The sequence below is a fragment of the Homo sapiens genome, chromosome 6, assembly GCF_000001405.40.
Source record: "Homo sapiens chromosome 6, GRCh38.p14 Primary Assembly".
In the NCBI taxonomy this organism is placed as follows: Eukaryota; Metazoa; Chordata; class Mammalia; order Primates; family Hominidae; genus Homo; species Homo sapiens.
The window spans coordinates 113,618,150-113,689,744 of NC_000006.12; the positions used below are offsets into that span (position 1 = coordinate 113,618,150).

Here is a 71,595-nt window from a genome sequence, read left to right on the forward strand (position 1 = left end):
TCCCGGGGGGTCATATCATTTCATCTGTAAATGCAAGAAGCTCTGAAATTGGATTCATTTGCTCGCACTGTGTCCTCTGCCTGAAATGTTTATCTCTTGCTCTTTATATGGCTGGTTCCTTCTCATCTTTCAGGTGCGACCTTTTCAGAAAGATCTTCCCTGGTCTCCCTATCTAAAATAGCTCACCTTCTACCTGAGTCCAGCTACATTTTGTCCTGGTAATCTGGACCCTGGGCTTTCATATCATTTTCCACAATTTGTAATTATTAGTTACTGGTTTTTCTCTGTCTTCTCAACTATACTCTAACTGCCACTGACATAGTACTATCACAGTGTCTGGAAGGTGATTAATAAATGATAGCTCCTCATTAATGAATCATCTGAACAATTAGCTTTTCAGAGGTCAACAATGAACATTTCTCCTCTATGTCGTGATGTTCGGGATAACCACCAAACATAAGTTGGTATTGCTTTTCCAGAATTTTCTAAAACCTTATCCCAAGGTATCAAGTAACCAATAGAAGTAGTACTTCTTTTGTATGTTTTTGTAAGAATTACAGAATGTTATAAGTGAAAGAGGCTTGAGAAATAACCTACATTCATAGGTCTGTTGGCTTTTAAAATGAAAAGAATCCTTAGAAAACATTTTGTTGAACTGATAACAGATAAGAAAACTTTATAACCCATACCTAATGTTGCAGAATTTGTGATTTACAAATGGCCATAATCTGAAAACTTCATCTAGAAAAATAGTCCATTTACTTGAGTGAGAATTGAACCTCATATAATATCAGAAAAGTAACTCAACTTTATGCTATCTATATATATAGTATACTCAGTTAAGCCATTTATTTGACAAATATTTATTTCCAACCCATTATGTTCCAAAAACCATTCTTGCAGCTGTATCAGTGAACATAACAATAAAGCTTACATTCTAGCCTATGTGTCAATATCGTAAAAGTACATCCTCTTGAATTTGCTACAGGATCATCGTAAGGTAATTTAGAAGAAAACACTTTTTATTATGTACTCAATAAAGGCAGAAAACAACATTTCCTTGTTGAGCTTATATTACCAAAATTCCAATGTCATTATTCAGCTTCTTCACTTTCTAAACTCTGATGAATGAGCCCCCACCACACCATAACGTTGCAGTAAGCTGGTGGCTGGGATTGGCGAGAACATTTTACCCCAGGAGCTTCCCTCCTGTGTACTCACTGATGTACAAACTGACTGCAGGAGCCCAAACCTTGTATAACAACCCTGGGATGGAATAAGATGCACTGTTGGGTCCAGAAGTGCCCCAAACACCTAATACATACACACTTGAGTTTCAGGTGACCCAAAATCAATCATTCTGCCAAGTCTGATTTTCTTTTCTTCTTCTTCTTTTTTTTTTTTTTTTTTTTTTTTTGAGACAGAGTCTTGCTCTGTCACCCAGGCTGGAATGCAGTGGCATGGTCTCAGCTCACTGCAATCTCTGCCTCCCAGGTTCAGGCAATTCTCCTGCCTCAGCCTCCCAGGTAGCTGGGACTATAGGTGCCCGCCACCATGCCCAGCTAATTTTTGTATTTTTAGTAGAGATGGGGTTTCACCATGTTGGCCAGGCTGGCCTCAATCTCCTGACCTCAGGTGATCCACCCACCTCGGCCTCCCAAAGTGCTGGGGTTACAGGTGTAAGCCACTGCACCTGGCCCTGCCAAGTCTGATTCATAAAGAAAGCTAGGCTCCATCACATTTTCTCCACAAACTTATGTAAACTATTCTATCCTCTTTCCTCACAATTCATTCACTCTTGTCAGAGCGCTATTCCCAAGGTGTAGTTTGGGAAATATGGGTGTCACGCTGACACTTCCTTCTACATTGGAGATAGAGTCAGAGGCAACCTCAGAAGTGAAGGGGCAGCAGCTAAGGAGGTGGGGACAAGCAGCAAGAGGGAAGGTAGGATTGGAGCAGGAGTGGAGCAGGTGCAAGAGTCCCTCCTTTCATCGCAGCCTGATGTCATTCCTCTGATCTCTGTCTCTCCAGGGTTCTCTTCTACCTCCACTATATGCAAGGGAGTTTTCCTAATTCCCTGATAAAAATTATTCTGATTCTCTGGATATTTGCTTGGCTCTCTAGTGACGTTTCTGGGAACTCTAGCTAGACTTGCTGCTTTACCTGCAGTCCAGGAGGTATCCACTCTGTGTGATCACAACTCAACAGAATAGGAAAGCAAGTCTAATAAGTGTGAGATTTTGAAACAATCAAGCTACAATAATTTTATGTTACCCCTCTAGAAAAGAAAATAATACTCACTGCATTTTTAGAATTAAAAAATAATGCAAATGTCTTAGTTTAACAGCTCAGATCTCAGTTGCCAAGTAACAAAACCCACAAGTTCTCTGTATTTTCCATGAGCTTTCAAAGTTTGTTTCTGGCATACCTCAGGGCAAGGAGGAACTTGTTGCTAAATATATTGCGTGTTCTCCCACAAGAAATTTGGGGACTTCTCAGAAAAACCTGGGAGGTAGAAGGGGTGATTGAAAAGTCACCACTAGCTTCTCCTTCTGAGCCGTTAAATCTTTTACTAATGAAAGACAAAGACTAATTGTTCCTCTCCAGGATGAAAGTTGCTTTGAGAAGCCAGAGGCATTTCTGAAAAGATGCAGCATTACCCTGGTGAGTTCAAGAAAGGGCATGCTGGAGAACAAGACCAAGATTCTATCTTCCTTGTAGTTTTCAAACACTCCTAAACCTGCAAAATTATATTCAGTGCACAGAACTAGATGACCAACCCTGTCTTGTCTCTCTGTCCCATACTCTTGGTGAAAATCAACATTGGCCTCCTCTAAATTCTTGTATACCTTATTCTCAATATAAGCTCTGGGTACTCATCACATGCTTCTCTGCCACTGGTGAACGCTGTGCACTTGTGATACCCCTAACTAGATCACAAGCTTCCAGAAGGCAGACACTTCTTATATTTCTGGTTTAATCCCCCACTGGCCTAGGAAAAATGCTCTATACATAACTTCTAAATAAAAAATTAATTAAGTAACTAAATATACCATATATGCCTAAGCTAAGGGAACATAAATATTATATGCCCCAAGTTCCCTGTTTCTTTCCCTAAATAACGAACACACACACACACACCTATAGATACTAACAGGAAAGCCTATTCTTTATTTCCATTAGCTTCCATTTCTAACTTTATTTGGCCTACACTGATTTGTTATAGTAAAATATATGAGGCCAGATGCAGTGGCTCACACCTGTAATCCCAGCACTTTGGGAGGTTGAGGTGGGCAGATCACCTGAGGTCAGGGGTTCGAGACCAGCCTGGCCAACATGGCAAAACCCCGTCTCTACTAAAAATACAAAATTAGCCTGGTGTGGTGGTGCACGCCTGTAATCCCAGCTACTTGGGAAGCTAAGACAGGAGAATTGCTTGAAGCTGGGAGGCAGAAGTTGCAGTGAGCCGAGATCATACCACGGCACTCCAGCCTGGGTCAGAGAGGGAGACTCTGTCTCAAAAATAAATAAATAAAATAAAATAAAAATAAATAAATAAATTTTATATATATATATATAAGTATATATAAGTATATATATATAAGTGTATATATATATAAGTATATATAAGTATATATATATAAGTGTATATATATATAAGTATATATAAGTATATATATATAAGTGTATATATATATAAGTATATATATGTGTGTGTATATATATATAAGTATATATATGTGTGTGTGTGTATATATATATATATATATATATATATACACACACATATGTTAGTAAATGGGCCTGTACTTAGTTTCACATTGTTTGTCTTCAATTCTGTGATTCCGTAGAATCACAGTGTTCCCAGGCTTTCTCCCTATTTCTTGTTTTCTGGGCTCCTTTGCAGGTTCCTGCTGTGTCCCATCCCTTAGCCATTTGCACTCCTCAGCATTGTGCCCATGTTCCTGCCTCAGCAATCACCCCAAATCATACCATCCATTACCATCTACACGATGGTGACTGCCAATTTTCTGTCATTAGACTCGCACTCTCCTCTGAGTGCTAGGCCCACAGAACCAATTGCCTACTGGACTTCTGCATATAGTGTCCCATAGACACCTCGAACCCTACATGATGCAAACCCGAATCATCTTCCTCTCCAAATGTACTCTCAGGCCTGTGTTCCTGATCTTTGAAAATGAGATTATCATCAAGCCAATTACCTAAAGCAGACACTGTCCCCTTGACCTGGCCGACCACCAGTTATCAATGGCTGTCGGCTCTACCTCTCCCATATATCCCTTTATCTCTATGATCACCAGCCTAGTTAGGCACCAGTGTCTCTCACCATATTACTGCAGTCCTATTCTAACGGGTCTCTCTACAGATGTATGGGCTTAACCCCTTCAGGTCATGTAATGCTGAGGTCAGAGTGATCATTCTAAAATATAAATTTGATCAATTCCTTAACTTGGCTTACAAACTTTTATGCAACCTCATTCAGCCCCAACACTAGCCTTCTTTCTATCCCAGCTAAATGTCTTTCCTACATCAAATGTGCCACACTGTCTCTTATTTTTGAGTCTTGGCTCATGTTGCTGCGTTGGCCTATCACACTCTTTCTGACCCCACCCCAGCTTTGTCTTAACTTATGCTTATTCTTCATTTTAGTCTCTGCCTCTTCCAAGAAGCCCTTTCCAGCCCCCCAGGTACAGGTTAGGTATTAGGTACCTACTTGGTGTTCCCAGAGCATGTGTATTTCTCTCTTTGATAGCATTCACCAAATCATTTGCTGGATTATCCTTGGCTATTTTTTTGTTCCGACTCTCCCATTAGCCACTCCCATGAGGACATAGATTCTATCTGTTTTGTTCAAAGTTTAATCCCCAGCAGCTGGCCCAATACCTAGAACATAGTATACATTCAGAAAATATTTGCTGATGAGAGTCTTGAATAATACATCACATGAAATCACTTTCCCAAAGTGAGTGGGATATTCTAAAGAGAAAAATATTTCTTACCTTGTATTTAAATCCAGATGTGGGTTTTCCCCTTTCTCAGCCTTATTGGTTGTTTTAGTTATCAAGCAAAGATGATTTCTTTACTAAGTGAGGTAGAGGCAGGGAAAGTACAGCAGAGACAGAGACAAACAGTTCCAGTGTCCAGTGAGAGCAGACTTCCCTTTCTCACCAGGTTCACACAGCATGGGGGCCTAGAAGCCTCTATGATGATTCCTCTGGAACTGCTATTTTCTTTGATTTATGAGTGGTTTGAGATGGAGCCAATAATAATGTACATTCCAAACTTCTGGTACACTCTGGAAGGTTGCAGATAGATTTTCTATGCACATTAAATACATAATAATGATGGTCATTCAGACTTCATACTTGGCAGATTGTACATTGAAGAGGACCTGTTTCTTATTTGGCTGTTCAAATCACCTGGAATGGCCATTAAATTCAAAGGGATTCTGTGTTTGACTCTCTCCAAGTAGATTCTGAGTAAGATAAGAAAAAGAGTGGTCTATTCAGTGGTTAGTAAACTCCTTAATCTGTGCATTTCAAAATTAAAGACCCATCTGTAATCCTACCACTTTGAGAGGCCAAGGCAGGGGGAAATATCTTGAGGCCAGGAGTTTGAGGCCAGCCTGGGCCACATAGCAAGATCCCATCTCTACAAAAATAAATAAATAAAAAATTAGACAGTGTGGTGGGCCTGTAGTCCCAGCTACTCAAAAGGCTGAGTCAAGAAGATCACCTGTGTTCCACGGCTGAACCCTGGAGTTTAAGTTTATAGTGAGCTATGATCGTGACATTATACTCCAGCCTGGGTGATAGAGCTTGTCTCAAAAAAAAAAAAAAGTTAAAGGCCAAAGTACAAAGAAACCCACCATCTTACTCAGAATAGATTAAGGAGAATGTTTTCAAGGAGGTGATTAAAACTAAAGGTCTCAGCTAGCAAAGCCCGTAGAAACTGTTAATTCCTTTCTGAGAAAAGAAACTGCCTAAATTAAATAATCACTCCACCAAAAGGCATTTAAAGGTCACTTTTAGCAGACTCCTCTTGTCAGGAACATCAGTGCCAATTATTTCTGGTGTGCTAGGGATACTAGTTACCTTGTAAGAACGAAAAACAAAACAAAACAAAAAATGAGCAAACAAAACAATTGTTTTGTCATATTTCTGGAGAGAGCGTATCTTAAATCCAGCAAACAGACCCTAGAAAAACAGGAAAAATCAGCCTTTTCAGCACTGAACTTATGAACCTAACCATGAAGCACGACTCAGACTGGGCCTTATTTAGAGTTATCTGGGTCTTGGGCGTTCTGATTCCTCCAACAGCTAGGTGCAGATGTGGTATGGTCAAACGCAAGATTCAAGTCAGGAGGCTCAAATTCAAATCTAAGCTTTTACACATAACTCAGGCATGTTACCAAATGTCTCAGAATTTAAGAACCTTCCTATTCGACAGGAAGATAGTGATATGTACAATGCCAGGCTATAGTGGCACTGAAACGAGGTAATGTATCTAATCTTTTAGATTAATCTTTTAGATTAGCTTATTAAAGGGTCTATACAGTGTGTGAACAGTAAATACTAGGTAAGAAATGAGCTGTGTGCACTTGGCCAACTCACTCCATTTCTCTGGATTTCAGTTTCCTCATCTGTAAAATGGGAAATAATTAATACCAATCCCTTACACTATATAGAGACACAGGGGCAGAAGTGGTGGCGGTGAAGACACCAGAAGCAAAGGAGGCCAGACCTTCAGCCTCCCCACTGCACACAAACTGTTCACAGGACAATCAAGGCAGGCCCTTCATCTGCATTTTTTTCTTTAGATGGATTCTCGCTCTGTCGCCCAGGCTGGAGTGCAGTGGTGCGATCTTGGCTCACTGCAACCTCCCCCTCCTAGGTTCAAGTGATTCTCCTGCCTCAGCCTCCCAAGTAGCTGGGATTACAGGTGCATGCCACCATGCCCGGCTAATTTTTGTATTTTTAATGGAGATGGGGTTTCACCATGTTGGCCAGGCTGGTCTCGAACTCCTGACCTCAGGTGATCCGCCTTCCTCAGCCTCCCAAAGTGCTAGGATTACAGACGTGAGCCACTGCACCTGGCCACATCTGCATTTTTGTGTGTGCTTTAAACGAAAGAATGTATGGAAAGAACTTAACATTAACACATTATATTATAAAATAAAAGCAATTCTTAATATACTGTTCCATAAATTTTAACTTTTGTAAAACAAATACATATTTCTTAGTTAACTACTGTTTAAGCCCTCGATTCATACCTTAATTAATTAATCAAGCCCTAATTAATCCTGAAGCTAGGCTCCCTCCAGGGGGTTAGTCCTGGTGTTTTCCTAGGCCTGCTGAGAAGAGAAATGGACAGTGACCCTGTGATCAGATGAAATTCCAAAGACAGTCTCCACTGGACTCACACTCAAGCTCCCTGCCTCCATCTCTAGAGAACTGCAAGTAAATTACTTCCCAGAGCTTTGGGAGCCTCAGCGAACAACATATGGATTAGAGAAATGGGTTAGTCTGTCTCCTGGCCTCTCTTCTAGGAGAGAAGACAATCTGCTATAGAAGTACCAAATATGAAGGTTTCACATCTACTTCGCATCTTTTTGAGTTGCTTTTAGCAGCAACCTGGAAAGCTCCTTCACTTATGCCCAATACTGCAAAATGTTGGGCTTGTGAATTTAGAAACACTGTCAACACTTTGCTGCAGGTTGATATTAATTGATATTAAATCACCACGGAATATCTGTAGAAATGCACTAGATGCCGAAGGCTTTCTGACTGAAGAAAGGTAAGCACAATGAAATAATTAGATATGATTTGCCATTTCTTTACAAATGTTGCTACATACTCAATTCAGCAGCATGTGGTTTCTCACTTTCATTATTAGCTTGCTTGTATTCATTGTGTCTAGCTCTCTGGAAGTGGTTTTTTAAGTCCTTGAAAATCAAATAATGCAGTATTAAAAATCAATTTACTAGGTTAATCATAATGCTTTTCTCATTATGGTGTGCACATGTAATACCAGCTATTCGGATGGCTGAGATAGGAGGAGCACTTGAGACCAGGAGTGCAAGATCAGCCGGGGCAACACAGCAAAACCCAGTCTCTAAAAAAAACTAAAATAAAAATAAAATAAATAACGCTTTTCTCAGCACTACCAATTCAACTGAAATGTGGCTCTGTAACAATACTGAGAGAATGCAGGACTTTCAAACATGTTTAGGGAAGAAAGTGGGTACCCTGGATTTAGACATGGAGTTACCACTAGATATTTGAGGAATATATGTAAATTCCAAAGTTATTTAAAATGCTTCTCTACCCAACAAAGTTGGGATCATGGGGAAGATATATGTGCTGCTTACCAATATTTCTAGCTTCCCTCTTTTAGGACAAGGGAATATTATACTGTCTACAACCTTCGAATTATTAACAGATGTAGCCATGTGACTTCTTTTGGCCACCAGAAGGAAGTGTTTCATTTCTAACATTCTCCTGACCTGCCTGGCTAGCAGGGATGCACACACAGCAGAGCCATCACATGAGTGAGGGATGCCCTTGAGAATCACTCAGCCATTTAGCAGACTTTGCATGAGCAAGAGAGAAACTCTGTCACTTTACAACAGATTTATTTGCTTCCATAGCATGGCCTAGCCTTTCTCATCAGTACAGAGTCCACCAAGCCCTACCATAGCAAGCTTCTTTGGGTCCCTAAGCATGTCCTCAGTATTGTCCATTCACTCTTCTCACTACTCATTCTGTTCTCCTGCCTCCCTTTCATAAGGACCCTGATGTATACATTGGGCCTACCAGGATAACATACCCCATCTCAAGGTCCTTAACTTAATTGCATCTGCAAACATCCTTCTGCCATATAAAATAACACTCTCAGCTGGTGTCTTTTAATCATCTTACCTCACCTTGCTCCTCTACCATTCCACACGCCTTCTCACCCTTGGCTAACACAGTGTCTTAAACATACATCCCTGCTGAATAAATGAATGCTTAGTTCAAAATGTATACCATATCAGAATCTCTGCTTTATCAAAAGCCCAAACAATATGGTTAATAAAGCTACACACACACAAACATACACACAAAGAAAAAGCTAATGCACCTCATAAAACAAAACTAGGTAAGAAAGTTGCTCAATCCAGGCTATCAAAATTAATGGGAAAAGGAAGTAAACGATCCTCTCATACTGACACTCAGTAGTAAGTCCTTAAGAAATATTAAAAAATGCATCAAGTCTACGATTCTTTGCAGAAACACATATATTGTATATACTTATACCAGTAGTGAATACATATGCATGGAATCAAATCACCAATAGCTCAGCAGAACCTAAGCCATATGTCTTCTTGCAGAGAGTTGCTTATTAGCTGTCTTTCATTCTTTCCATATTAGACAATTCGAGAAAGGTAGAGACAGTTATTTCATTCTTCTCAGTTCTATTTCTGCTTTCTTAGTGTCTTCATATTCATCAATTCACAAGGGCCCTGAGGTGAGAAAACAGAACAAAAATCTCTCTTTAAACATGTGATCTCTCAAATCTGCCAAACTTGGTGACTTCATGATAATTGTTTCAACCACTTTCTTCTGCTGACCCAATACTTAATACGCCATAAGATTGAAGACATTCTCTTTTATCTGCTGTTCAATTTGCTTGCTCTCCAGCCATTTACCTATAGTTTTCATCATTTTTTCAGAAGTACAACCTTGACAATTCTGGGATCTTCCAATGGTGAGTTTAAACTAACTTGAGCAACTGTCTATGGGGCTTCTAATTATCCCATGAATGAATCCAATAATTGAGTTGAAAATAAATTTCAACCACAACAATACAGTTTTAGCTCGAGGCAGGTTCTGAAGTAGAAACTAAAAATATGAGACTAAAGTATTATTTTAAGGGGCTATTACAGGGAGAAAATGGTAAAATTTTTTTGCCTCTGTCAAGAACTACATGGGGGTTAGCAGCCACATAGTGGCCTGAGGCCTCGGAGGGGATGGCCTCTTTGGCTGTGGCTGTGAACTAGGATCAGCTGAGCCACAACAGTGAATCCCACAACATTCTCTGACACCCCGGACTAACCCCCTGCTCCTACAGACTTTCTGCCCTTGAACTTCACAGCTGCTCTCATCTCCTTTCCAGGTTTGTCAATTCTAGGTTTTCAGCTCACTTTATTCCCTAGCTTAGTTTCTGTTTCTTTATTCATAAAATAATGTTACAAGAATGAATAAGGTAAATATGTAAAACATGAGCATAATACCAGTATACTAGATCACACAAAAAAAATGTTACTTGGTTCATTCATTCATGTAATCACTTAATGTACAAGTAAGTCTTTCCACTAGGTGTGGGAGATATTATGACCAAAAAGTCACAGTGCTTATCCACAATTATTCCACACTACAGAGCAGAGTTTTTGAGCTAGAATCTATGGAACTCTAGGGTATGGATATATATAACTTCAGAAGGTCTGTGAACTTCTGAAATTGTGAGCAGAATAATGTTATGTTTATATGTGCTTTATGTTTTATTTTATAATTATCATTATTTTTTTAGACAGGGTCTCACTCTGCTGGCCAGACAGGAGTGCAGTAGCATGATTACAGTTCACCACAGCCTTGAATTCCTGGGCTCAAGAGATGCGCCCATCTTAGTCTCCTGAGTAGCCAGGACTATAGGATTGTGCCACCACACCTGGCTAATATATTTTTTTAATCTTTTCAATAAAGGTCAGGTTTTGCTATGTTGCCCAGAATTGTCTCAAGCTCCTGGGCTCAAGTGATCCTCCTGCCTCAGCCTCCCAATGTGCTGGGATCATAGGCATGAGCCCCCACACCCAGCCAAGAGTACTTTTCTAAAGAGAGAAGGTCCATTTCTTTCAACAGATCCTCAAAGGGATCTGCATTGTGGTCATTCTTGGTTTTCACCTACCCAGCACGCCTCTCCTGATAACACAACACATTCCTTCCCCTTGAAGAAGTACCATTTGCCATTCTCAATTGATATGGTTTGGATAAGGGCCAATCCCACCACCTGCCTCCAAGATTAGCCCCCATCCAAACCATATGGATTGAGACTGGCCAAGCTGGGCCAAACAAAGCAAAAAGGACATATACTTCCCAACAAAGCTTCAAAACTTGTAGAATTTAAGCCATAAATGTTTATAGCCATCTTTGCCATCATGTGAGGAAGGCTGCCTAAAATAGAATAAGGAAGAAAGCTAAGTCAAAAGCTGAAAAAAGGCAAACTTACAGAACTTTTGTTGAAAGAGTTAATTTCAGCTAAAATTGAGGTCAATTCCAGCCTGGGACTTTTTGGTTACATAAGCAATAAAGTTCTGTCTTCCTGAAATCTGTTAGAATTTTCTTTCCCTCCTTTTCAGTGAGATTCAATCCTGCTAATTCAGTTTAAATCTCCCATACCCACCTCCCCCACTCACCAACAAATAAACAAAACTCCTAGTTTATTGTCCCAGATACTAAGCTATCCAACCCATGGGTTAGGTATTCAACTTAGCTTTATTAATCATAGGGCTCATTACTTTATGTATCCTGAAATACAAACTCCACCCCACCACCAGGCCACAGTTTACCATGCCCCTCATTTTACTTTATCTCCACATCCACTTCTTCCAACCTTGCAGAACCCAAAAACAGAGATCATGTTTTCCTCTAATTGACTCTGAGCCACTTACAGAATCACAAAAGCACCAAAATAGTTTCCTCCCTGTGTTTTCCCTCCATATTCAATATGTCAAAGTGATTATACATCCTGTGTCCCCAATTAACATAGTAGCATTCAATATTTAGTACACTCTGAATACATATTGGTGGAATAAATAAAATAAGCCATGCTGGAACTTTATCTGTTGTTCTTAAAAGAAAGAGAAGCTGCCAGAATTGGAGCTTGATCCAGGGGCTTCCCAGGGGACCATCCTCTAGGGAAGAAGATGTTGGTTTCATAGTTACTTGGTCCATTACAGTTCACAGAGGACAGTGCACACAAAATCAGAAAAGCAGGTGGGCTTATTGCAGTAAACGTGAAGCAATAGCTAGTTTCATTTTGATAGCACAAATTTTAGACCCTACCCTAATGAAACTATAATACATGAATAAAAAATGAAAGTTAATATATGAAAATGAAACCAATCATTACAATAAAAGGATGGGATTGAGGCTATATTTTCTAATTATGAAAAATCTCTTTTATGATATTTAATGTGATTTAAAGGATTTTCAAAACACTTAGTACAAATCTCTATGTAAATATTAATGTTTAAAAAATATTGCAGCCTAGGCAACATAGCAAGGCTCTGTCTCAAAAAAAATATTGCAGACTATTCACTTATGTTACAACATATACTCAAGTGGGAAATTCCCTGGTGACAAAATATCTAGAAAGTATGCCAATAAACACACACACACACACACACACACTTCAATTAAAGGAATGAGCCCATTTAATGAAATGGACTATCTCTTATCATGATATGTAAATAGCATTTCAGTTATAGAAAAAATACTACAAAAATCACTAGAGCAATTTTTTTCATTGCAAGACCTGAACATAAGGTGTATATTTTTGTAACTGTGTTTTTTAGAAAAGAAGAAGTAAAAGAAGAACCACCTGCACCTAGGTGGCAATTCCCCATCACAGGGGGAGGGAGCCAGTCTTGGCCACTGGGCACAGAAGAGACTGCTTAGGAAATCCCTGTGAGCTCTAAAGGAAGTAAGAAAACACAGAAATGCAAAGCTCCAATACTCCCCCACGTATCACAGACTCCTCTAAATTTCCCACTGGGTGTTTCAAGAGTTGGTCCTGGTGAGGTGGGAGGGGGAGACCAAAGGGAAGAGAAAAAAAAAAACAAAGGCCATTTGTGGGGAAGCTGAAAGGACATGGAGGTACAGAGGCAGAAATGGTGGCAGTGACGACATATGGGGCAAATATGCCCAGACCCTCAGCCTCCCCACTGCACCCACACTGTCCACAGGACAATCGGGGCAGGACCTTCATCTGTGTCCTCCGGTTGAGGGGTTGCCTACATAATCTGAAAGAGAAGCGTGAAACTCCAGAAGGGGAAAAAAATGCCTCTTTTGAAGGGGACTTCCCTTGCCAGTGAGGTTTCAGATCATGTTCTGTAACAGCCTACTGGCCTGTGACAGGGCCTCCAGGAAATGAGACAACTCAGATGCAGAGTACTAAGGGAAAAATTTCAGTAGTGGCTTGAGAAAACTAACTGTTGAGTCTGACAAAGCAAAGTTCTAAGATAGTGCGAAGTATAACTAGGGCTGCTTTGAAAAGGAAACCCAGAGAGCAAGGACAGGTGTCGCTTAGTTTTAAAAAATAATTAGAGCTTCTGTTTATTGAAAGCCTACCATGTGTCAGGAGCCTTGCATGCCTTATCTCTTACTCTTACATCAGATGATATGAAATTGACATTATTATCCCCATTCTCATCTGTAAAGTGAGAAAACATACTCAGATAAATTAAGTAAATTAGCCAACATCATCCAGTTCCAGGGCCACGATTCAAGCCAAGGTCCATCCGATACCAATTACTATGCTTCTGCCTTGGCCCTTCTGTCATTAATTCATGTGGTTCACTGTGAAAGTCATGGACTTCTTTAAACCTAGATTTCCCCTTATGACATGGTACAAGTAAGCCTAAAGTTAGATAAAATCATAGCCTATGATGAGCTAATTTAAGCTTCAATCTGTCTCTGTCACTAGCCAGTTCTGTGGAAATGGACAACTCAAGTAACTTCTCCAGGTCTCAGTGTTCCCATCTAAAAAGTGGGGTTGTAGTGGGCCTCTACAGCTCTTGACTTCTATGAGGCACACCGAGTCCTCACATGCCAACATAAAAAAGGAAATTTCAAAATTGTCTTTGTTTTTTAACAAAGTATATGAGGGGATTATTCCAGTTCTCTATGAATAATATATATATTTAAAGAGCCTATGTTTAAAAAATTAAAATGCTTTAAAACATTTTCTAGATGGCCTTACAAATGGAAAAAAAAAGTATTCCTAGCCAACCCTCTGTCAGCAGAAAGGCCACACAGAAAAAAGCAAATCACAATTCTTTACCCCTCTCAGCATAAATCATTACTCACCGTGGGAAAATGATTACTTGCCAGGAAGTAGAACCTATGAATCATTATACTGTTGTCCTCGACCTCTGATAGAGCAAGAATTAGGGGAAAGACTGAAAAGCTGGGGAGTGAACTCTGATTTGACAATAGTTCCACTCATGGCATCGTAAGGCAATGAAAACAGAAAGCTGATCGAGCCGTAGGGCTGTCAAGTCCCGGTGCTGCTGCAGTGCACGTCTGAACCCAGAGCAGAATGACATGGGCCCCTGACTTTCTGAGTCACTCCTTGGGTCTGAGTCTTCACAGCCCCAGAGTCATTTATCAGCAAATAGAAACAATGCCATCCCTGGGCTTGTCCCGACAGTCAACCTACTTGTTAATGCCTGTGTAAGAGATACCCAGCTTGGAAATAGGAGCAAAAGTCACAAGGAAGGGATTAAGTTGCCTAACATCAGCATTCATTTCCTAAAATAAAAACACATGAAAGATAGACACCACAAATATGTGTTCCCTTGTGGTATCAGCAAATATTGTGCTATAATTTCTCTACTGTTGCTAATAAGCTATGGCACACAACTGTAAATTCTTTTTTTTTTTTTTTTTTTTTGATACAGGATCTTGCTCTGCCATGCAGGCTAGAGTGCAGTGGCACAATAATGGCTCACTGAAGCCTCGACCTTTCAGGCTCAAGCAATCCTCCCACCTTGGCCTCCCAAATAGGTAGGATAGGGCAGGTGTGGTGGCTCATGCCTGTAATCCCAGCACTTTGGGAGTCTGAGGTGGGAGGATTGCTTGAAGCCAGGAGTTCAAGACCAAATAGCTAGCACTACAGGCATGAGCCGCCATGCCCAGCTAATTTTTGAGTCAGGGTCTCACTATGTTACTCAGGCTGGTCTCAAACTCCTGGGCTCAAGCGATCCTCCCACCTCTGCCTCCCAAAGTGTTGGGATTACAAGCATGGGAGCCACCTGTAGGTGGGTGAGGAGCAGTGATCCTCCCACCTCTGCCTCCCAAAGTGCTAGGATTACAGACATGGGAGCTACCACACCCAGCTTGCAAATACTTTTTATATTATGTTTTTCTACATGGCCTTTGATGTCTTTAGAAAATGTTTGTTTTAAGCAAGGATCTTTTTGTGACTAAAAGCACAGAAAAATACAACATAGTTAGTATGTTACACACCAAATATACAAAATCCTAGAAACTTATAGAAGGAGATAGGAAAATTGATCTTATAACTAATCTGAATATTGTTCTCTACTTTCCTTAATGTTTTTAAAGGTAGTGAAAGTAAAACTATATTGTTCTGATGATGTAGAAGGGAGAATGTTTAAAATTCCTCCCAGTTTCAGGAGGAGATATTAGAACCTGTCTTTATTATACTGCATTGATTAGAGGGAAGAGGGTATTACAGCCAAAGTGTTACCTAACCATTAGACTTTCACTGTATTTGATCCCACCTTCTTACTAGTTTAAATAAAATTTAAGCATGTACTACCATATATCTATGTTTTTATTTATGAATGACATAATCATTATTAATTTATTGTGAATAATATAAATCATTCATAAAAATTCATCTTTTTAAAGATTATATTTATTAATAATGATACATTTATATATTTTTATTATTCTCTTTTTCTGTACCTCAATAGATCATGTGCACCCCACTTTGGGACCACTGACCTTTTAGCTTGCTTGTCATGATAGAAGTCATCTACTAAAGGAACTCTGGAATGTTTGAGTCTCTAAATAATCTTGTTATAATCCAAAATAGCCTGTTAATTTCAAGATTGATCTTCAGGCGACTAAACTAAGCACTCATAAGAAATCACAAGGTAAAAGAGTTCAGGTCACTGTTTGGTTAGCTTACAAAGAGTTACTTCTATTTCCCTAAATGTTTTTGAATCACTGCCCTTTGGCTCTGAAGGGACAACTAAATATCATCTCATCAGTAATGCCATTTTCCCTCAAGTGTCTTTAACACAGAGCTGTTTCTCTAGAAGAGAACAAGGTTATATAAATGGGAGAGAACATGTCTCCCTCCAAGATAGTTATGCAACATGGGGAAGATTCCACAGAAGAGAGACAAGGCTGAACAGAGATGATGGTTCTTTTACTTGGACATGGTGATAACTTGAGTTTCTAGATAAACTTGAGTACTATTACTCAGTACTGGTACTGTTGGAAGAACACATAAAACGTCTGGCACAATCAGTGAAAGAAATATGGGCCTGGGTCCGGGTGTTAAATGGGTACAGGAAAGCACTAAACCTCTCACACTCACTCTACACCTACATGCCCCAAATCACAAAATTCCCCTACTTGAAGAGCGTACACTCCCCACTCAATTCACTTCCCATTTAAAAGTGTATTTGTTTGCTTTTCTAAAGATTCCTAGTGGGTTGGGGAAACTCACTAAACCACTATTAACACTTAGTGTGACCTTCAGGAAGAGGCCTCATGGACTAATAAATGTGCTAAGAGGATCTGAAATGTTGGTGATGGGGGTGTGGCAGAGAAGGAAGGATGAAAGGGAGAAACCCGTTTAGAAAGCCTATTGATTTCTAAGGGGGTAATGCTGGGGTGGGGGAAAGTAGTGAATAAATTATCTGACAGGCAAGCAACATCATTCACACTTTTGTTTAGAAATCATTCTAATGACAGCCACCCTAAATTTTGGTTCTATGTTGGGTTAGTTCCACAATCACTGAAATGAGGAAGTGAGCTCAACAATTTTGTAAACCTCAGAGTTGACAAGAAGTTATGAAAATTCCCAGTGGGGTTACATTAGACTCTAGCACTTACTTAAACAAGGAAAAGCAGGGAGATTCCATTGATGAATCATATCTAAGGGACAAGGGAGGCTGTAGGGTTTTCTCAGACAAAATGGGTCTTTACAAAATTGGAGAGAACCAAATGGAGTTAACAAGTTTGGAAGATACAGGTGTATTTCCCATAGAACATGAGAATGAACACTAAATGAGAAATTCTTGGAAACAAAGACTGATGCAAGAAGAATGCCTGGTTGGAAGTGAAAAAAGCAAGAGCAAAGATGCTGGTTCTGAGGCCAGAGGCAATGTTGGGGAAGGATCTTGGGACTGAGTCAGCTGGGACCAAGGAAGAGCCAACCATACCTGGATGGATTTAAGGAATGCTAAGACAGGTCCAAAGTTGGAGAGAAGAGGTAACCAGAGAGCCTGAGGACAGGGCCAGACACTGTAATACCAAATTCCTTACAGAATCAGCAGGGTAGCACAATGTCTCCAGGGCAGGAGAGATGACCTTGCCAGAGGTATTTTGATGGTAGAGGCTGAAGGAGACAGAGATTAAGTGTACCGAGAAGAAGTACATTTATGGGAGACTAACATAGATGAAAATTTCTTGTAAAGTTTTTTCCTGTTGAACACATCTGCTATAAAGGCTTTGGCATCAAATTTTGTATGATACAAAAATCATAACAGCACTGAAGTGACTAATAAATGTGTAATGTCAAACCTAATGTGAGCATAAAAAACTTTGAACACCTTAGATGGTAATTTGGAAGGTTCTAATTGCACCTTGACAACAAAACATAAACATTAGAGTCTACATGATGTCAAAACATCTGAATGGAAAAAGAAAAATAAGCATCTTTTTCTGCAAAGCCCAAACATTTGTATATTTTGGAAGACTAAATATATATTTGATAAAACCACAGTATATAAAGTCAAGGCATTTTATGATCTTCCTGGATGTAATTATTTTCCATGACTTTGTGTAATCATGGTAAAATAGTGATAGTTCAATAACTGATAACTAACTATAATAATAATTAACATGTAACAGTGACTGAGTTTCCAAATAACTGTATGATGTATGTATTTTTAGTGCCTGTATTTTGTACATGAGTCTTTTACAAATAAAGTGATTTGCTCAGTCACACAAAGGCAGAGGCAGGACTCAGAACTATACTTACCTGTTTCCAGAATCCTAGCTCATCCTACAACTGGCCATTTACATAGTTTTAATTGGTTTTAAAAAGTTTTTTTTTTACATTAGAAATCATTTCTGTAATAACATTTTATCTTATTGCATCCTGTTTTATTACAGTGAAAGGACCTGCTTACTTATTATCTCCCCAGCTACACTGGAATTCTTCCACAGCTTACATGAGGTCATCAGCCTCTGGCCATGTCTGGAAAACAGCAGGAGCTCAACTAATGTTTATTAAACTAAACTAGATCTAAAATGGATACAAAATTAACAGTTCTGGCTGAGCACAGTGGCACACACCTATAATCCCAGCACTTAGGGAGGCCAATGTGAGAAGATCACTTGAAGCCAGGAATTTGACACCAGCCTGGGCAACACGGAAAGATAACAAGACTCTGTCTCTACAAAAAAGTTTAAAAATTAGCCAGGTGTGATGGTGCATACCAGTCATCCCAGCTACATGGGAGGCTGAGGTGGAAGGATAGCTTGAATCCAGGAGTTAAAGGTTGCAGTGAGCTATGATCACCCAACTACACTGCAGCCTGGGCAACACAGAGAGACCCTGTCTCAAAAACTAAATAAATAAAAATAGAAGAGTTTTGCTAGAGTTCAGAAAGCATGTCAGATCATTTGCATCTTAATTAATGGTACATTCGCTTCTAGACTTAAGCAAACAAGTTTCATCTACAACTTTGATTTCATTGGTTCTTTCAATATTAACATAACTTCAATGCAGTTTTATTGCTCTACATGTGTGTAGTTCAGCTTGTTTATTATGACTTTCCTTTTTGTTTTCCCTCAAGTTGATTACCTGCCAGCTTTTCTACACTTCTTTCTCACTCCCCACCTTGTCACTGCCTCTAGACAAACCTATTTAGTCATTTGTTAGATTAAAGATAAAAAAGACACAGGAAGAAAAAACAAACATGAACCTTGGGCATAGACTTTTTTTCTTGTCTTTCTTTCTTTCTTTCTTTCTTTCTTTCTTTCTTTCTTTCTTTCTTTCTTTCTTTCTTCCTTCCTTTCTTTCTTTCTCTCTTTCTCACTTTTGCTTTTTTCTTTCTTTTTTTTGATGGGTTCTTTTTTTTTTTTTTTTTTTTTTTTTTGACACAGAGTCTCGCTCTTGCTGCCCAGGCTGGAGTGCAGTGGCACAATCTCGGCTCACTACAACCTCTGCCTCCCAGGTTCCAGCAATTCACCTACCTCAGCCTCCCAAGTAGCTAGGATTACAGGTGCCTGCCACCACACCCAGTCAATTTTTGTATTTTTAGTAGAGACGGGGTTTCACTGTATTGGCCAGGCTGGTCTCAAACTCCTGACCTCAACTGATCCGCCCACCTTGGCCTCCCAAAGTGCCAGGATTACAAGCGTGAGCCACCACACCCAGCCCGAGACGGGTTCTTATTATGTTGCCCGGGTCCAGGCTGGTCTTAAACTCCTAGGGCCAAGGGATCCTCCTGCCTCTGCCTCCAGAATAGCTGGGATTACAGATGTGCCATTGCGCCCATCTTTAGACTTTTAATTTTATTTCCCAAATTACTGTAAAAGCAGCTTAGAATTATTTTTTTCTCTTCTGTTTTAGCCCATGTTATAACCTGGACAGGCAACTACTGATTCTTAATGTCTGGCCACTGATTTTTAAGTGCTTAAATATTCAAAAGTTTGTTAAGCATATTATTTAATATTCACTTATTATTCAGAGTCTGTGCCTAGGCAGAGCTCCTAATAAAAACACAGAAGACAACTGTTGGCATTCATTTTCATGCCATAATCAAAATACATTTCCTGATGGTGGGGAGTGCTTGCATGACCACCTCCCTGCAGAGCCAGGCAGGGGTGGTCACTACAGGTTAATCCAGATACTAGAGCTATTTTCAAACACTCCCAATGCCCATAAGGAGAGCAGGCTAGGAGCAGGGCCCATGGCTATCCATCAATGTGAATCTCTAGATCCATCCCTTCTATTTGCTTTCCTGCAGGATAAATACATTTTTTGAACTTGTACTGATCAATTTCAGCTGCATAGAAATAGAGATAGGAATATAACAAGCTCTACCTCTTTTCTCTGCAAGCCATTAAACAGATGTCAATTCTGATATGTTCTCCTCTAAAGGGACACATTCCAGTCCTAATTTCCAGAACATACCAGGTCAAAATGTTATATGCCATTTTAAACTTCCTTCTACCTTCCCCAAAGAGTCAGCAACTAATTAATTCTTAAGAAAGAAAGGAGAGGACTATGAGATTGTGTACTGAAAAATTAACACTTCAAACCCAAAATACACATGAGTTCAAATGCTGCTTCTTAAATAGATTATCTGAGCTATATTTCCTCCAGAAGCCTTGTTTTCCTGATCTGTAACATGAAGACAGAATATACTCTCATCAGGTGGTCATGGGGATTAAATGATATTTACATACACCTACTATATACACATACACATATATATAGTTATATACATAGTTATACATGATCCGTATAATACATACACTCTTACATACACACACAGTGTATAGCATAGGACTCAGTAAATGGAAGCCACTGCTTATCAGTCAAACAGTACTTATTAAGTCCTAGGCAAAGTTTAGGATTCAAAAGAGGTCCAATTTTATTCCTTTCTTCAAAGAGCTTAGGATATTATTTAAAAGTTAGGATAAAATTTTTGAAACATAATACATAATTAAGACATAAATTGTGTAATTTTTACTACATATATTGTAATTCAAAAAAAAATGAAGTAATACATAAAGATGGGTTGAATTTTTTTTAATAACAAAAAAAGTTTAAGGCCAGGTGTGGTGGCTCACGCCTGTAATCCCACCTATTTGGGAGGCCGAGGCAGGCAGATCACCTGAGGTCAAGAGTTCAAGACCATCCTGGCTAACATGGAAAAACCCTTTCTCTACTAAAAATACAAAAATTAGCTGAGTGTGGTGGTGCATGCCTGTAATCCCAGCTACTTGGGAGGCTGTGGCATGAGAATCGCTTGAATCTGGGAGGCAGGAATTTCATTGAGCCAAGATCCCGCCACTGCACTCCAGTCTGGGTGACAGAGCAAGGCTCCATTTCCAAAAAAAAAAAAAAAAAAGTTTAAATGCATATGTAAAGTTATTCTTTGAACACTAAAATAGGAACCAAATTTAAATAATACAGAATAGTTGTCTATTTTGTTCCATAGCATGGTCTAAGTTAGGACACAATAAAATGCATATACAATTACTAAGCGTTTAGCGTGGAATTTTCTTCTCCTTATGTTTCACCAATATCTAAACAGCCTTAAAAGACTATTAAAAAATACTTTTCCAACTACTATTTTTAGGGACATAAGTATCAAAATATTACCTCTAATATAAATTTATTGTACAGAATTTACATTTCATAAATTTATCTTAAAAAGTCAGGACCTCGTAGGCAATGATCTCATTTCTTCTCACATTAATGAATTATATTTTAGAGAAATTCGAGGTCAAGAGAGCCTTGATAAAATGGCAAATCATAAAAAGCAAAAGCAAATTAACACTGGGAACACTCAATACATTTGCCTAGTGAGTAAACAATAAGCATCCAGTTGCTATTGATAGCCTAGGTTGACTGGGAGATCTCTTACATCCTAGGGTAATCAAAGTTGGTTACTCAAAAAGGTATTTTCTTTAGATTATTTACTCATCTAGTCAATTCCCTAATATGAGCCTGGTATCGTGTTGTAGGGAGCTGACATTATACAGGTAATCACTGCAATATAGTAAGTGTTTCGATGCACAAATATACAAATTGCTTGGGAAGCACATAATCACAGAAGAGGAAATGCCAAATTGTGGAATAGTTAGGAAGGGTTTCACTGAGGGAAATATTCATGCTGGTTATTTGACAAACAGTATCCTTGAGAAGTAGATCCCAGTAGAAGTCTCTGAGTTGTCTGCCTGGTCTCCTACCTGAGCAACCAGCACTTTATTCCTTGGCCAGATAAATGTGAGCCAAAATACCTTGTGGTTTCCTTGGAAATGCAGCTTAGCAACCATTTCTGGGGACAAAAGTCCATAGTAATAGGCACCTGGCTGTTATCATGTTTGATGGGCCTATGTCTTTTCTTCTTTTTTAAGGACCTTAATACACCTTCCTTCCATCTCTGACTCTATATTCTCAACACTTAAAATTAACAGGGTTAGTAAGCAAGGACCAGTGGGAACAAGAGAAGGGAAAATTGTCTAATGGGCAGTTTATTCATTCAGTCCTTGGGAGTTTTCAGTGAGCAGGTTGGATATATTTCCAATGTTTTTCTCAAATTTTTAGGAAAATTAACTATTAAAGTTTTTTTTTAAATAAAAAGATGTTTATAGGCTGGGCACAGTCACTCATGCTTTGGGAGGTCAAGGCAGGAGGATCACAAGGTCATGAGTTCAAGGCTAGTCTGGGTAACATAACAAGAACCCATCTCTACAAAAAAATTAAAAATTAGCTGGGTGTGGTGGCATGCACCTGTAGTTCTACTCAGGAGGCTGAGGTGGGAGGATTCCTTGAGTCCAGGAATTGGAGGTTGCAGTGAGCTATGATCACACCACTGCAGCGTTCCAGCCTGGGCAACAAAGTGAGACCCCATCTCTAAAAAAAATTAAAAATAAAAAAAAGGGGCCAGATGAGGTGACTCACTCCTGTAATCCCAGCACTTTGGGAGGCCAAGGCAGGTGGATCACCTGAGGTCAAGAGTTTTTGACCAGCCTGACTAACATGGTGAAACCCCATCTCTACTAAAAATACAAAAAATTAGCGGGGCATGATGGTGGGCGCCTGTAATTCCAGCTACTCAGGAGAATGGAGCAGGAAAATCGCTTGAACCCGGGAGGCGGAGGTTGCAGTGAGCCGAGATCACGCCATTGCGCTCCATCCTGGGTGACAAGAGCGAGCCTCCATCTCAAAAAAAAAAAAAAAAAAAAAGGCTATTTATGTTGTTTTAATTGGGAAAAAAAAACTTTGAAAAAAATAAAAACTGAATAACATATAGAGCTGATAAAAAGGATTACAGTACCTATATACATACATAGCATTATTGAAATATATAGAATATAAACACCTATCATATACAAATCTTCTAAATAAGACCTTATCTGAAGATTTCAGTCATTAACTCAAAAAACACTGCTTCTCCATGCTGCTTATTAAAATCTGCTTCAACAAGTCCTTTACACTCCTGACTCAGCCATGCAGGTACATATTTTTAGTTCACAGGATTAATTAAAAATATTTATTAAACTTTCTGGCCTATCCCTCAGCTTTCTGATCACTGGGAATCTACATTTGCAGATATTCTTCAGCACCCAAGCACGCACTAGACTTGATCATGTCTGCCCAAGTCTTCCACCTGGGTTCTATGCTATGAGAATCACATTGTTAAATGAAATTTTGTTATTTTAAGTGTATTCCATTTGGTGTGTTTTTTAGGGCTTTGCTTTCTATTTTCATTGATATTTTGCCTAGCATCTTCCTCTTTGTCTTCTTTCTCCACTCTTCACTTTACTATGTCTCTCAACAAACCTATATCTAGATGTAAACATATCCATAAAGAGGGGAGCTAAGGCCAGGTGCAGTGGCTCATGCCTGTAATCTCAGCACTTTGGGAGGCTGAGGCGGGTGGATCACGTGGTCAGGAGTTCAAGACCAGCCTGGCCAACATAGTGAAACCTGTCTCTACTAAAGATACAAAAAATTAGCTGGATGTGGTGGTGGGCACCTGTAATCCCAGCTACTCAGGAGGCTGAGGCAGGAGAATCGCTTGAACCCAGGAGGCGGAGGTTGCAGTGAGCCAAGATCATGCCATTGCACTCCAGCATGGGCCACAGGGCGAGATCTGTCTCAAAAAAAAAAAAAAAAAAAAAAAAAGCGGGGGAGCTAAAGGAAATATATTGAGAAACATTCAGCAAGAAATCACAACTTCCTGATCCAGGGAAGATGGCTGGGGCTTTTTAAGCACTGAGTCTCTCCAAAATGATGCAAGCTGATACTACATCATTTCTAAACCTTCCAATCTACTCGTTAAAAGCATATAGATTTATATTTAACTAAGTATATATACTAAGTGGGAGCAGAGAGTTCTGGAGTAAGGGAATAAAAGAAATAAAAGAAAGGAAAGAAATGTATTTAAGGAACTGGATCTGAGCTGTGAGCCTTATAGGCACTATCTCATTTAATGTCTAAAACAAAACTGTAAAGTAGGTATGACTATCTCTGAGAGATAAACAGAGACTCGGAGAAGTTAATTAACTTTCCAACATTGTCGTAGCTACTAAGTGAAAGACCCAGAATTTGAAAGCAGCTGGGCTGATTCCACAGTTCATGCTTTCTACTTGCTGAACTCTGCTCTCATGCCAAATGGCACCACCCAGAAGATGCTGAAAATCCATAGGGGGAGGATAGATTTACATTGATAAGGGGGAAAAAGGTCTACTTAAAAAAGGAAACCAGCAAATACAAGATAGGATACAATAAAATGCAACAAGGAAGGTGGTCAAGAAACATAACGCATGGCCATGGACAAAAAGCAAAGAAGAGGAACAACCTGTGTTGGATGGAGGTGAGCTTTGATGTTTCCCCCTTGAGCTCATTGATATTTACCTTTCCTGGGCTGATGTGGAATTTGGATTCATTGGATGATTGCTCCACGCTCTCTTTGACCTTGTTTCTGAATGTGTATACAGAGTCCTGGGCTCCCCATGTATTGTTGTCATTTTTCCTTCCCTAACCTCCTTGCTCACCTATCCTTACCAAAACTCTTCCCCAAAATACCAGCTAAGCTAGTAATTCTTGAAAAATAACAAGGAAGTAGAATTTGAAATTGTTTTGATAACATCTGTGCAAACAGCTGCAAATTCTACAGATCACATCATCCTGAGGGCTGCAGTGTTTACAGTAACAAAGAGTCAAACCAAATATTTGCATCTGGGGCTTTACCTGTTAGAACAGCAGTGAAGAGTTCAAAGTCCAGGCTCAAGGCAACCATGGAGGGCTATCAGCAAGCTTTATGAGTGTTTCCCTCCAGGTTCCTAAGAGCTGACTCTTGGCCTTCTGCCAGCTCCTTTGAAATGGAGATATCAGCTCTCCTCATTCACTTATCAAAAACATGTCCATTTCTGGGCCAGATAAAATTGTTTGAGTGCTCATTTGAAATCCAAAGCAGCCATTCCTGCTTTGCTCCAGGAAGACATTTAAAGTTACAGACTGACAAAAGAAGAAAAATAATTGAGGACCCTTATCCACACCATCAACACCTCTTGTTTCCTTCCCAGAATTTGAACTGAAAACCCTAGTATGCAGTAATAACTCGGAAAATACCCGGACATTCTTCTGGGAACCCCCACCACATCTTTCTTTCATTCTTTGGATCATTATGAATCAGGATTTTAAAGGGAGTAACTTCATTTTGGTTTTGGTAGATTGAAATTAATTTAGGCCATTAGATGAAAGAAAGAGAAGGAGTGGAAATGTACTCATCCTATACTACCCCAAGTCTGGAAACATTACTCTTGAAAAATAAAATTCGTTTTAAATATAAGTTTAGCACAAATAATTCCCAGTGAAAAATAAACCCACATTTCTTCCAATAAAGAATATTGTAAGGCCCGGCGCAGTGGCTCACGCCTGTAATCTCAGCACTTTCAGAGGCCAAGGCAGGCAGATCACGACGTCAAGAGATGGAGACCATCCTGGCTAACATGGTGAAACCCCGTCTCTACTAAAAATACAAAAAATTAGCTGGGCATGGTGGCAGTCACCAGTAGTCCCAGCTACTCGAGAGGCTGAGGCAGGAGAATGGCGTGAACCCGGGAGGCAGAGCTTGCAGTGAGCCAAGATCATGCCACTGCACTCCAGCCTAGGCAACAGCGCGAGACTCCGTCTCAAAAAAAAAAAAGAATATTGTAACTAGTGGAACTTCATGTCATGCTAGAATGCGGAGTAGGTACCAGACACTTGCTGGTGAATTTTTGTGTAATACTGAAAAAAGAAGCATTATACAGGCACTGGGCAACTTACACTTTCAGAGTTTTCTGGGCTTTCCTGATGTACATATCAGACATATCACCTAAACAGAAAAATATGTGTCTACAAATCTAGTGTGTGTCTACTGGTTGTATACAATCTAACAAAGCAAAATTGACTATGTTTTAAAACTTTGTGCTTTAAATATTCATAGCATTTCCTCAATTATAGACTAAATATAGTTTCAGCCAAGTTTTGAGGATTAATAATAAAGAAAAATATCATTTATAATCTGATTTTACTTTTTGATAAATAACAAGCCAATATTTAGGGCTTGGAAAGTATTTTGCCAATTATTTTATTCCTCTCTAAACATATCACAGGATAGTTAAAAGCTGAAATATGTCCCATTTCTTGGAGGCTTACATTACCAAGTTTTCAAAAAAGCAGGATTTTTTTTTTATAGTCCTCAAGAGTATCCCTACAACCAACTTCAACTGGCCTGATAGCTTTGCAAGCCTCTGAGTCAAGGCTCAACAGCTGAAACAAAAAAGCCAGAGAATGGTCTATTCAACAGACTGAGGCATGTAAGAATAAAACAAAACTGCTTTATGCCATTACCAAAACTCCTAAATTATCTTTTCCTAACTATTTAAAAGCAATAAATGCAACTCCACAAAGCCTGAGAGACTTTCATAGTGCATGACTGTAGTCATTCCTCAGTTGGAGCCATGGGAAATACCACAAACCTCAGAGAATTGCACATATGTGGAAACTTTTCCCATAGAATTGTAGTAGGTGTGTGTTGTGGTTTAAGTCCCTTTATGACTAATGTAGTGGCTGATTTGTTTACGATTTCATTTCTTTTTTTTTTTTTTTTTTTTTTGAGATGGAGTCTTGCTCTGTTGCCCAGGCTGGAATGCTGTGGCGCAATCCTCCCTGGTTCAAGCAATTCTCCCTTCCTCAGCCTCCTGAGGATATCAGGCGCCGGCCACCACGTCAGGCTAATTTTTGTATTTTTAGTAGAAAAGAGGTTTCACCATGTTGGTCAGGCTGATCTCGAACTCCTGACCTCAGGTGATCTGCCCACCTCGGCCTCTCAAAGTATTGGGTTTACAGGCGTGGGCCACCACGCCTGACCAAGATTTCATTTCTTTTACGGGTCTCAGTGGCTACAAAACATTGCCATGAGGACTGTTTGTGGGGTTTTGGTTTCCGTTTCTGACCAGTGTACCAGTCCTTTTAGAAATGTGTCTCCCAAAGAAAGGACGAGAAAACTGCGGAGCAGGGAGGAGACCAGCAGAAGTCTAACTTGTGATTGTACCTCTCTGCCCTGAAGGGGAAATTTTCTTCCCAGTAATAAAAATGTGGTGGAGCCCAGATTCTTTATTCAGTTGAAGTTCCTTCCAAGAACAGCAAAGGGGGGCCTCAAGGTCTAAAGCTGCTTGGGCACGTTCACATTCACCCCTGGCCTCTGCAAGATGCAACCATGTGGCCTTGGGGAACAGTAAAAGCCGAGGTGTGTCAGGCCAGCCAGCTGACCATAAACTGTGCTTATCACACGAATGACTCCTTGTTTTCATGCTGAAAATATGCACCTCCTGGAAGCTCATCTTTCTTGGTCTGATGTGTGTGATGTGATTTACATCATGGAATGCAGGGGACATGTGCTCACAAGCATTCTGATTCAGGAATCAGGTTTCTATTATGTACTCCATTTGTATTGCCTTCTGCGGTGACCTTAATACATTTTTTTCTTTTTAATTTTGGACTTATTTTAGAGCAATTTATTTTCTATCAAATCCTAAGCCTAGAATGTCTACATGGAAGATAATTGCACTACAGTAAGCAAAATGTCCTGGAGCCTAATTTCACAAGTCTCATTTTCCTGCGGTCAGGGGGCCCTTGGCCTTGGTACCTAGGAAGGGCGCTCATGTGAGTAACTGAGTCATGAGAACATCCCCCTTGGCCTACTCTCTGGGCAGTTATCTTCTGCTGAGTGGTGTGTGGGTGAACATACATGGGGTCGCAAGCTCCTCAAAGAGATAAGACAGGTCTCATGGATACATCATGGATAGATTTGCCAGAACTAGTTATATTAATATATTGTGCTTCCTCCTGAGGCTGTGTTTGTATTCACTGAAGCTTACTTCTCAGGCAAATGTAGGGAGTAACAAATAAGCTTTATGTTCCTAGGAGTCAGGAAGTCTAGTTAGCATGGTTTAAAGCCTTCACCCTACATATATATATATATATATATTTTTTTTTTTTTTTTTTTTTTTTGAGATAGAGTCTTGCTCTGTCGCCCAGACTGGAGTGCAATGGCATGATCTCAGCTCACTGCAACCTCTGCCTCCAAGGTTCAAGCAATTCTCCTGCCTCAGCCTCCTGAGTAGCTGGGATTACAGGTATGCGCTACCATGCTCAGCTAAATTTGTATTTTTGGTAGAGACAGGGGGTTTCACCATGTTGGCCAGGCTGGTCTCGAACTCATGACCTCAAGCGACGCACCCACCTTGGCCTCCCAAAGTGCTGGAATTACAGGCGTGAGCCACTGCACCCAGCCTAGATAGTTGAGTTTAGTTTTTTGTTATTTTTTTCTCTGTAGGATCTCTGAGTCTTTAATATGCTAATGGGTATTATTGTAAGTTCTAAGTGTGTATAATGTATCCCAAGTTAGCATGACTATTGAATACTCCCCCACCCCAATAAAAGCCTATTATTATAACTTGAGCTATAAGTTTCCATAGAATATAGTTCAAAAGACCTCTTTCTAGAAGCAGAAGTTTTCTTCCTGCTCTAAAGTTCTATGAATTTACAAAAACAATGCAGAATTACACACTTTAATGGAGATATAAAAAGAGGTCCAGTTGATGATCTTATTGTAGCAATAAAGGATTTATATTGCATATAAACGTATTCACTATAGATAGTTTAAGCAGAAGAGTACTTATAACCAGTAGCTTATACCATGTAATTGAAGACCAAAAAACTAGTCTTGAATGCTACCAAGGAAAACCCAGGAAAAATGCCCAACCACATCAGTTTTCCTACCAAAAACACCTCTGCTGTTGCTGCTGACTTTTTGGCTCACATGGCACTAGAAAACAGAAGTGAAAACTCCACTAAAGCACCCCTGGAAGTACTACCCATGCCACTGTGCTTGCTGAAAGCTACAATTTCCCCCGTGTGTGTATGCTACCTAACCTTGCTTACTTCTGCCCCAAGCAGCACATTGTGGTAGGCAGAATTCTGAGATGCTCCCCAAGATTCCTGCTTCCTGACGTACACACCCTCTACAGTACTCTCTCCTTGAATGTGAGCAGGACATGTGAATACAATGGGATGTCACTCCCATAATTACATTCTATTATATGGCAAAAAAGGGTTTTGAAAATATAATTAAGGTGTCCAGTTAGTTGGCTGTGAATTAATCAAGAGTGAGATTATGTTGGGGTGAGCCTGACTTAATCAGGTGAGCAGTTAAAACAAAATAGAGATTCAAAGCCAAAGTCACTTTCCTGTTGGCTTTGAAGGAGAAAACTGCCATGTTGTGGAGAGGGCCACGTAGCAGAAAATGGCAAGAAGCCTCTAGGAGCTGTGAATGATCCCTCATTGATAGCCAGCAAGAAAGCAAAGACTTCAGTCCTACAACCACAGAAACGGAATTCTGCCAACAACCAAAAAGCCTGAAAATGATAACTGATAAGATTGTAGCCCTGGCCAACTTTTTTTTTTTTTTTTTTTTTTTTTTTTTTTTGAGATGGAGTCTCACACTGTTGCCTGGGCTGGAGTGCAATGGTGTGATGTCAGCTCACTGCAACCTCCGCCTCCTGGGTTCAAGCAATTCTCCTGCCTCAGCCTCCCAAGTAGCTGGGATTACAGGTGCCCTCCACCACACCCAGCTAACTTTTTGTATTTTTAGTAGAGACGGGTTTAAGCCATGTTGGCCAGGCTGGTCTCAACCTCCTGACCTCATGATCCGCCTGCCTTGGCCTCCCAAAGTGCTGGGATTACAGGCATGAGCCACCGCGCCTGGCCCATCCCTGGCCAATATCTTGATTTAAGCCTTGTGAGAGCTTGAGCAGAGGATCGGCTAATCCATGCCCATACTCCTGATTTGCAGAAACTGTGAGCCAGACAATGATGTTATTTTAAGTTGCTTAATCTGAGCGTGCAGCAATAGAAAATTAATATTTGCCTTTGCATGATGGAGCCCAGTTTACTCCTCAAATTCAAACTGCAAGAGCTTTGGGAGAATTACATTGTTAGCTTTCCATACTCTAAAATTCAATAAGACAAGTCAGAAGTGGTTGTTGTTTATATTAAGTGAGTCAATCCCTAGTGTCGTCCACCCACTTTTTTTGAAAATTATTTTCCAAAATATCTTTTACAGCCTATATGATAGGCTAAAAGATGTCATTTCATTTTTTGTTTGTGTAAAATGGCAAAGATCAACCTGTCCTGTGAATGAGTATTCAAGAAAAAGTAATTAACATTGCTATCAGCAATTTCCTTGTATGCATCAACCAGTTGGGTGAACTCATATAAATATTCCTGCTGATTTCTCTATTAAAAAATGCTTAGAGAATAGACAATTTAGGAGATTACTGCTACTCCAGGAGTGGCCACTTTAGCAGGACTGTTGACATGGAGACTTTCCATGACCTTACACACATGTTGATAAGAATGCCTGTGGCCTCTGGTTCTCATCAGTATTGAGTAGATTGATAATATTCTCAGTGGTCTTCTCATAGCGAGTCCAGCAAACCATCAACAAAGTAAAGCTAATAAGAGAGGGATTTTTTAAAATCTTTCAGCAGAGAAGCATTAGGGCAAGTTATATTTATCTGATCATGTACTACTATTTCTCCCAGGGAGTGTGAGAGGATGGGGAGCCGATAGTGTTCCATGAAAGTAGAAAAGTTTTCTGATTCACCACAAAGATGAATTTGTTTTCCACATAATGAATGTGTAGTATTTGATTCTCCCCACACTAAAGTGGTTCGGTTTATTTTTACATCAAGTAAATTTTAGCCATCTCCCTTGCTTTATTAATACTCTCTAACCCAATTTCCTTTCATTTCAAAACCACCAATGGTGAGGAAGGGTAAACAATAAGAACGACATGTAAGAAATTGTGGTATCCAAAAACAAAACGAAAAGCCCTATTTGCTTTACCTCATGTCGTAATTTCCCAGACTTGTTCCTCTTGGCAGTGTTGAGCTCCGCGTTTTCTCCCAGGGAGCAGAGCAACTTCTTACAAAACCTTACTTCGTGGGTTTTCCCAGGTGCCTGTTATTTCCTGAGCAGCACATAGTAGCAGTCCCTTAATCTTTACAGTTCTGAAAGTTGGCAAAGTGCCTTCAGAAAGTCTTGTCTTATTTCAATTGATTCCTTTGCAACAACCCAATAGGAGTCAGGACATGTATCATTATTTCCAGTTTATAAACAGCAGAAACTTCCATTTCTAGAGGTACATAACTGGCTTACACTATGATAAGCCACGACATGGAGATCAGAACCCAAGTCTTTGGAGTGTAAATGAGGCAGTCTTTCCCCAGGACTCCTGTCCTCTTACCAATACATCAGTGAATGGCTGGAAATAAAAATTTAATAGGCAATGACTTCCTGCTGTTCTCTAGTCTTGCCTACCCAAATCCTCTTCACACTCAGAAAATGCACATGAGACACTATTGACAAAACTAAGTACAAGTTTCGAAGCATTGACCTTTGAATAGGAAGGAAAAAGAAAAAAGAAATTTGCAAGCATAAATTTGTATACTGCTTACCTCATAAGTTTTACCCTTTTTCCTCCAGACCAACCATTTCTTATAGTCTGTTCCTAACTCCTCCTGGCTTCTGCCTAGACTTGCTGCTGACAGCCTTTTTTGTCTGAGTAAGTTGTATTTGCCCCTGCAGACTCTGCTCAGACTTTTCCCAGGCTGGTCAGGAGAGTCCTCTTCTGATCCAGTCTATTTCTCTTCTTATCAAATTATTAAAATTTCTGCTAAAGTGTACATAACCCTCTATAGGATATGAGCCCATTTACGTTTCTTATTTATCTTGCGTCCTCTGTATTTAACTCAGTGCAGGGAATTTCAGCACTGAAATGTCTGTGGAATTAGGATTTAATAAGCAATGGTTTTATTGGCTAGGAAATAGCGGCAAACAAAGGTGAGCCTCCAGAGGTGTAACTTCCCTATCCAAACTTTCTCTGTGGGGACTGAGAACCTAGGAAGGGAATGAGTCACCTCCTTTTACACGTTGCCATGAGTTGGTCTAGAGAGGGGAGTAGAACAGACGGAGTGAGGCCAAGGGTCCTAGGATATAAGGGTACACCTGTGGGTACTGTGGTGACCATGGAGGTGCCCCATTCAAATCTTCCTTCCAGAGGACCCGCAGCAGAGAAGAGAGCTGACTAACAGCCTTCTGATGCCCCACCTTTAAGCTGGTTGCAGCGTTCAAACCAGATGCTACTTTCCACGGGCTGCTCCCAGATAATGGCATAGTGCAGTGGGGATAATAGGACCAGGCCACCTCTGCCTGACACAGAACTCCTCTAATGAGAAGCTTCAGGTCTTGGAGCCGGGGGATCCTCACTGGCCTGGCAGAGACATTCTTAGAGCTGCACTGTGGTCTGAGGCTCCTCCCAACTCCGTCCTTCCTTCTTGCTCTCCTTTCTCAGACCCGCATCAGGGGCTGAAGGCCATCCCCGACACCTCATGCTCCCTGCCCGTTTTTCCTAATAAATCTCTTGCTCATCTAATCCCATTTTGACTGGGTCCTTTTTAGAGGACCCAGACTGACAGAGATACTTCAAGATTTAGGGCTAAAAGTGTATTTTTTAAATGCCACTCAAAATCTGTAGACCACTATCCAGAATTTAACAATGCCCTACTTAGTCTTGAGCTGTGTAGTAGTTTAGAGTTAGAGCTTAAAATACAAGATAGAAAAATAGGTTCTGCTTCTGCACATCTGAGGTACACACAGGCAAAGTGGAGGGGCAAAGGAGCCCAGGCTGGCCTGCCACTGGTGCAAGAAGGATCAGGCTGCTGTGGAATCCTGTGACAACTGGACTGTGGCCAAGTCATCGGGGTACCACATGGGTTGAGGAGCACGGAGCAGGCCTCTGACAGCCACAGAATATAAATAACACAGCTGCCTCCGCCACTAGCCAGCTGAGGAGAGCCACAGAGAAGAGGAGAGGGCAAGAATTAACTTGCGCATCAGCCCCTGAAATGGACTAACACTTCCATTGTTACCTTGTTTTTAAAATTTTAATTTGGTATTTTGGCCGGGTGTGGTGGCTCATGCCTGTAATCCTAGCACTTTGGGAGGCCAAGCTGGCAGATCACCTGAGGTCAGGGATTCGAGACCAGCCTGGCCAACATTGCGAAACCCTGTCTCTACTAAAAATTCAGAAATTAGCCTGGTGTGGTGGCACATGCCTGTAATCCCAGCTACTTGGGAGGCTGAGGCAGGAGAATCACCTGAACCCAGGAGGCGGAGGTTGCCGTGAGCCAAGATCACACCACTGAACTCCAGCCTGGGGGACAGAGCGAGAATCCATCTCGAAAAAAAAAATATATATATATATATATATATTTTTTTTTTTTTAATTGGGTATTTCAAACCACTTTATACGTTTGTTGTGTTTGTGGATATTCATACCAGAAATGTATGTAAATATGAGGGTTGTGACTTGGAAGCATTTTATTGTATGGGGAAATCTTTGAGATGCCAAACAGCAAATAGTTAATTAACCCTTTAAAAAACCTCCTTCACATAAAGACCCCAAGCTCCATGAGAACAAAACCTCTAGTTCCTTAAAAATAGAGCACTCAGTCACCCAAACATGCTAGGCTGAGTTTCACTTCTTTCACAGAATCTTCTAAGCCACACCTAAACTAAACTATCAGCCTCTCTTTGATCATGTGAGCAGGTAAATTAAGTAACAACAGGTCTACACGGAGACACTTGGATAAATTACAATGTCTGGTTTACTTATCTTTGTGGTATTTCTGAACCTAATATTAATGTGATTTATAATTTTGCCATTCTTCAAAATAAGACAAATTTAAAGAAACAATAAAAAAGTTTACTGAGGCTGGGCACAGTGGCTCATGCCTGTAATCCCAGCACTTTGGGAGGCTGAGGCAGGAAGATCACCTGAGGTCAGGAGTTCGAGACCAGCCCAACCAACATGGAGAAACCCCGTCTCTCTACTAAAATTACAAAATTAGCCTGGCGTGGTGGCACATGCCTGTAACCCCAGCTACTTGGGAGGCTGAGGCAGGAGAATAGCTTGAACCTGGGAGGTGGGGGTTGTGGTGAACTGAGATCATGCCATTGTACTCCAGCCTGGGCAACAAGAGCAAAACTCCATCTCAAAAAAAATAAAATAAAATAAAAAGGGTTACGGAGTTCTTCCAATATATCCAAAGAAAAACAAGGTATATGTGAGCCATGAAAAAATGTTAGGTGATGGGAGGGGAATTAACGCAGTTCTTTCACCTTTATTTAGTTCAATGAATAACATAAAAGAGAGTAAGTCAGAGTCCCTACCACAGCTACCCCAAAGATTTTACACAACCTCCTGGAACGGTTTAGCCTTCAACCTCTGAGAAACACAGGAGCCAACATTTTCCTGGACCTCTCTTTCTACTGTTTAATATTACAGAAGTAGTAACTTTCTTTTTTCTTCCCAACTATAAAATTGTATAATTATACTGAATAAATTTTTTCAAATCACAAATACTCTAATGAAGACTCTAATGTATTCTATTACATCCCTGAATATCAGGGTAGGTCTCCTCAATATCAGTTGAGAATTATTGGTCTGGTCTAACACTCTTACTTTACAGATGAGAAAAATTGAAGCCACAAATTAAGTGATTTGCCTAAGTTTACAAAATTAATAAAAACCTGAAATTGATTATATGTTATATCAACTTACCTTAATCAATTTGAAAAGCATATTCCAATATTTTTGAAAGACAATGAATACAATAATCGAAAAATAATTTCTCCCTGTATTAGTCCATTTTCACACTGCTGTAAAGAACTGCCTGAGACTGGGTAAATTATTAAGAAATAGGCTTATTTGACTCACAGTTCTGCATGGCTGGGGAGGGCTCAGGAAACTTACAATCATGGCAGAAGGCAAAGGGGAAGCAAGGCATGTGTTACATGGTGGCAAGAGAGAGAGAGAGAGAGAGAGAGAAGGGAAGCACCACACTTTTAAACCATCAGATTTCATGAGAACTCACTCACTATCATGAGAACAGCATGGGGGAAATCCTCCTCCATGATCTAATCATCTCCCACCAGGTCCCTCCCCTGACATATGCGGATTAAAATTCCACATTGGGTGGGAACACAGAGCCAAACCGTATCAGTACCTCTGAATGATAAAATGCGACAAATTTCCTATGGTATAATTATACTCTGCCTGTTAAGTTTCTATGTCCTGCCTTTCACATAGTCTCTTGTAAGGAGTAGGGCATCATTCCTGCCTTCAAGGGGTTTATGGTCTAGTGGGTACAACAGACAAATAAATGGATTGCTTCAATTTATGAAGCAGATTTAATGAAGGGGGGAAAACAGTGATGTTCAAGCAGAGAAGAGAGTGATCCAACCAAGGTTAGTGGTCAGGAAGATTCTTGAAGCAGTCTTCTTACCTCTACAAGACGAATGTTCCTAAAACAGAACCTATAACTGTTTCATCTTAGTGATCCACGGTGTCTGCTATGATACCTGGTTTATTTACCCTTAAAAAATATTGCTTTCACTTTTGCATGACAGTTTTCTTACACAATACTATAGCCAAATAGTTTTCAGAACTTTGCAAACACCTACATGATTGCACTCAATGCTATTTCTTTTCAATTGTTTAAGTACTTGAATAAAATTTATTAAACCATATGATATGCAAAGAAAGAAAGAAAAAACTCTTGTTTTTCTATTCAAAAGGGAATTTTTTCTCACTCTCTCTTCTGTTTTGACTTAGGAGAACTTGACTCTGTGTGTTTTGTATAAGTAAAAATAAAAACAGAATTCTACCAATTAAATGATATAAATGAATCGAACAATTAAAACATAATAAAAACAGACTCATCTTTAAAATATTCAGTAAGATAGATAGCCTGAATTATTTTACTTATAATACAGAGCAAGAATTGAAAAGTTTTAAGGACATGTTCTTACAAGGTCTATAATTTGCTCACCCAAGACTGCCTCTTTGACTCCAACTTCCTTACCTCCTCCCTTCTCCATTGGCTTAAGCACTGGCCTGGACAAGCAGTGTGCCAACACTGCCTTTTTCTCAGAATACAAGAATTGTGCCACCCACAGTCCCATGGCTGGAGGCCAGGGCACTGCCAGCAGCACAGACATGAGTCAGGCTGTGGCTTGTGTAAGAATTCCTGGTCTAGGTTCTTTCCTGACAGTTCACTTGGAATTGCCACCATTGACAGTATGATGGCAAGAAGTATGTGATAGGAAAGTATATAGTAAGACAAGTCAGGAAACTTGACTCCCAGTCTTACTTTCTGGAGGTGTGACCATTAGCATTTCTCCTAATCTGCTCTGTCTACCTCATAGAATTATTATAAGAACCAGAATGAGACAATGAAAACTAAATATTTAATTTTAGTTAGTGAGGGAAAAGAGATATTCTCATATGCCATTAGTCAGAGTATAGATTACAATACTTTTTGGCAGTAATTATTAAACATAAAAATGTCCAGACCTGTGGCCTAGTTATTCCTTTTCTGGAAATTTAGCCTCAGGAAATAATTAAGAAAGTGCAGAAATATGTATATAAAAGGATGTTTACCAATGTGCTATTTGTAATAACCAAATATTAGAAATAACAAAGTGTCTAATAATAGAATTTGGGTAAATAAATTAGAATATACCTACATAGCAGAGTACTATACAGCTATAAAAATAATGTAAAAATAAAGAATATAGCTATTGTTATGTGATGTACAAAATGTAGTTATTAAATATACAAACAAATCACAAATGTGTATATATAATGACACACACACACACTTACATAGAGAGAGAAGAGGTGGGAGTATGGAATTATACTCACCAAGAGGCCCAAAAGGTTTAACTCAAAGTAATGTTGTTTTATTTTTCTTCTGTTTATGTGTCTGTTTTCCAATTTTCTTATATTGTGTGGGTATTTTTATTGTAATAAAGAAAAATACATTTACATATAAAAAGTAAGATACATTACATGAAAACATGTTGTAGTAATTGTTTTACAAGTGCAAGGTACTATTATGTTCTGGTAGCTTCTGTAGACTACCCTTATGGCATATCTAGGGATCTAGATATTATATATTCATGTAAATTATGAAATGGCCTAGCCTTTGTTGTCTCAATGGTATATTTGTCACTATAAATTTGTGATTGAAAAATTGATAAAGCTTCTCCTTTTTCCATGGCAAGAGACTACTAAACATTTAAATACTGAAATAGTTTGTAAAGCTTCATTAAAATGAACATTCTTTTAGTAAATTTAATTGAGGTTGAAAATTATGATATCTATGCAGAGGGTGATGAATATTGTAAAAGAGATACATTTATCTTTGTATAACAAGCTTGATAGTTTTCACCTACAAATATGTCATACAGTGTTCTCAAATACTTACTACATTTGCAAATAAGAAACTCTAGCTCTGTTACTGGTTCCAGCAGAAACTATCTACAGTACCTCAGACATGTATAGCTTGTCTGTACTTGATTTAATTTGTCTATGAAGTGAACATCATGTTGGCAAAGCCTTAAAACGAAGTTTAACGTATGTACATACAATTCTTATGAACCTCTTAAAAATGGAGAAGGAGCAGAATTTGGAAAAGGAAGAGAAATACGCTTTGATGGTTTATTGAACAGAATTTCCTAGCTGTTTCTTAATTAGATACTACAAAACTTATTTAATGAGCCAATTCCCGTGCTTTAACTCCAACAAGTTACTATGCTGCTGCTGCTAAAATTTAAACTACTGGCATTCAAGGCTGACTTACAAACACCACTATTTTTTATTTGGGTCAAGTCTTCTTAAGAAATTTGTAGCTAACTTTAATTTAAATATCATTTTTCTAAATAATACATAAACTTCTAATATAAAGCTACTCTAAATATATAGTATTAATTTTTCAAAATTAAGCCAAATACTGAATTATATTTTATTGAATTATTGGCGCATGTAAATATATAGAAACACAACCAATAAAAATCAATCATTGTCTCTACTCATTACCATTGTATCACATTTGCCTGTAAAACCAGCTACTTGAGAGGCTAAGGCAGAAGGATCACTTGAGCCCAGGAGTTTAAGACCAGCCTGGGCAATATAGCAAGAGCATGTATCATTTTATTTATTCTATTTATTGATTTATTTTTGAGACAGGATCTCACTTTGTCACCCAGGCTGAAGTGCAGTGGTGTGATCTCAGCTCACTGCAGCCTTGACCTCCCAGGTTCAAGTGATCTTCCTGCCTCAGCCTCCCAAGTAGCTGGGACTACAGGCACACACCACCACACCTGACTAATTTTTGTATTTTTTGTAGAGATGGGGTTTCATCATGTTGCCCAGGCTGGTCTTGAACTCCTGAGCTCAAGTGATTTACCTGCCTCAACCTCCCAAAGTCCTAGAATTACAGGCATGAACCGCTATACCTGGCCTCAGTGTCTCATTCTAAAATAAATAAAAGAAATTTAAGGGCCGGGCGTGGTGGCTCACGCCTGTAATCCCGGCACTTTGGGAGGCTGAGGCAGGCGGATCACGAGGTCAGGAGATCGAGACCATCCTGGCTAACACGGTGAAACCCCATCTCTACTAAAAAATACAAAAAATTAGCCAGGTGTGGTGGCGGGCACCTTTAGTCCTAGCTACTTGGGAGGCTGAGGCAGGAGAATGGTGTGAACCCGGCAGGTGGAGCTTGCAGTGAGCTGAGATCACACCACTGCACTCCAGCCTGGGTGACAGAGCAAGACTCCATCTCAAAAAAAAAAAAAAGAAAGAAATTTAAACAACAACCAAAAAAAGTATAACAGGTCTGAGTAGAGTAGCAAACTATTTACTTTTAAAAGGAATATTAATTATTTTGGGACACTGGGACAATATTTCTCCATTTTTCCCAATCCTCAGCACTTATCATGAATTTACAAAAAAATGATAGTTGGCATTTACATTTCTTTTCCTTTTTCCATATTCCTTACTCTGTGATCTGTATTTTCATGTTCATAATTAACCAAGAATTTATGCCTACCACGTCTAATACATTCTGAAAGGTGCTATGGAAAATGCATAATTAAGCCATCAAAAATTACCATTGAGTATGAGGTTAAGACATAGACACAAAAATCTCCCAATACAAGTAAACAAAAAGGAATGCTACATAGTACTAAAGACAATAAAGATACCTCACATTTAAAAGGAAGATGAGAGCTTCAATACCTGAATTGAATTAGAACTGCATGTGAGAAGTACAAGTACATTTGCATTTCCTGGTACATAATAGGTACGCAATAAATTTCAGGAGATTTATTCTCCTTGCTTTATTCAGCTGGAAGTTTCATGAATATGGTGAGAACTAAGCTTTAAATGATGCATAACATTCTAAAAGAAAAAAAAAAGAATGGATAAACATTGAGACAGGATATTGGTGGGACACAAGGCATAGAGGTAGGGTGGCATATTTCAAAAGATTTAATAAATTGACCTTTTCAGTTGGAATACAGGTGTTGGTAATGGAGGAATGGAATACGTGGGCAGGGGACCAGTGAGCTTTGGTGTTTGAACTTGGAACTAGTTAACTGTGTATCCACACTATCAACTGAGTGTCTATCAAAAGCATACTATATCTAGAATGAGTGTTTGGACTTTATCAGGGCCTCCAGTCCTCTTTCATTTGTTCTTTTCTCAACCGCTCCTTCCTATCTTCACTTCCATAATTATGCTGCTTAGATTCATGGTTGCACCTTCTTACTCCTCTTTTACCAATACTCTAAATTCCTCTTTCCCATTATCTTTACATAGCATATACATGGCAAAACCCCAACCCTAGATAAACCTGTTTGCTTTTTCCATGTAACTTAATCAGGTTTGGTTCAGTGTTGCATGATGCAGGAGAGAAATAAAATTTGGGCAATTTGGTATCATAAATCTGTGATTAGTAGTCTCAGCTGGGCTCTCCAACCTAGTTGTAATTCTTACCGTGATTACCTAGCATGCTCCCATTTTCCACAATTGCTGTAAATTCTCTCCCCTCCCCTCAAGTCTCTGACAACTACACTATACCTTGCACTTTAATCCGATAACCCTTCTTTCTACTCCACTAACAAATGGAAGTCGTAATAAGGGAACTTGTCAGCTTCTGAGTACCAAATCTACTTTCTTTTTCAACTCTCCTTTTCTCTTCTCATAAGGAAAAAATAATAATATCTATCATTTTTATCTAAAGCCAATCCCTCAATGTGTACTATAAATTCCTGTCCCAATGTTCTCAGGGACACAGATCTCTAATTAATCCCTCCCTCTATATATTCAACTTTCTCTCTTTCTTATTTCTTCTGATCAGTAATTAAACAAGCTCAAATCTAATGGTGAGGAACTGGAGGGGACCTCCTTTTTTTCCAAATCCCTTCTGTCTCATGCCCTATAGCACTTCTACTCTTCATAATTGAACTTCTTGAAAAACTTGACTGTACCTACTTTGTTGCCTCACTTCCCAGTCATCCTCCTGAATCTATCATAGTCTAGAGGTTTCTCTGTCATGATTCTACCAGAATTTCTTGCAGGAAGACCACCAAAGTCTATAAAAGACTAAATGCATTGGGTAATTTTAGTCATTTTCTCAGTGGCTTTTTCTTCAGCATTTGACACTGCAGGTCACTCTTTAAAATACTCTTTTTGTGGTTTCTCTTGCTCCCCAGTCTGCGGGTTTACTACTCACCTTTCTGATTGTTCCTGTGAAGTCTCCTTTACAAGTTTCCCTTCCTATCCTTCTCCCTTAGAGAGTAAGTATTAGCATTTCTTGCTTTACATACTTTCTCTGGATTATTTTCCTCATTCCTAGGATTCCAAAATCCCCCAAATCTTTAATCTCAAACTCTTCTATGGACTTCAGATCCATATCTCTAAGCACCCCAAACTCAATATAGACCCCAAACAGAAGTCACCCCCTCTTCTTCCCCATGGGTTCACTCTGGAGTTTATCTCAATACAGGGCATCACACCCAGCCAATTGCTCAAGTCTGAATCCAAGAGTCACCTCTCTCTCTTCCTCTCTCTCTCTTTCTCACGCGCACGCACACACACACACACACACACACACACACACACACCATATATTTACCACAAAGTCCTACTGAGTCAAATGCTAATTACTGCAACCTTACTATCACCCAGCTCATTTTATTTTGTCAACTGTCTCAGTGAGTGAAACTGTTCAAAGTTGTGTAATCTTTGTAAGTCATTAGTGTAGCTAAAATGATCGTTTGTGGGGAGTTTAAAGTTCTAATGTTTTTAGGAGATTGAAAAAATCTAGGAAAAGATTTTCTGTTTCTTCTTCTCATCTTTTTAATAATAGTGTTGGTAAGATGATATTCTCAATTTTCTCAGAACAATTTTCCGCAGATACACATCTTCCGTGTTTGATCATGCTGACAAAATTGGGAGGAATGTGTTTTCTTTCTGCAAACATAACATTTCTACAGCCTCAGAAAATACAGGTTATTGCTGTTTGTCTGGGCACATGAACTACATATCTGTAACAGGCTGAACTGAAACAACTGAATCAATGTTACAAACATCCATTGGAATCAAGAATAATAACGAGAATGTCACAAGGATCTGAATTTTATTTCTCTGATATCTAGAAATCACAACAGATCACCTGTCTAAGCCAAAGGTCACAAGTGGTGATAAGCTCCAAAACCAGCTTATCCTCTTCCTCAGTCTCTGTAGAAAGAGGTCAACACATGGACTTTTAGTGTAAAGCTCGCTGTCCTATTTGTTAATACACCCTTCAGGGTGTTATCAATGGTTTTCTAAATTCAGGAGAAATAGTAAAGAGAAACAAATTAGCAAAATACCAAGTAGATGCACAACTACACTTCTAGTGGAAAGCAGAGGAGAAACCCTTGCTAGATAGAAAGTTCTTTCTTCTTTTAGGCCTTTACATCTTCATTACACTCTATGCTTCCACTAGGCAAGCTAAAGGCTACCAGTAGTTCATACAGCGATGACCTCAATTTTATCAGGTCTCAGTTTTTTCTTTTTTTTTTTTTTTTTTTTTTTTGAGATGGAGTCTCACCCTGTCACCAGGGCTGGAGTGCAGTGGCGCAATCTCAGCTCACTGCAAGTTCCACCTCCTAGGTTCACACCATTCTCCTGCCTCAGCCTTCTGAGTAGCTGGGACTACAGACACCCACCACCAAGCCCAGCTAATTTTTTGTATATTTTAGTAGAGACAGGGTTTCACTGTGTTAGCCAGGATGGTCTCGATCTCCTGACCTTGTGATCCGCCCGCCTCAGCCTCCCAGAGTGCTGGGATTACAGGCATGAGTCACAGTGCCTGGCCCAGGTCTCACTTCTTTTTTAAGCTGGAGCAGATTGAGTATGGTAATATATTTTCTTTCTGTCTGTCTGTCTGCGTCTGTCTGTCTGTCTTTCTTTTCTTCCTTCCTTCTTTTTTTTTTTTTTTTTTTGACTAAATTTCACTCTTGTTGCCCAGGCCGGAGTGTAATGGCACTGCTCACTGCAACCTTTGCTCACTGCAACCTCCACCTCCTCAGTTCAAGCAATTCTCCTGCCTCAGCTTCCTGAGTAGCTGAGATTACAGGTGCCTTTCACCATGCCTGGCTAATCTTTTGTAAGGTATGGTAATATATTTTCTACTTTCTTATATTATCTTGAGCTGGTAGGCACATACTTATATAAGAGAGAGATATTCAGTTTTAGAGGAAGCTTTTTAGCAAAAGCCTACCTTTCATGCCCACCACTGTGGGCACAGAAGTCAAAAAGTTAAAAAGAATAAAATTTTTAAAGTAAAGTAGTTACAGTAATTTGGTTTTGGAGAAATACTTCTCTTGGTAAATGTAATGTAGTCTAAGTGTACAGTGTTTATAAAATCTGTAGTAGTGTGCTACGATGTCCTTGGCTTTTACACTCACTCACTAACTCATCCAGAGCTGCTCCAGTTCTGCAAGCTTCATTCAAGGTAAGTGCCCTATACAAATGTAGCATTTTTTAATCTTTAATTAATGTATTTATATTTTTTTGTTTTTTATTTATAGAGATGTGGTATTGCTATGTTGCCCGGGCTGGTCTTGAATTCCTGGCCTCAATCGATCCTCTCACCTTGGCCTCCCAAACTGCTGGGATTACAGGTGTGAGTTACCAAGCCCGGCCATTTTTTTTCTTTATGCCATACATTTACCGTACCTTTTCTATGTTTAGATACACAAACCTTACCATTGTGTAACAATTGTCTGCAGAATTCAGTCCAGTAACATGCTGTGTGGGTTCATAGTGTAGAAGCAATAGGCTGTGCCATATATACTACGTGTGTAGTAGACTGTACCATCAAGGTTTGTGTAAGTTCACTCTATGATACTCACATGAAGATTCATTTCTCAGAATGTATCACTGTCAAGCAATGTGTGACTGTAACAATCCAGGCAAAAAGTGCCAAGTTCAGTCTTGAAGAGCACATAATTTCCACCTGAAATTTTAAATAGCCTCAGGTTTACTTAGAACTTGGTGTTCATACAAATACCACAAGTTCCAGGCTCAATGAAAGGTAAGTAAGTCTTGAGAAAGCTCTGATCAGTTCAAGCATGAGCTTAGAAAAGTAATTAAATGGACACCCAGACAAAGACTTTGGAGAGAGAAAGCTTCAAATCACTATCCAAATTGAAGATGATTGCCAAAAAAAAAAGAACATTTCCTCCCTTTGTCCCTCTCCCGCTCCCACTTCCTTCCTTATAACGGCTATAAATATTAGTATAATCTGTTGGAATTTCCAGAAGAAGCCCTCCTCCCAATTGTGCACTTTCTTTATTAATCAGAATGAAACTACATATTATGAAATGTATATTAGAGACAGTCCAAGAAATCATCAAAACTTCTCCACTTTGTGCTTCACTTTTTGTGGCGGAGGTGTGGCAGGGACAGGGAGGGGAAGATAAAGTCTGTGGGGTTAAGGGAAGGTGACTCTGGGTGAGGGGCAGATATGATTCACTTTTAGAATGTGTGACTGTATACAATCCAGGCAAAAAGTGCCAAGTTTAGTCTTGTCACTTTTAGAAGTGACAATTTAGAAACAGATGATTTTGAGCTAAACCCAAGTCAGGTACCATCCTTAATTCAGCAGTTATTTCCAATGAGACCTCAATGCTTTCTTTAAAACTATCAGCTGAGCACTTGTGTAAATTTATACTGCTGTTGCTTTCCAAACTTTTCAACCAAGTTTCTGCAGTCTTGAGAGAAGAACTGCATTGCTCTATCAACTAGACTTTGGTAGACTTTAGCTTGCCTAGTGGAAGCATAGAATGTAATGAAGATGTAAAGGTCTAAAAGAAGAAAAGAAGTTCAAGTGGAGGCTAAGAACTTCTGTGTACAACAGGAGAAAGGTTATCAGAGATTTGCATAGAGAAAAATTTCTTGATAAGAAAGTGCTTAGGAGCAATCCTAGTCGATTAGAATCTGTTTTCCTAAGATTAGAAGTTGACATTTTGATTGCAGTGTAATTACAATTATCTGTAACACTTTGCAAGTTGAATACAGGAAAACACTAAACACAAAACTTCTCTAGTTGGGAGAGAGAAGGGAGGGACGGCACCACAGAAAATCAGACCAGAGAAAGTAGAGTCTATACAACCCCCTTAATTTACAAATGAGGAAGTGAGTCTGAGACCATTTAAATTATACAGCAGTGCTCTCAGCAAATTGGTATCTGAGGAATTAGACTCATCACTAATGAAAGGGATTTCCACCCAAGGTGATGGGAGGTTTAGCAGAGATATTTTGGGAAAGGCAGAAATTCCAATGTCCTTCAAAACACAGTGTGTTTATACATGTAGTGAAGTTGTTTTCAGGGTATGTAGAGTATGCAAACATATCTCAACATTCAAAATCCATATAACTATCCCTAAATGCCATTATGAACATAACGGGGAAACAGGTAGTATTCTGATATGTAGCATTCCTTAGGTTTGCTAAGATTGTATGCGTTGTGTAGACAAGCTGCCTTGGCAAAATAAGACAATTGTTCAAAAATATATATATATACTATCTATACAGTTCAAGAGAAAGTTGGCCCATATTATCCAAATATAGTAATTAAGTCCATTGGCCACTTGATTGCTATAGTCTTTAAAAATCCCTGGAACTAGCCACGCACAGTGCCTCACACCTGCAATCCCAGCATTTTGGGAGGCCAAGGTAGGAAGATCTCTTAAGGCCATGAGTTCGAGACCAGCTCATGCAACATAGCCAGACCCTATCTCTACAAAAACAATTTTATAAAATAAGCTGGGTGTGGTGGTATGTGCCTGCAGTCCCAGTTACTTGGGAAGCTGAAGCAAGAAAATCTCTTGAGCTCAGGAAGCTGAGGCTGCAGTGAGCCATGATCACACCTCTGCACTCAGCCTGGGCAACAGAGAAAGACCCTGTCTCTTAAAAAAAAAGAAAAATCCCTGGAACTGTCTGTGCTGCTATCTTGGTGATTTCATACGCTACACACACACACACACACACACACACACACACACACACACAAAAGATTTAGTGCAGCCAAATCCCCCTCTTTGCCTGAGCAAGGAAAAAGAGAAGAAATGTTGCAGCTGGATTCAAAGCTTAACCCGTGCAGGGAGAATCTCCACTTTCTGTAGGACCTTCTCCCTTGCTGCTTCCCAGAATGGCTGCTTTCAGTGAACTTTTAGCTGACAAAAGTCAAGATGCCCCTCCCGTAAAGATGGAAGTAAATCCAGAATTTGAAGAGGGACACAAGAGAAATGGAGGTAAAAAGCTGTTAAAAGTACTGTATTTAGTGCTGGTAGCTAAAGCAACTTCCTATGTGTGATTATCATACAAGCATGGTAAGTGTGTGTGATTATATACAAAACAAGTATGGCTTGTTTTGAGAAATAAGTAAGATACTATTTACTTAGGCTACTGAGTGAAGTTTGTGTGGATCTCTTGGCCTCAGTGCTTCTTGGTCTTTTGAGTAATAGAACTCTCCATCTTTCTTTCCAAATGAAAAAATACTGCAGCTATGCAATTTATCTTAATTCCCAAAAAAGTTTCTTATTCTAAGTATCTGGCCAAAATATAGTGAACTAACAACAAAGAAAAAAAAATCCAACTATCTTTCATGATTGAACTCAGTTTGGGATGTATGTTACTGATGAATCTCACTGGATCTCTCCAGCTGGGGAATAATATAACTCTTTGATATTTAACTTGAATTGATTTTTAAAAATAATTTCTGACTCCTGTTTTTCAACTCAACCATGTTTATACACTCCTGTATCAATGTACAAAAATCATACAGTCTTTTTAGAAATGTGATATGCCACCCTCATTCCCAGCCTGTGGGATGGTAAGTATTAGGACCTCCAAGAGGGAATCTGCAATTATTATCAGCAATAACTATGGAGTTGAGTATCTCCTCCGCATAATTGCCAGGGTAAATATGTAAGAACCAAAAAGATAGACAACTATAAAATGTGTCCTATTCCTCAACATAATTCAGAAAGTAAGTTGTGTGCATAAAAAATATAAGCGCAGAAATGACACAATACAAGGTAACCAAACTCAAAGTAATTGTCACAGGCTATAAAGTTACAGGTGTTCATAAAAGCCAGATGTCACCAAAGGCTGAAGAGCTGACTGTTTTCATATTTACCTTGAGTCAAGGAGGCTGTAAGGTCTCCCAAACTCTTTTAAATGTTTATTCCAGTTTCCACAATATTTAATTTCCATCACTTAAGTAACTCAACAGATTTAGGCCAGGTGGGGGTAAGAAGGGAGAAGAGCATTTCTGAAGTAGTATAAATATAACAGGTGATTACCCTTTATTTCTGATTGACAAACTTACAAGAATTTTTTTTTTTTTTTTTTTTTTTTTGAGATGAAGTCTCGCTCTGTCGCCCAGGCTGGAGTACAATGGCGCAATCTCAGCTCACTGCAACCTCCGCCTACCAGGTTCAAGCGATTCTCCTGTCTCAGACTACCAAGTAGCTGGGACTACAGGCGCATGCCACCATGCCCAGCTAATTTTTGTATTTTTAGTAGAGATGGGGTTTCACCATGTTGGTCAGGCTGGTCTCGAACTCCTGACATCGTGATCCGCCCACCTTGGCCTTCCAAAGTGCTGGGATTACAGGCGTGAGCCACCGTGCCCAGCCACAAGAATATTTTTTAAAGGGCTTATCTTCAGTCTGCCTAGGGCAAGAAAGCTGCTGCCTTGATTTTGGACTTTTTCTCCCACCACAGTTTTCCCCACATCCTGTGGATGGGTTCTCTCTAGGAACTTGTGAAAGTCATGCCAGCTGGGACCCCACTAGGGGCCAGCAGACAGATATGTCTTACAGCAGGTCCCAAGCATGGCCAGACTCTGAAGAGTAAAGGAAAGCTCCCTCAAAAGGAACTTAAGCATAGGAAAACATCCAAAACCAACGGACTCACAATAGGGCACTCAGAAACATTTCCCAGACTGTTGTCACTCATGTCACATGTACATAAAAGTATATGTTTAGATAAAAATTAAAGTAAATATATTTCTACCACCTAGTGTTTACAAATATCTGGATGACTGAAATTTTCAGTTTTCACTCAAATGTTGGTTTGAAGTTTATAGTATCTACTCAACTAGTCAGTAAATTTGACACTTTTGGGGTCTGGCTTCAATTTGACAGTATGAAGTATTTATTAGAAATGGTATACAGTTGGCCGGGCATGGTGGCTCATGCCTGTAATCCCAGCACTTGGGAGGCTGAGGCAGGTGGATAGCTTGAGGTCAAGAGTTCAAGACCAGCCTGGCCAACATGGTGAAACCCCATCTCTACCAAAAATACAAAATTTAGCTGGGTGTGGTGGTGGGCGCCTGTAATCCCAGCTACTTGGGAAGCTGAGGGACAAGAATCACTCGAACCTGGGAGGCAAAGGATGCAGTGAGCTGAGATCACGCCACTGCAGTCGAGCCTGGGCAACAGAGCAAGACTATGTCAAAAAAAAAAAAAAAAAAAGAAGAAAGAAAGAAAGAAGAGAGAGAGAGAGAAAGAAGGAAGGAAGGAAGGGAGGAAGGAAGGAAGGGAGGAAGGAGGGAAGGACGGAAGGAAGGAAGGAAGGGAGGGAGGGAGGGAGGGAGGAGAAAGAAAGAAGAAAGAAAGAAAGAAAGAAAGAAAGAAAGAAAGAAAGAAAGAAAGAAAGAAAGGAAAGAAAGGAAAGAAAGAAAGGAAAGAAAGAAAGAAAGAAAGAAAAAGAAAGAAAGAAAGGAAGGAAGGAAGGAAGGAAGGAAGGAAGGAAGGAAGAAAGAAAGAAAGGAAAGAAAGAAAGAATACAGTTGCCACATAATCAAATTGAAGATTAAGACATCATTTTTAAAAAAAATATAATGTATACATAACACTGATACTGAAGCACTATGATTTAGTAGTGGGAAGAGCCACTGATTGAGATTAAAGAGTAAAATGGAGATTTAAAAAATGATTGCCTCCCCTGAAAGATTGCTGGGTGGATCAATCTAAACTATCTGATTTAAACTGCAAATAACCAAAGAAATTTAAGTTCTGAACATAAGGATTATTGAATGTCAATCCAACCCCCACCTTCTGTGTCATTCAACCTCATTTGCTTGTTTGCCACTTGTAGAATGTAAAAAATAGTACTATACCTGCTCTGACTACCTTACAAAATTATTCTGGGGATCAATTATTCTGGGGCTCATAAAAGTGCTTCAAAATATCTTAAAAGCACTTTGCCAATGCTAGAGTTAAAAAATAAATATTATAACATAATTAGCCATCTAGCTTTAACATTTAAAAAGGAATATAACATCATTGAAAATTATAGCTTAATTATAACAATATCTTTCTTTATGTCAAAGAATTAAACAGTAGGGTTATTGAGTTTTCTATTTTGTATTCATAAAATCTTCATATATCCACAAAAACTAAGAAGGTAAATGCATTCCCACATTCATGATTGCTACTTGTTTTATAATACAGTCACGCTCATATGCTATTTCCTTTCTAATTTCCTCATCTCCTTAGACTCCTGAAAATAAAACGACTTTGATGTATGAAACTGTATTTTAAGAAAGTAAAAGTAACAGGCATTTTCCTTAAAAGATACCAATCAAAATCTTAAATGATTTCCATGTACGATGTTATTAGTCATCTTAATTTTACATCTTAATAGAGAAAAATGTACTTATTTCCTTCCTTCCCTGTTGTTAAAATTGCTGTTTCACTGGGCATGATGGCTCACGCCTGTAATCCCAGCACTTTGGGAGGCCAAGGTGGGCGGATCACCTGAGGTTGGGAGTTTGAGACCAGCCTGGCCAACATGAAGAAACCCCATCTCTACTAAAAGTTCAAAATTAGCCGGGCGTGGTGGTGCACCCCTGTAATCCCAGCTACTCGGGAGGCTGAGGCAGGAGAATCGCTTGAACCAGGAAGGCGAAGGTTGCAGTGAGCCGAGATCGTGCCATTGCACTCCAGCCTGGGCTACAAGAGCGAAACTTTGTCTCAAAAAAAAAAAGAAAAAAAAAATTGCTGTTTCATGTTTGTTCTTATTTTTGAAATATCAGTAAAACTATGAAGAATATGACCGACAGTTATTGAGTATTTGAAATGTTCTAGGCACTGATGTGAGGCCTTTACATGTTTATCATTTTATTTTACAAGCAGCTTATATATGTATCACTTATATAGGTATCAGCATATATATATATATTTCCTCATTGTACAGTGAGGAAAATACGGTCAGAAAGGTTAAGAAACTTGCCCAGTGTTGCACAGCTAGGATTAGAATGGGACAGATCCCAAATGCACAGTGAATCCATGGCACAATACAGCCTCTCACTCTCATTCTCAATCATTTCAACTCAAGGCAGGTAAACTTTTCTTCAATGAATGAAGGTCATCAATCTTGAGTAGAGGTAATTGGACTTCTTCCTTAATCTGCTCAATTGAGTATCTCACAGAGTTCAAGCACTTCCCAAATATACCCAATATTTATATATTGGGTATATACCAATATATATATACCCAATAGTCACTTTATACCCAATAGTCACTTTATGATGACCCAAATATACCCAATAGTCACTTTACCATGACAGCTGACCTGTTCTTGCTAAACACAATCTAGCCAGTGGAAGTAAGATTCCACTGGAGTGTGCCCCATGTGCCTCCTTCTTTTTCTACTGAGATTCTTGCTCCAGAACCCTATGAATACTCTGCTACCACTGAGAAAATAGAGAAGTTCTCTATTTTCATCCTATAGTCTTTTGAGATGTTTGACACTGAGACAGAACTAATACAGAAAGCATGATCTCAGCAGTTAAGTTAAATACTCTTTTTTCCCCTACACTTTCTCTTTGCCAGTTCTTATGGGTAAAGTAAACTAAAGAAAAGTGAAAATATATAGAGGTATATATATATATGTTGAATGAATACAAATCATTCTACCATGAGGTAAGACAAACAGTGGGCATATAGGGAAACCCCATCCAAAGTGAACACAGGGCCCCTGAAAGGTGAGGGGCTCATTTCATTATTTTCATATTTGTCTTTCATATGACAAATAAGGTAAAAGTGGCCTCCAACTGGTGGAGCAAATATCAGTTGTAGAAGACAGTCCCCCATTGTTTTGTACAAAGGACAGTTTCTATTTACCCTGGTCACAGTTGTCATAAACATTTCAGAGCTGTGTACCTCACTGTTTACTTAGGCATTAATAAGCTTTATTTTACCAAAATTTTCAACAGCATGAAAGTGTAGTTCTTTCACCCCTCAATCCACTTGGGACTAATTTGAGCAATGCAGGGCTTAGTAGCAGGAAGCATGTAAAAATTTCATCCCAATTTTTGGCAGCTTCAGAAGCTGGTGTGTTTACTTTCGGATATCTAACAATTCTGGAACTTCATAAATGAAGAAGCTAACTGCAAGACTTTGACATATTTTTGAAAAGGAAAGAAGTCAAAAGTTTCCTCTTCCCTGCTTCCTCTGGATTAGGCCAGAAAGTCTTTATATCAAATTGTCAGTCTTTGCCTTTGCTAGGTTTGCCCAGGACGTAAAAGACCCACCTGTTCACAAAGCTAGGAGCCCCTGAAAATAGGTGCACAGGCCAGGAGCCCTCACATCTTTGGCCTGCAGCCCTTCCCTAGCTCCTAAAGTAAACATGCAGGGGGCTGGGGTTGCAAATTCCCAGGAGGCAAGACCACTGGTGAGAGTTTCCAGAAGCAGCCAGGGGTCTCTACCACTTCCCTGCTCTGCTGTTGTCTTCCAGCCTCGGAAAAAGTGGAAAAGGCTCTGCTTACCAGACAAACTACACTGACAAATAACAACTGCTCATCATGTACTCCAGCCCCAACTGCAGGATAGCAGCTGCTCCCTTAAAGACCAGAACACCAAGAAACTCAACACGGTCCAGGCTACCAGCATATTCTGTTCTAGAAAGTTGTTTGTGTTTGTGTTTGTGTCTGTCATATTGGTGTACAATAATACTCAGAATGACCAGCTAATATTTATTAAGCCCTTTCTGTATGTCAGGCACCCATCAAAGCAGTTGATGTATTATAAATCATTTAATCTTCATAACAACTCTATTGAATTAAGAACACTTTTTATCCCCATTTAGCAGAAGAGAAAACTGAAACCCACAGTGTCTAGAAAGTGCTCTGGTGAGAAATATTTGCTAATTGAATTCGTAAAAGTAAGAAAGCACTACTCCATATAAATAATGTCATAAATAGGGGGAGAACTTCCAAGATAAACCCACAAACCTATTTAACCCATTCTTATCTTTTTTAGTTATTATTTTAACACTACCTCATTTAAGCCTAATAGTCATTATAACATTGTTTTTAGAGAGAAATCTGTTCCCAACTGTAGCTTCTGGCTTGAGCAGCTATTTTCTTTTTTTTTTCTCTTTTTTTTTTTTTCTGAGATGGAGTCTTGCTCTGTCCCCCAGGCAGGAGTGCAGTGGCGCGATCTCGGCTCACTGTAGCTTCTGCCTCCCAGGCTGAAGCGATTCTCCTGCCTCAGCCTCCTGAGTAGCTGGGACTACAAGCATGCACCACCAGGCCTGGCTGATTTTTATATTTTCAGTAGAGAGAGGGTTTCGCCATGTTGGCCAGACTGGTCTCAAACTCCTGGCCTCAAGTGATCCACCTGCCTTGGCCTCCCAAAGTGCCAGGATTACAGGTGTGAGCCACCATGCCTGGCCACCAAGCAGCTACTTTCTAAAGCAATATTAATAATGCCAAGGGCAGGTATAAAGCTAAGCAGGTGCAGTCTCTACCATGTAGGAACTTCTATCCCTGCCCCACCCCAAAGAGCAGAGTGGGGGTTTGCTGGAGGGGCTTCCAGCTTTGACTGGAATGGCAATAAGTCCTTCTGGACATCAGTGCTTGCTCTCTCTCCACCCCAGATGCTCCCACACCCTTCCAACAGAACTCTTGGGGTCACTAACCTGCTATAGAAATTGTGGAAACATCATTTCCCAAATCACATTTTTAAATTAAATTAATGAATAGAATTTTCTCAAGTCTTCATTTTCCTTACACTTTTGGCACCTGTTACTGCTTGTCTGGTGACACGTGCTAGCAGATGACAAAATGAATTAACTAGTGGTATATTAACATTAGCAGAAAAATGGAGAAACAGTTGATCCTGTTTAGCTCAACAGCGAGGAGTTATTTTTTGGCCTGGGTGTTCACAGTTGTAATTTTACAGTACAATATATATTTAAGCAGTCCTACTTTCTGTTTGTAAGATCAAGTCTACTTTTTGTGGTGAAATAAAATATATTAGCATCTCATAGTGTTCCTCAGTAGCATCAACAACACCCTCTACCACCTACACAGCTTTGAGGATTCCTGAACTAACTCTGTCTTGGTTGGACTCCACACATGTCTACCCCACCCAAGTATCTCAGAGGAGTTTTCCCACCTTACACTGTGAGCTCTTTGAAGGCTCAGGTTGTCTCTTGTTTATTTTTGTATACTCAGTGGCACCATCAGTTAGGGATTCATAGTTACAGTAAGTGTATAATAAACTTTGCTGAATTTAAACTGATCCCAGTGTAAGTAAGTGAACTAAGCTCTGAACTTGTCTTTCCTTCCCATCCCATCCATCAACGGAGGGCTGCCCTGAGTCACATGTTTGAACAGAGCCTGCTTGTGAGCCACTTCTCCTTTTATCTAAACAACATAAAATGTTAAAGAAAAGGCAATCTGGCTTAAAGAGCTGTTTTTTGTTTGTTTGTTTGTTTGTTTGTTTGTATGTTTGCTTTTGTAGTGAGAATATGATTGCATGTTAAACCTACAGATGTTTTAACTCAGTTCACTTCCTATTTATTAGTGTTTCTAAATACAGATATACTCTCATCAGGTAAACCCGTTGAGTTAAACTTTGCAGGACCCAACAGCAAAAGTTTCTAAGTAAAGCAATATTCTTCTCTGCTGAGTTTTTAAGTAAAATGCTAAGTGAAAAGAACTAAAATTAGGAGTTTAATTTAATATTTCAGTAATTATACATTTTCAATGTCTCCTTTTAGCTTCAGCACAAATTCAACCTAATCTCTGTTTATCATTATCCAGCTGATATAAATGTGCTGCAAAATCTGTAATCATCAAGAACAATGTGATTATTTCCACTGCCCACTGCTTTTAAAAATCAATTTTATGCATTGGGAACAGGATTGGTTTTCAGCTAAGCCTTTGTCAAGAGAGAAAGAAAAGGAAGGAAAGAAAAAGGAAGGAAGGGAGGAAAGAAGAAAGAAAGGAAGGGAGGGAGGCAGGGAGGGAAGGAGGGAGGGAGGGAGGGAGGGAGATAGTAAGATAAATAACAAGAATCCCCCAATTCCTTGAAAATTCTACTTAACTGAATTTTATTGCACATGGAAATCTTTTTTTTTTTTTGAAGAAATAAAAAATGAAATAATTACATTCTTGGCAAAAGATCTGCCGGGTAATTCCTTTTAGATGGCAATTTCTCTGCTGAATTTAAAATGCAATTTGATTTACAAAAGTATGATTTTTCAAGCGGTGGAAATCTGTCTGTTGTGTGGAGCACACCCAGCTGGTTTACTTTCTGTGCCTGGAGACCCCACTGTGCGTCTTCCAAAGGTACATTTGCAGCCAAAGAACAGCTTAAATCCTGGGAAAATCTGCCTCAATAACGTTTTTTTGGAGAAAGAGGCAAGATATTTTTTTCTCCCTGCATTTGGATTTGGCCAATATCTCATTTTAAACAGCCTATTCTCAAAAGCATTACGACATAGGAAGAAGGAGGAGTGCCATCAGCAAACCGAAACAAACATGGGTCCACTAGTGTGCCCAGGGCTTCCTGCCAGGCCAGCCCATCCAGATACAGGCACCCCTCCTCTTGGTGTCCCTAGACAGGCAAGGCTGACCAGCTACAGCTGGCTGCATGCACCTTGGGAGCCACAGATTGCGTTTGTTGATAAGTAAACACATTATTGCTTATCAGATGCGCATTCTTTTCCAATGTGCAAAATATTCCCGTATGGCATGCAAAAGCTTATTTTGGAAGTATCCCCAAACAGCTTTGAGTAGGAATTCCCAGTGAGCAGATTCCCTCATTATTATACCCAATCATCCTTTCAATCTCTCTTAGACATTGCTTGTAACTGACTCCTTTATGATTGCATTGCTTTCTTTCTTGCTACAACAAATGCAGAGATCTGGTTTAAGACTAAATCTCAGGTTCAAACACTCAGAAGGAAGATTTCCTCTAGCTCAGTGATGATCAAACTAGCAGGCATAAAAATCATCAGGAAAGCTTGTTAAAACACAGATAGCTGAGCCCCACCCCCACAGCTTCTGATTTGGTTGATCTGGTATGGGGCCCCGGAATTTGCCTCACTCGCAAGTCCTCAGGTAATGTTGATGCTACTGGTCTGGAGACCACACTTTGAGAACTACTGTTCTAAACAAATTGGCTGTCATGCTGAGTGCAAAAACTCAGCAGGTGTGCACAGAAAAAGCTGGCTTTAATGCACCAGCCCAGGCACTCTTAAACTCAGACGAAGAGAAAGAGAGTGGACTGTTCCCTTTCCAGCAAAGAGTAGGAAATGACAGCTCCCATGAATCCAGGAAAGATGGATGGAGAACCTAGTGGAAGGAGGGGCCCCTGGAGGAGCTGGGAAGGCCATGTCTGAGCATTGTTGCCAGTGGGCTCCAGTGTATTAGGTACCACACAGACTGGAAAAGAGAACTCCGAGAAACTTCGGTAATGGTTATTAGAAGAGTAAGGAGCTGGTTTTCCAAACACAAGTTATGGAGCATTTTTTCCAAATTACATTACACAAGTCAATCATAATCTTGTATTTCAAACATTTTCAAATAAATTTGAATTTCTGGATCATAACTAAATTACATCATCTAGTTCATATCTTGAGGCCTATAGATTCTAACTAGTCTAAGAGGCAGTCTGTTAATCAAAGGGATAAAATCTAGTTATAAAATAGCATTTGCATAATAGATCTAAGCACCAAAAGAGGATTGTCCAGGGGGCCCTTTTGAATATCAGAAGATATAAAAAATATTTTATATCTTTGGGGCCGATATATAAAGATTATCAGCCCTAAACACTATCATGTATATAATATGCAACTTACAGATATGCATTATTACTCAGATGCAAGCCAGTCTAAGACAAGACACTCAACTATCTCCAGGTCTGAAGTATTCATTTATCACCACTTGGAGCCATTTAATTATTTATTAAGCGAGACCTGACTAAACAACACGAATAGAGCCCTGGCTGCCAGCCCAGTCCAAGTCCTCATTATTGCACTATGCCTGGATTAAAATCCTTTTCATTGATCTTAATGGGTCAAGATAGGCTCTACTTTAAAAAACCTTTTTATAACTCCTTAGCTTCATGATATGGCCACCCTTTACATTTCCAGTGTCCTCGCTCACTATCCACCCACCCAATGCCCAAGAATGCGACACCAATCAACCTAGAAACCCTATGCATTGCCTCTGATTAATATTCCTAAAACAACAGTGTTTTCATCTTATTGATAACTACCTTGCTCGAAAACATACAGTGACCCCTCACTGCCTACAGATTTAAGGTCAGCCCCTCTCTCTTTTTAAAAACAGAAATTCAATTTCTTCAATTGTTATTGAGATGGGGTCTCATTGTATTGCCCAGGCTGGTCTCAAACTCCTGGGCTAAAGAGATCTTCCTGCCTTGGCCTCCCAAAGGGCTAGTATTATGGGTATGAGCCACCACACCCAACCCAAGCGCCTCTCTTTTTATTGAAAAGAGTTCACTGTTTAACCTAACTCACCTTATTTCAATAACTCCCTAAATAAGCACTTGACTCCAGAACATCAGTTTCACACACAAGTGTGTGCATGTGCTCACACCCACATGCCATCTCAGTCTGAGCTTCTCTGTAAGACAACACATGGCTATTTCTCAGGGTCTATCTGACTTCCTAGAGCTGCGCTACCTAAAGAGTAGTCTGCAGAAGAGTACTAGGCCATGCACTGTCATGGTTTTTACACTTTCAAAAAGTTGTACAAGAATAAAAAATTGAATAATATGTAACAGAGAACATGTGTGGCCACACAACCAAAAGTATATCCTATGTGGCTTCCACTTTTACAGGAAATGTTTGGCTGGTCATCGTGGCTCATGCCTGTAATCCCAGCACTTTGGGAGGCTGAGGCAGGAGGATCACTTGAGCCCAGGAGTTCAAGACCAACTTGGGCAACGGAGTGAGACCCCATCTCTTAAAAAAAAAAAAAAAAAAAACTGGCCTGGCATGGTGGTATACACATGTGGTGGTATACACATGTGGTACTAGCTACTCGGGAGGCTAAGGTGAGAAGAGCACTTGAGCCCAGGAGGCCAAGGCTGCAGTGAGCTGTGGTCACACCACTGAATCCCAACCTGGGTGACAGAGCAAGATCCTGTCTTTAAAAAAAAAAAAAAACGGCCGGGCGCTCATGCCTGTAATCCCAGCACTTTGGGAGGCCCAGGAGGGTGGATCACCTGAGGTCAGGAGTTCAAGACCAGCCTGGCCAACATGGTGAAATCCCATCTCTACTAAAAATATAAAAATTAGCCAGGTGTGGTGGCGGGTAACCTCAGCAACTCAGGATGCTGAGGCAGGAGAATTGCTGGAACCTGGGAGGCAGAGGTTTCAATGAGCCGACATCACGCCATTGCACTCCAGCCCGGGCCAACAACAGCGAGACTGCGTCTCAAAAAAAAAAAAATCAGTAAAAGTTTGCTGGCTACATTCTAGAGCACTATGCCTTCATACTATCAAGAGTGCTTTATATTAATGTAAAGGTTTATACTATTATTTCATTTCCTATATGCCTTGCTTTCCTAATAAGACAATGCACATTTTTTGTGAGGGGAGATCAGAAGACTTCAGATAGGGCAGAGCCTGCAGTACACATAGAATTAGCTGTAGTGTGGTCTGAATGTTTGTGCTCCTCAAAATTCATATGTTAAAATGTAATCCTCCATGTAAGAGGAGGAGCCTTTTGGGAAGTGAAAAGGTCCTGAGGGCTTCACCCTCATGAATGGGTAAATTGCCTTAGAAAAGAGGCCTGAGGAAGCTTGTTTGCCCTTTTTGCCATTTAAAAACCCAGGGAAGGCACTGTCTGTGAAGAACGGGTCCTCACCAGACATGAAATCTGCTGGCACCCCGATACTTGACTTCCCAGCCTCCAGCCTGTGAGCAATAAGTTTCCATTGTTTATACATTACACAGTGTAAGGTATTTTGTTATCACAGTCCAAACGAACTAAGACGGTAGGTATCAAAAAGTGTTGATTTAATTGAACTGGCTCTGTTATCTTTATGTTCTCAAAAGCAAATTTCTCAGAATTTGGGTCTCTCACACACACCTCCCATTGTTTACTTTTGTCTGCTTAGTAACAATACAAGTTAGCTCTGCTTTACATTACTAAGAGCATTTTTTCAGTCTCACCAACTTTTTTTTTTCGAGATAGGGTCTTGCTTTGTTGCCCAGGCTGGAGTACAGTGGCACAATCTTGGCTCACTGCAGGCTCTGCTCTTGGGTTCAAAAGATTCTCATGCCTCAACCTCCCGAGTAGCAAGGATTACAAGCATATGCCACCACACCTGGCTAATTTTTTTTGTATTTTTAGTAGAAACAGGGTTTCGTCATGTTGGCCAGGCTGGTCTCAAACCCCTGGCCTCAAATGATACACCCCCGTCAGCTTCCCAAACTGCTGGGATTACAGGCTTGAGCCACCGTGCCCAGCCCTCATCAACTATTTAATGGAATGAACCTAAATACCTGTATTTGGTGAACAAGAATATCTACAGACAGGAAGGTTTCCATAAGGGGCTTGTGGTAGGCAGACCCTAAGATGGTCTCCCCTGGTCTCTCCTGGTATTCACCCCTTGGGCAGTCCATCCCCTTCAGTGTAGGCTGGACCTAGAAACTTGCTTCTAGAATATGGTAGAATTAATGGGGTGCCACTTCTCTGAGCAGGTTGTAGAATGTCTGCTGCTTCTGTCTCAGGGCTCTCCCTTGCTCTCTCTAGGATCTGGGGGAAGCCAGTTGTGCTTCTTAAGGCCTCCCTGTTGAGAGACTCATGCCAGTGAACTTGGAAGCAGATCTCCTAAAGCCTCTCAACAGCTACAGAAATTAACTTGAAAGGAGATCCTCTAACCAGCTGAGGCTTGAGATGACTGCAGCCCTGGCCAGGACCTCAGTCGCAGGCTGTGAGAGTCCTGGAGCCAAAATCACCCAGAGAAGCTACTCCTGGATTCCCAACACAGACCATTGAAATAATAAATGTTTATTGCTTTAACCTCTAAGGTTTTGGGGGTGATTTGTTATAGTAGTAGATAATTAATACAGAGCTATAATTTGTGGTTCAGACAAAAGGTTGTATATTTCCTGCTAAAAATCCATAAAAACCCAATTTCTAAAGTAATCCACTTGAAAATAATCATCGTGGACACTAGACTCCTTTCTGATAGAATTAATAGTTAAGTAAGGTCATGCTTAGTCTCATAGGCAAATATCATAACTATAAAGTAGAATTAGGCTTTTAAGGATGGCCTGGATATGCCTGGAATTCTTGTCCTGGTAATTCAAAAATAGTTGCAGAAGAACTTTTCTATAGCTAACCTGAGATCAGGAGAAAACAACTGCTTAAATAGAGTTTGTCTGGTTTCTCATGCTACTGTCTAAGAAACAGCTTGACAACAGACTTTTCAGCCCAGGAGGGAACTAATACTTCCCTGGGGAACAATTTCCCTGAAATACCATATAGTTCACACACGTGCATGTGCGCGCGCACACACACACACACACACGCTTATACCCAACATTAAATCAGAAACGACCAAAAAACTGCTTTTGACTCCTAAGGGCTGAGTGTGTCCAGGAAGCCTTGATTCAAGGGAGTCCTCCTCTATTTCCCATTAGCCTCTCTAATCAGGAGGTACTTTTTCAGGCAGCAGACCTAATTATCTGCTATTGTCATAGAGAAAAGACAGAATCCAGACTTGGAACTCACCACAATTTTGTACCCAGAATGTCATCATCAAATAATACTAAAGTTTCAGGCTGAGCATGGTGGCTCATGACTGTAATCTTAGCACTTTCGGAGGCTGAGGTGGGAGGACTGCTTGAGGCCAGGAGTTTGAGATCAGCCTGGGCAAAATAATGAGACCTACAAAAAAAATTTCAAAATGAGCTGGGCATGGGTGTCATGCGCCTGTAGTCCCAGCTACTCAGGAGGCTAAGGCGGGAGTATTGCTTGAGCCAGGGAGGTCAAGGCTGTAATGAGCCATGATTGCACCACTGCACTCCAGCCTAGATGACAGAGTGAGAACCTGTCTCAAGAAATAAATTAAATAAATAAATAAATAAATAAAGTTTCAAAGCAGATATTCTTTTTATTTGAGGGCATGGACTCTCTGGATTTTATGCCTCTGAATTCTCATATTCTCACTTTGGGGCCTGCTAGAATGGTTTACCCTAGAAATAAGTTCAGACAAAATTGTGATGGAGCTGGAGGTAAGCTCCAAGAACATGGGCTTTGGAGCCAGACTGAGCTGTGGTGAAGATTAAACTATATAATGTGTTTCATGCCAATGGCCAAGCTAGCAGACACCAAAAAGATGCTGAACCAGTGTTGGTTACACCACCATTCCCTTCAGTGAGGTGGCTGCTTCATCCTCCTCCCTCTTCCCTCCGCCAGTCACCACCACCCTGGTTCTAGTCCTCTTGCTCTTTGCTTTCTATGCTCAGAAAAATCTGCTCTCTGTCCAGGCACAGTGGCTCACACCAGTAATCCCAGCACTTTGGGAAGACAAGGTGGGCGGATCACCTAAGGTCAGGAGTTCAAGACCAGCCTGGCCAACATGGTGAAATCCTGTCTCTACCAAAAGGTACTAAAATTACCCGGGCAAGGTGGTGGGCACCTGTAGTCCCAGCTACTTGGGAGGCTGAGGCATGAGAATCGCTTGGACCCAGGAGGCGGAGGTTGCAGTAAGCAGAGATCGCGCCCCTGCACTCCAGCCTGGGCGACAGAGTGAGACTCTGTCTCAAGGAAAAAAAAGAAAAATCTGCTCTCACATTCTTTGGCCAAATTCAAGTGATTGAATAACAACTGTAACTATGCTTTTCCCAAACACATTTATGCATTAACAAGTATTAATGAGACTTTTTGTCCCAGATACTGTGAGACATTTATGTGTCCTGATGCCATCTGTAAGCTCTAGAGTCAGACTGCCACTACTCAAATGCCACCTGTTCCACTTACTACCGTGTGACTGGGGCAAAGGACTTAGCACCTCGACATTTACAGCTTCCTCATTAGTAAAATAAAAACATCTAAGCATGTGGCAAAGATAAAATGAGAAAATCTAGGTAACATTCTTAGAAAAGCTCTAAAGTATAGACATTGGCATGTAAGCCACTTGAACACAGAGACTGCCACGCTTTTGGCTGTGCCTTACAACCTGGAACGGGGCCCAATATGAAGTACAGGTTCAAATACTTGTTGAATAAATGAATGAGGCCAGGTGCAATGGCTCACACTTAAAATCCTGGTGCTTTGGGAGGCCAAGGCAGGAGGATCACTGGAGCCCAGGAGTTCAAGGCTGTGGTGAGCTACCACTGCACCACTGCACTCCAGCCTAGGCAACAAAGGGAGTCACTGTTTCGCTGTTTCTAAAAAAATAAAAAATAAAAATAAATGAATGAGTATGTTATATGCATATAGAAACTAAAATATTTATTAGGCTTTTTTTTTTTTTTTTTTTTGTAGAGACGGGATTTCACCATGTCGCCCAGGCTGTTTGTTCTCAAAATCCTGGCTCAAGCAATCCTCCCACCTCAATCTCCCGAAGTGCTGGGATTACAAGCATGAGCCACTGTGCCTGGCAATGTATTAGGCTTTTTATTACAAAGATATACAAATAAGAACACAGATTATCTACTTGTCTTTTTTTAATTAAAAAAAAAAAAAAAAACTCATGGGAGCACCTAAATGTAAAGTAAATATTAACAGAACTGAAAGAAGAGATAGCATTACAGTAATAGTAGTAGACTTTAATACCTGACTTTCAACAATAGGTAGATGATACAGGCAGAAAATCAATGAGGAAACAGCAGACTTGAATATTACAGACCAAATGGACCTAACAGACATGTATAGAACATTCCATCTAACAAATCTAACAGTAGCAGAATACACGTTCTTTTTTTTTTTTTTTTTTTTTTTGAGACAGGGTCTCACTCTGTCACCCAGGCTGAAGTGCAGTAGCAGATCTTGGCTCACTGCAGCCTTGACCTCCTGGGCTCAAACAATCTTCCCACCGCAATCCCTGAAGCAGCTGGGACTACAGGCACACATCACCATGCCCAGCTAATTTTTTTATTTTTATTTTTTTGTGGAGATGGGGTTTCACCATAGTTCCCAAGCTGATCTCCAACTCCCAAGCTCAAGCAATCTGCCCTCCTTGTCCTCCCAAAGTGCTGGGATTACAGGCATTACAGGCATGAGCCACTGCTACTGGCCTAGAATACACATTCTTTTTAAGTGCACATAGAACATTTTCCAGTAGAGATCATATGCTTGGCTTCAAAACAAATGTTAACAAATTTAAGAAAATTGAAATCATATCAAGTATCTTTTCTGCCCACAGCGCACAATGGTATGGAACTAGAAATTAATAACAGAAGGAAACTTGAAAAATTCACAAATATGTGGAAATTAAACAGCGCACTCATGAACAACCAGTGGATCAAAGAAGAAATCAAAAGGAAGCAAGAAAAAGAAGAAAGCAAGAGATATCTTGAGACAAATAAATGGAAACACAACATGCCAAAATTTATGGAATTCAGCAAAAGCAGTTCTAAGATGGAAGTTTATGGTGATAAAGGCTTACGTTAAGAAAAAAATGGTTTCAAATAAACAATCTAACTTGACAACTCAAGGAACTAGAAAAAGAAGAATGAACTAAACCCAAAGTTAACAGAAGGAAGGAGATAAAAAGACCAGAACAGACAGAACAGAATAGAGAGCTCAGTATTTATGGTCAGTTAATTCTTGACAAAGGTGCCAAGAACTCACAATAGGGAAAGGATAGTCTCTTCAATAAATGGTGCTGGGAAAATTGTGTATCCACATGCAGAAGAGTAAAACTGAATCCTTATCTCATACCATATACAAAAATCAACTCAAAATAGATTAAAGACTAAACATAAGACCTGAAACTGTAAAACTACCAGACAAAAACATGCAGGAAAATCTTCTTGACATTGGTCTGGGCAATGATTTTTTTGGCTATAGCCCCCAAAATTCAGGCAACAGAAAAAAAAATAGACAAATGTGATTGCATCAAACTAAAACCTTCTCTACAGCAAGGGAAACCATCAACAGAATGGAGAGACAACCTATGGAATGGGAAAAAGTATTTGCAGAGGATACATCTGGTGAAGGGTCAATATCTGAAATATATAAGGAACTCAAGCAATTTGATAGCAAAAAAAAAAAAAAACCAAATAACCCAATTTTTAACTGGGCAAACGATCTGAATAGGTATTTCTCAAAAGAAGACATACAAATAGCAAACAAATATGTGGAGAAATGCTCAGCATCACCAATCATCAAGGAAATGCAAATTAAAACCACAATGAGATATCTATACTTCACACCTGTTAGAATGGCTGTTATCAAAAAGACAAAAGATATCAAGTGTTGGTAAGCATGTGGAAAAAAAGAAAACCCTTGTACACCTTTGGCAGGAATATAAATTGGTACAGCCGCTACAGAAAATAGTATGAAGTTTCCTTAACACATTGAAAATAACGCTACCATATAATCCAGCAATTCCACTTAGGAATATGTATCGAAAGAAAGCTAAATTAGTATTTCAAGGAGATATGTACACTCCCATGTTCATTGCAGCATTATTCACAATAGATAAGATATGCAATTAACCCAAGTGTTTACCAATTAATAAATAAAGTGTGTGCATGTATGTGTGTAGTGAAATCTTATCCACCTTAAAAAAGAAGGAAATCCTGTTATTTGCAACAATGTGGATGAACCCGGAAGACATTATGCTAAGTGAAATAAGCTAGGCACAAAAAGACAAATACTGCATGATTCACTTGTATATGAAATCTAGGCTGGGTGCGGTGGCTCACGCCTGTAATCCCAGCACTTTGGGAGGCCAAGGCAGGCGGATCACAAGGTCAGGAGTTTGAGACCAGCCTGGCCAATATGGTGAAACCCCGTTTCTACTAAAAATACAAAAATGAGCCGGGCATGGTGATGTGTGCCTGTAATCCCAGCCACTTGGGAGGCTGAGGCAGGAGAATCGCTGAACCCAGGGAGGCGGAGGTGGCAGTGAGCCAAAATCATACCACTGCACTCCAGCCTGGGTGACAGAGCGAGACTCTCTCTCAAAAAAAGAAAAGAAAAAAAAAAGAAATCTAAAACAGTCAAATTCACAGAAGCAGAGAGTAGAATGGTAATTGTCACAGTCCAAGAGGTGAAGAAAATGGGGAGATCTTGGTTAAAGAGTACAACGCTTCAGTTATGCAGGATGAGTAAGTTCTGGAGATCTAATACGAAGTATGGTGACTATCGTTGTATTACTATATAGTTGTATTGCTATAGTTGTAATACTATATTGTATACTTAAGATTGCTAAGAGTGTACATATTAAATGTTTTCAGCACACATTCAAAAAGCTATGTGAGCTGATGGATATGTTACTTAGGTAATCATTTCACAATGTGCATGTATATTGAAATGTCATGTTGCACATCTTAAATATACACGGTTTTTATTTGTCCATTATACCTTAATAAAGCTGGCAAAAAAGGCCTCATTCAAAGACCTCATTCATAAAGTTTAAAAATTCAACTTATTAGCCTGGCACAGTGGCTCATACCTGTAATCCCAGCACTTTGGGAGGCGGAGGCGGGCAGATCACTCGAGGACAGGAGTTTGAAATCAGCCTGGCCAAAACGGCAAAACCCTTTCTCTACTAAAAATACAAAAATTAGCCAGGTGTGGTGGCACACCTGGAATCCCAGCTACTCAGGAGGCCGAGGCAGAGAATCACTTGAACCTGAGAGGCGAAGGCTGCAGTGAGCCAAGATCACACCACTGCACTTCAGCCTGGGTGACAGAGCGAGACTCCACCTCAAAAAAAAAAAAAAATTCAACTTATTACACTTTAATTTTAGTGCATTTAGTAAGTTGAACCTAAGAAAAATGACAAAATGAGAAATAAAAGCCAGCCATTTCATTTTCTCTAGAACTTTTCCCCCAAAGGAAGCCACGGCTTCTCATGTTTCCTGCCAAAGAAACAAAAAACTCTATGCATGTATTATAAACAGCCATTGAGATGTAAAGACAATGAATGTAAGCCCGAATTTAAAATTTCAAAAGTCAGAGAGCACAGAAGAAGCAGAGGGAGATCTGGGAGGAGAAGACTTTAGGATCTTCCACAGTCCGTGACATCAGACTGTGTTGACCACTTGGTGCAAACAAGTGGCACCTTGGTGGTATAGGCGACCGTTGCCTAAGTTGTGCCTCTTTCTTTCTGACCGGGAAGACACTAGAACCACGATGGCATCATTTTATATGCTGTTCCAACTTCTTGAATCATGATGATGAGGCTCCATGCAGGACTCAGAGCAGAGCTCAACTGATTAGCAATGTCTACTGTGGGTACAAGAGTAGTATAACATTCTTGACGCTATACCAGAGTTTATTTCCTGAAAAAAATTTGTTTTTTTTTTTTTGAGACGGGATCTCACTCTGTCACCCAGGCTGGAGTGCAGTGGCATGATCTTGGCTCACTGCAACCTCCACCTCCTGGGTTCAAGCAATTTTCCTGTCTCAGTCTCCCGAGTAGCTGGGACTGTAGGCACAGGCCATCATGCCCAGCTGATTTTTTTTTTTTTTTTTTGGTAATTTTAGTAGAGATGGGGTTTCATCATATTGGTCAGGATGGTCTTGAACTCCTGACCTCAGGTGATACACTCCCCCACCCTTGGCCTCCCAAAATACTGGGATTACAGGTATGAGCCACCGTGCCCAGCCTATTTCCTGAAATAAACAAGGAAATTGTTTGATTCCTGGTCTGCCTTGGGATCTTTGTGATATACCTAAAATGCCTCTGTGATTCATTACCCTTGTAATCATCAAATAAGACTTCACTCAGTTGCAAGTGAGAGAAATGCTACTGCAAGAGACATAGGAAATAAGACAACTTTTGGTTCACGTAACTCAGAAGTCCAGGGAAAATGAATGTCTGGATCCATGTTCTGTGATAGTTTCATTAAGAATTGCCTTCATCCTCAGCTCTGATAGACGTGGGGCTTTATTTTAAAGCAGTACCATCTTTGTGGTAGTAAGATTGTTCTCACAGGTTTTAGGCTTATGGCCTGCTGGCTTAGCAACCAGCAAGAAGGTTGTCTCTTATCCCAATTATAGCACCAAGTAGCTTAGAGCAGACATACTGGATATCTTGGATCACATAACCATTGCTAGAATAATCACTACAACCAGGAAGATGGACAACACACAATGCCCCCACCTGAAAAATAGGCCCTTACTGACACTAGAAAGTGAAATTTGCTCTATGTGAACAACACCATTTAGGACAAGGGTGACTATCCAAAGAATAATCAGGATGTGGCTAGCAGAAGAAAGAAGAATGTAAACACGGAAGCCAAAACAGGACATTTATACCCCAAGGTCGTCCTACTTAACAGGTGAGAAGAGAGCAGTAGTAGAACATGTTAGTCAGCCTAATCTGCATAGCTGCATCATTGATTGGCTCATCAACCCTAGGAGCAAAAAGTCAGCACAATGGGAATGCAGTGGAACTGGCACCATGAAGTGTTTTGAAAAGAAATCAACTCTTTTGTTTTAAAAGAGGAAGTTGCTGCCATTCAAGTGCCCAGAAATAGAATACATTTTTCTTATATTTATTAAAGCTAATTATAGATAGAAAGAAAGCGAAGACCCCAAACCTCAACCTTGTATAGGAAAGAAGATATGTAGTTTGATTTAAAAATGTATAATAAATAATTATTTTCAAGTTAAAATACATAATGACAACAGGCATTTATTCAAGGTAAATCAATTCATTCAGAGTTATCTGAGAATAAAGAAGGTTTTGGACTAATCCAGATGTTTACTTCTATGTTGCTTTCTCTTTGCTCCAGCCGTAAAATGTTAAATTACAAATGGATCAGGGGTTAAAGAGTCCTCAGGTCAATCTTAAGTCTAAACTTTTGCCACAGAGTTTATAAAGGTTGGCAAAACCAAGAGAAGATCATCATCGCCACTACTGTAACCTCCACTCTCACCTGAAAACCATGGCAAATCTCTTGCCTGGCATCATGTTTCGTGTGTTGGTACCATAAATTGGAAAAAGTGAGCAGCTAACATCAGAAAAGTTTAGATGACAGGTTTTATGTAATGAATTATTGGGACCAGACTTTTTTTTTTTAATAAACTAGTTGACTTTAAAAAAAAAATGTTGCTCTTTTTAAAGGCTTATGCTGATAGGAAGACACCTTTACACATGAAGAAGACAACCTTCTTAATTCTCAAGGTCAGGATAGCTCCTTATCCAATTGCAGTACCCCACAAGTGATCATGGAATAATGAGACAGAAATAAAATCTTGAGGACTCAACCAGGCCATTCTCCAAAATTCAGAATTGGCCTCACTTTAATAATCACTGATGATTAAAGAATATATCTTGTTTTAAAAGAACACTTAAGTAAAGAGGTAGTTCATAATTTCCTTAAGTATTCCATCCTGGTATTTAGCAATCTTTTTTCTTAGAGAAGAAAAACTATTTGATATTTATGTCTCTGTTAATCCTTTACCTCAAAGCATTTATTCAGCCTTCATATATAATTTTCAGGGATACCTATAATGGAAAAGAAGATATTTTATTCCATAAATATTTGTGCAAAACAAGATGTTCAGTACTATTTTAACAATAATTTCAGTCATCTAATCCTTTTCTGCCTTCCACTACTTCACTGCATTTTCTGTCTTGAATTTCAACTTATAGCAATCTAATCTCTCAAGGCATATATGCTGAGGGAATGTTTTCAGCTACATTATTTGCTTCTTTAGAAGATAACTTCAGTGTAAGGGTAATGAAAGTACAGAGAGTTCTTGGAATCCTTTCTAAAATGTCCTTTGTTTAGTCAATATTTACAAATCACCTTCTTTGTTTTTGTTCTGTAAATAGAACAATAGAGAGACAGTGAAATGATAAGAGTGGTAGATGGTGCGTGGGTATGAAATTTAGCTACAGCCTTTTGAAATAAATTGGATACTAATTTAACTTGCATTTTAACCTCAAGCTGGTCATAATAGAATGGAATATGTCTTTTCTTATAACTACATAGAACCAAAGGGCTTTTTATAATTAGCAAATACCACATAGGTGTCATAGGATCTGCTTATGTTTTTCAGTTTTCATCTTTTGCTTCTCAAACTCACTGTTAATGGAGGACTACAGGACATTCACATAGACTGAGAAATTTTCCACTGTCATTCATAATGTGGGTTCTATTGAGAAGCAGACACACTGCGCTAGATACAGATACAGAGCAAAGATGAATTAGTAGCCCAGAGACTGGAAAGAAGAATCAAGAAAAAGAATTTGCTTAGATTCATTGACTTGCTGAGAGAAACACCAATTCTCTTCTAGATACTACTAAGAGTGCAGAATGGCATAGAAGAAAGCCACATAATTCAATCAGCAAATGACATTTTGGCTCAAATTCTTTTTGCTTTTTATGTCGTTTTTAGGGACAGGGCTGGAGTTCAGTGGTGTGATCACAGTTCACTGCAGCCTGGAACTCCTGGTCTCAAGCAATCCTCTCGTCTCAATCCCCCAAGTAGATGGGACTACAGGCACATGCCACCACACCTAGCTATTCTTTAATGCTTTTGTAGAGACAGGGGTCTCACCATTTTGCCTAAGCTGATTTTGAACTCCAATCCAGGGCCTCCAACCCTGGGATTACAGGCATGAGCTGCTGTACCTGGCCATATTCCCTTGCCTTTTACAGCTTCTAGAGGCTGCCTGCATTTTTGCTGTGGCCCCTTCCTCTGGCTTCAAAGCCAGCCATCTTCCTTCATTTTCACATTGCACTATAACTTAGCCAGGAAATATTCTCTCCATTTAAGGACTAATGTGATTAGACTGGGCCCACCCAAATAATCTGGGACAATCTCCTTGTCTCAAAGTTTGAACATCAATCACATCTGCAAAATCCTTTTTGCCAGGTAAGGTAACATATTCACAGGTTTTGGAGAGTAGAGTGTGACTATCTTTGGGGGCCATTATTCTCCCTACCACCCTATCTTAGCTTCAATTTCCTAACCTGTGAAACTTTGTAGGCTGCTGTAAGAATCACCATGCCACAGAGAGAGGGCCTAAAACCATGCCTGGTATGTAGGTATCAATAAGTGGTTATGAAGATGTAGATAATGATAAAGATAATGAAAAATATATGGACAGACTATTGTCAAATAGGGAGGGGGATTGAGTGAGAAAAACCCAAAATTACGGAAATAAGAATGAAAATGTATGGAAGGGGCCAGGCGCAGTGGCTCACACCTGTAATCCCAGCACTTTGGGAGGCCGAGAGTTTGAGAACAGTCTGACGTACATGAAGAAACCCTGTCTCTACTAAAAATACAAAATTAGCTGGGCATGGGGGTGCACGCCTGTAATCCCAGGTACTCGGGAGGCTGAGGCAGGAGAATTGCTTGAATCTGGGAGGCAGAGGTCGCGGTGAGGCGAGATTGTACCATTGCACTCCAGCCTAGGCAACAAGAGCGAAACTCCATCTCAAAAAAAAAGGCCAGGCACTGTGGCTCACACCTGTAATCCCAGCACTTTGGGAGGCCATGTCGGGCGGATCACTTGAGGTCAAAAGTTAGAGACCAGCCTGGCCAACATAGTGAAACCATGTCTTTACTAAAAATACAAAAATCAGCTGGGCGTGGTGGTGCATGCCTGTAATCCCAGCTACTGAAGAGACTGAGGCAGGAGAATCACTTGAACCTGGGAGGCGGGGATTGCAGTGAGCTGAGCTTGTACCACTGCATTACGGCTTGGATGACTTGAGACAGGTAGGCAAAAGAAAAGAAAAAAAATAATTTTGGTATAAGAATGCCCATGTTTTAATCCTTAGCTGAAAAAGCATACATAATTGATTGTTCTAAGAAGTAAATTACTTTTTTCACTGAAGGTGATTTAGAAAAGGCAAAGAATGTCAAGGGAAAGAAGAAATGAACAATTTTCAAATAATCACTAAGAAAATAAAGTATTACCTTTCTTCTGTTATTGTACCTTATATTAAAGTATATTTGTTCAGTAAATTTTGATTAATTTGTATTTCAAGTATTCCAATTTTCTCTCTGCCTAGTATGTCTTATTTGAGTCTAAGTTCCATATCAAAGCATTTCAGGGAATTTTTAAAAGCTAAACTGCTCACATAATTTAAACTGCTCACCACAATTTAAGTGTTACAAGAACAGTTTTCAGCATGAAAACTGAAGTCCCCAAAAGGTATGCAAACGCAACCTTATTACTTCCTGGTATTAACATCAACATGAAAGTGAAGTCACGGCCAGGCGCGGTGACTCACGCCTGTAATCCCAACACTTTGGGAAGCCAAGTGGGCGGATAACTTGAGACCAGGAGTTCAAGACCATCCTGGCCAACATGGTGAAACCACATCTCTACTAAAAATACAAAAAATAGCCAGGCATGGTGGCACATGCCTGTAATCCCAGCTACTTGGGAGGCTGAGACACAAGAATTGCTTGAAGCTGGGAGGCAGAGGTTGCAGTGAGCCAAGCTCAAGCCACTGCACTCCAGCATGGGCGACAGTGCGAGACTCTGTCTCAAAAAAAAAAAAAAAAAAAAAAGGCCGGGCATGGTGACTCACACCTGTAATCCCAGCACTATGGGAGGCCAAAGCGGGTGGATCACCTGAGGTCAAGCGTTTGAGACCAGCCTGGCCAACATGGTGAAACCCTGTCTCTACTAAAAATACAAAAATTAGCAGGGTGTGATGGTGTGCGCCTGTAATCCCAGCTATTCGGGAGGCTGAGGCAGGAGAATCGCTTGAACTTGGGAGGCAGAGGTTGCAGTGAGCCAAGATTGTGTCACTGCACTCCAGCCTGGGCGACAGGATGAGATTCACAAAAAAAAAAACTGGTTGAACCATGATAACTTTAGTCAAACTAATTATTTGTGACTGTTACTTAGATAAAATTAATGAACTTGACTGGCTTAAAACCATAATATTTGTTTGCTTTTTTTTTTTAAACCAAATTTGGTGGAATTTGAATTTAGGTGGGTGTAGGAAAAAAATCAAATGCAATTTATATGTTTCAACATCAGCTTCATGTGTGCAGAATACTGCAGACTTCCTCGATACAGAGAGCAAGAGTGCAGTAAGGTCGGCCAGGCACGGTGGCTCACGCCTGTAATCCCAGCAGTTTGGGAGGCCAAGGCGAGCGGATCACCTGAGGTCAGGAGTTTGAGACCAGCCTGGCCAACATGGCAAAACCCCGTCTCTACTAAAAATACAAAACAAATTAGCCGGGTGTGGTGGCGTGCGCCTGTAATCCCAGCTACTCTGGAGGCTGAGGCAGGAGAATCACTTGAACCCAGGAAGCAGAGGTTGCAGTGAGCCAA

The 71,595-nt window shown here is 39.9% G+C and overlaps 2 long non-coding RNA genes across 2 annotated transcripts, besides 11 other annotated features; one reads left to right on the forward strand and one right to left on the reverse strand.

The window, feature by feature from the left end:
• Window positions 1-5,385: 5,385 nt before the first annotated feature.
• On the reverse strand, window positions 5,386-31,926 carry LINC02541 (long intergenic non-protein coding RNA 2541). Its single transcript, NR_125844.1, has 3 exons — window positions 31,866-31,926; window positions 9,372-9,526; window positions 5,386-5,497 (listed from the first exon to the last, which is right to left on the reverse strand). It is a non-coding gene; the product is annotated as a long intergenic non-protein coding RNA 2541 (long non-coding RNA).
• Window positions 8,081-8,130: an enhancer, noted in NCBI's record as "active region_24963". NCBI's record gives its function as "activates an Ori minimal core promoter by ATAC-STARR-seq in GM12878 lymphoblastoid cells {active_cell/tissue: GM12878}" and the evidence as "EXISTENCE:reporter gene assay evidence [ECO:0000049][PMID:35858748]".
• Window positions 12,827-13,126: an enhancer, noted in NCBI's record as "active region_24964". NCBI's record gives its function as "activates an Ori minimal core promoter by ATAC-STARR-seq in GM12878 lymphoblastoid cells {active_cell/tissue: GM12878}" and the evidence as "EXISTENCE:reporter gene assay evidence [ECO:0000049][PMID:35858748]".
• Window positions 13,147-13,286: an enhancer, noted in NCBI's record as "active region_24965". NCBI's record gives its function as "activates an Ori minimal core promoter by ATAC-STARR-seq in GM12878 lymphoblastoid cells {active_cell/tissue: GM12878}" and the evidence as "EXISTENCE:reporter gene assay evidence [ECO:0000049][PMID:35858748]".
• Window positions 14,157-14,206: an enhancer, noted in NCBI's record as "active region_24966". NCBI's record gives its function as "activates an Ori minimal core promoter by ATAC-STARR-seq in GM12878 lymphoblastoid cells {active_cell/tissue: GM12878}" and the evidence as "EXISTENCE:reporter gene assay evidence [ECO:0000049][PMID:35858748]".
• Window positions 16,772-16,821: an enhancer, noted in NCBI's record as "active region_24967". NCBI's record gives its function as "activates an Ori minimal core promoter by ATAC-STARR-seq in GM12878 lymphoblastoid cells {active_cell/tissue: GM12878}" and the evidence as "EXISTENCE:reporter gene assay evidence [ECO:0000049][PMID:35858748]".
• Window positions 24,851-25,383: an enhancer, noted in NCBI's record as "NANOG hESC enhancer chr6:113964202-113964734 (GRCh37/hg19 assembly coordinates)". NCBI's record gives its function as "activates a minimal SCP1, AML or CMV promoter by ChIP-STARR-seq in naive H9 embryonic stem cells {active_cell/tissue: H9 hESC(naive)}" and the evidence as "EXISTENCE:reporter gene assay evidence [ECO:0000049][PMID:30033119]".
• Window positions 24,998-25,292: an enhancer, noted in NCBI's record as "tiled region #5191; HepG2 Activating DNase unmatched - State 5:Enh". NCBI's record gives its function as "activates a minimal TATA promoter and a strong SV40 promoter by Sharpr-MPRA in HepG2 cells {active_cell/tissue: HepG2}" and the evidence as "EXISTENCE:reporter gene assay evidence [ECO:0000049][PMID:27701403]".
• Window positions 24,998-25,292: a silencer, noted in NCBI's record as "tiled region #5191; K562 Repressive DNase matched - State 9:DNaseU". NCBI's record gives its function as "weakly represses a minimal TATA promoter and a strong SV40 promoter by Sharpr-MPRA in K562 cells {active_cell/tissue: K562}" and the evidence as "EXISTENCE:reporter gene assay evidence [ECO:0000049][PMID:27701403]".
• Window positions 25,204-25,273: an enhancer, noted in NCBI's record as "active region_24968". NCBI's record gives its function as "activates an Ori minimal core promoter by ATAC-STARR-seq in GM12878 lymphoblastoid cells {active_cell/tissue: GM12878}" and the evidence as "EXISTENCE:reporter gene assay evidence [ECO:0000049][PMID:35858748]".
• Window positions 41,286-41,494: a silencer, noted in NCBI's record as "fragment chr6:113980637-113980845 (GRCh37/hg19 assembly coordinates)". NCBI's record gives its function as "represses an EF-1alpha promoter that drives an FKBP-Casp9 reporter gene in an ReSE screen in HepG2 liver carcinoma cells {active_cell/tissue: HepG2}" and the evidence as "EXISTENCE:reporter gene assay evidence [ECO:0000049][PMID:32094911]".
• LOC124901381 (uncharacterized) lies at window positions 45,928-59,181 on the forward strand. The gene is made up of 2 exons (XR_007059715.1): window positions 45,928-46,122; window positions 58,905-59,181. It is a non-coding gene; the product is annotated as an uncharacterized LOC124901381 (long non-coding RNA).
• Window positions 50,486-50,535: an enhancer, noted in NCBI's record as "active region_24969". NCBI's record gives its function as "activates an Ori minimal core promoter by ATAC-STARR-seq in GM12878 lymphoblastoid cells {active_cell/tissue: GM12878}" and the evidence as "EXISTENCE:reporter gene assay evidence [ECO:0000049][PMID:35858748]".
• Window positions 59,182-71,595: the final 12,414 nt, after the last annotated feature.